This window comes from Mesocricetus auratus, unplaced genomic scaffold (genome assembly GCF_017639785.1).
Source record: "Mesocricetus auratus isolate SY011 unplaced genomic scaffold, BCM_Maur_2.0 Super-Scaffold_100008, whole genome shotgun sequence".
In the NCBI taxonomy this organism is placed as follows: Eukaryota; Metazoa; Chordata; class Mammalia; order Rodentia; family Cricetidae; genus Mesocricetus; species Mesocricetus auratus.
The window spans coordinates 8,349,670-8,408,178 of record NW_024429192.1 but is presented as its reverse complement, the minus strand read 5'-3'; the positions used below and the strand labels follow the sequence as shown (position 1 = coordinate 8,408,178).

Genomic DNA, 58,509 nt, shown 5'->3' with positions numbered 1-58,509 from the left:
TTTTAATTGGAAACAAAACAAACTCTTGCAAAAATCAATAGCATCATAATTCAAAGCGGAGAGCTTGGGCAGATTTTTTATTTTTTATTTTTTGTAGCTCACTAAACAAATAAGCAGCCTGACCCCTCAACAGCAGAGAAAATCCAGAGGCAATGTGAAGAAAAACAAATAACCCTCAGGCTCTCCTTAGTTCATGGCTGTAAGTCAGTGTCCACGTGCAAATGGCTCAAATCTGTCCTCCAAAACTGTTTTCTGAATTCATAAATGAATGAATGGAGACTTACACAGGGTAGGAAACTTCTAGATGTACAAGTGATGTAGAACAGAGATTCTGTAGCAGGGACCAAGCTCAGTAGGGAAATAATAACATAATGTCCGTTTAAAATGACTAGGATTGACTAGTTGAGATTATTAGCCCAGATAGGGGAAGGCGCTAGGCTTTTGAACTGAGTGTCTTGATCTCAGATTGTTGATAATGTTAAATTAGGATCATGTACAGACACATGACATGCAAATACATATATACATGCATATACGTACATACATCCATACACAGATGCATATGCAAGCACATATGTCTATATATACTGTTTTAATTCCATATTGTCCTGACAGGAGGTGGCAGCAGCAGCCATGTTGGCAGTGGTGGGGGTAGTGTTCTATTTTGCCTTAGCAGAGTGGAAAATATCACTTGCTTCTTTTTTGTTGGTTCTTTTGTTTTGTGTTGCGTTGTTTCTGATTTTGTTTATTCGTGTGTTTTTTCACTTTAACATCCCAATGAAAGTTTCCCCTCTCTCTTCTCCTCCCAGTCCCTCCATCGCCCACCCTGCATCTCCTCGTCCTCTGTTTCTCTTCAGGAAAGGGCAGACTTCCCATGGATATCAGCGAGCCTTGGTTTGTCAAGTTGCAGTGAGACCAGGCACAGCTCCTCCTCTGATGAGGCTGGGTGAGGCAACCTGGTAGGAGGAATGAGGGCCAAAAGCAGGTAAGAAAGTAAAAACCAGCCCCTGCTCCCACTATTAGGAGTCCCACCAGAAGACCAAGCTACACAGCTGTCACATATGTGCAGAGGGCCTAGGTTAGTCCCATGTAGGCTCCCTGGTTATCAGTTCAGTCTCTGTGAGCTCCTGTGAGCCCTGGTGAGTTGGTTCTGGGGGTTTCCTTGTGGTGTCCTTGACCTCAATGGCTCCTACAATCCTTCTTGCCCCTCATCCACAGGACTCTCCAAGCTCTCCCTCATATTTGACTTTGGGTTTCTTCATCTGTTTCCATCAGTTGCTAAATGAAGTGTCTTTGCTGACATTTGAGCCAAGTATCAATATATATATATATATATATATATATATTTGTAGCAGGTTATCATTAGGAATCATTTCGCACCATTTTTTAAAGTTGGTTGCACAGCTTTTAAAGTTATTTTTTTCATTTTGAGGTTTCCCCTTTAAAAGAAGATCCTCTTCTATATGCCATTTTCTTCATAGCAGCACCAAGCATACTGTCTATGATTAACAAAACCCTAAAGACTCGTTAGTGGGCCCTAATCAAAGACAACATTTTATATTCAAAAAATAAAAGCCTTCATGGTTGAATAAGTCAACATGCTTATAAAGGGAAAGAGAAAAGTATCAATACAGCAATTTCTTATAAATTTTCAGTCTCATTTGTATTTGGCTTCGTGAGAGCAATGAAGCTCGGAGTGCCCTAGGTCTGGATTATCAGTAGAAATGCACTTGACTGGAAATACTTAAGACAGTGATCAATAAATAACAGTGCTTATCCTGCCAATCAGGACTGTTCAGCAACACTCATACCATATTTCTCTCTGTTTTTTAGATATGCTAAAACTATTTCTAGAACTTAGTCTCCAGAGGGGGTAAAAATTCTCTAATTTTAACCTAGTAAGTTGAGAAATCACCTTCTGTGCTCTCTTCTCATTCTTTTTTTTATTTTTATTTATTTATTTTTTTTTATTTTCCAGTTTAGATTTAGATAAGAAACAAGGTTGCTTCACAAGTCAGTTCCAGGTCCCTCTCCCTTTCCCTTCCCTCCTCCCGTGCCCTCCCGCTCCCCCCCCCTTATCCCCTCATTCCCCCAGGGAGGGTGAGGCCCTCCATGGGGGTGTCTATAGTCTGTCATTTCATATAGGGCAGGGCCTAGACCCTTCTCCAAGAGTTCAGGGTGAGAGTGCACCTCACATTGTTCTATGGGAGTCCAAAGTCCGTGTGTATACTCGGGATGGGTACTGATCTGCTGCCCAAGGCTCAATAGATGGATGACACTAGAAGAAACCATCCTGAGTGAGGTAACCCAGTCACAAAAAGAGAAATATGGCATGTACTCTCTCATATATGGATTTTAGACAAAGAGAGCCTTCTTGAGGAGCCTTCTGGAAGCCACCGATGGGTCTCTGTGTCATCAGTCCTGACACCCTTGCCAAATTCTCGGATACAGGCTGCGCAGTGGGAGCGGCATTTGGGGACAGAGCAGACCACCCAATATGATTTGTTCCCATTCCCTTCCTCTTACCTGAACACTTTGTGATTCCATTCTGTTTACAACTGAGTAATCTCCCACTGGGTATAAGCACTACATTTTTGTATCATTTGATAGACATCTTGATTTATTTCATTTCCTACCAGCTATGAATGAAACTGCATGGAAAATATATGGGAAAGTATCTCTGTTGTGGGATATTTTCTCCAGAAGGTATGTCCATGAATGATTATAACTGACTGCCAGTTATCTCCATTGCATTTTAGCCTGTTATTCTTGTAGACATAGACTATTAATATCTACTCGCTGTCCACTCACCCACACGGGCCAGCTTCACCTCCACTGCCTTGAAAGTGGCTGGGGGTCACCTCTGCCATCCTAAAATTCAAATCCCACTGTTTCTTCTCAGATTTACAGTTGCTTGCTTACTTCAAGCTGTACCATTTCTCTAGCCTTTTGTGAACGTCCTGTGAAGCCATCGACGTGTTCTGCCATCATATTAGATGTGTTCTGTCTTTCTGCTTCTTTCCTATCCAATCCTCAAGCACAGGCATACTTGACAAATTAAGAAGAACCCTGCTTCCTCCCATATAATCTCTGTGTTCTCTCCCACAGTGTTGGCTTCTAGATTTCCATTTGACACCATCAACCTGCCAGACAATTTAAACATTTTCACATGAAATCTTGACTCTTCTAAGAATATCCCATAGTTAGTGGTGGCTAATCTTTAGTCCATAGGTATCTTTTGCCATCTCATATATATATATGAGAGAAACAGATATCACCCTCTCCCACGCTGTAATAACTTCTCTCTTTCTAATTTATTCTCACAACAGTTTAGGATCTGCAGCAAATTAAAAATAGAATGAAATAATAAAACAAGATTGCATTCCTTAAGAGTTCTAACAAATCCATTGTCCGTGCTGAATGCTTTCAGTGCCCTGGTGGTAAGAACAGTGGTCATGGACAAACTGGGAGTGTTGGGCATCACAGGCTGTAAGGCATCCACATTCACCCATTCAGGACTGACTTCAGGATGCTCAGAGTGTGACAGGAACTTTAGTGTTAGCGTATCTGTCATACGATGACTGACACAGTCTTCTTTACTTTTCCTTGAATATGTTTTTAAGATTTTCAGGTAGAGAATTTATTTAAAAAATGAATTGTTTCTTTCATTTCTCTGTACACTGATGATGTTAAGTCTAATTTAGCTCTTTCTGTACAAAGGCTTTTTTCTTTTTTCCTTTTCTTATAAATTTGTCCTTAGACCATTTTATACATGTACACAAAACATACTGACGACTCTCACTCCCAGCCTCTCCCATAACCTCTATACGCCCTGTCTCCTCCCCATGAATCTCTCTCCTCCATTCAAGTCTATTAGCTTTGTTTGTGACCAGCTGAGTTTACTCAGGGGAGTCTGTGGGTCTGAAAGTACACTGTGGAGCCAGATGGTCTCAACAGTGTGTACACAACTATAGATAATGAATCATCCTCTCTCAGGATCTACTAGTTGCCAATAGCTCAGGAATAAAGGTTGGGGCCACTTGGATCTTCTCTCTTCCACAACTGATTAGGGCCGTTCTTATGTTGATCCAGTGTTGGCACCTGCAGATATGAGTTCATGATTGCAAACATTGTAAGATTTCTAGAGGAAGGAATTCTGCAGCCCTCCACTCTGTCTTCTTACATACTCCCTTCCCACCTTGCTCCCTCTTCCACGGTGTTCCTTGAGTCTTAGAGGAAGTGGTTTTGGCATCTTACAAATGATTCCTTTTATTCTTAGACACTTCACCCCGTTTCTTATAGTCTGCCACTGTCATCCAAAATGGAGAATGGTGCTTTGAGAATTTATAAATGAGCTCACGCTGTTTTTTATCTTGAAATTCAAGCACCATCTCTATATTCCTTAAATCCTATTCTTTAAGAAAAGTGAAAATAATTCCTCAGTGAGCCATGTATGAAATAAAGTTCCAAAACCCAACGTTAAACATTTTTCAAAGACTGATTGCCTGTTTAAAATTTCAATGACTGTGGAGAGGTTGGATGGTGCAGATCTAGAGAGTAATCAAAATTAGCTATGGCTATCTTTAGCTGCCTTGATTCATCACTCATTTATATGTATGACCTTGCATCCTTATGACCATTAGGTAAATGTTTTCAAAACATACTAACAGATCCCCTAATTTCCAACAACTATAAAGCTAAGGATGTTCTCCATTAGAATCCGAGGTCTTTATCAGAGATTTGTAAGGAGAATTTTGGATATACTCATCTCTGTTTTAAAAAAATATCTTGATATGTTACTGTCTTTGTTCTGTTGTTACTAGACTTCATGAAATTGATGTCAGTCTGGAACACGGCATTTGAGACAAAGGGGTACAGAGGAGGAGGGGAGGGAGAGAGAACTGGGACTGACATGTAAAACAAGCTTGCTTCTAATTCAAATAAAAAAGGGATAAAAAAGAAAAAGAAAAAAGGATTTATGTTTCTACTTTGTAGTTACACATAATTATAGCATACACTGTCTCATTCTGGGATGAGAGCTGTGTTTTACATCAGTTTATGTTGTTGAAAACATGACTGGGGAAATGATGGTAAAAGAAATTGGATACAGTGTTCTTTGAACCTCCATGGAGAGGGGAGTACAACTTAAAAGCTCATGGAAACAATTTGTAACAAGTCCCTGTATCTGGCTTTTGCTTACTTATTGGTATAGTTCCCTGGCTCTTCCTACAGTTTGATTTTGAGTCTGGCTAAGTGGACATTCACTGGACTTAGGGAGTGATTTTGAAAAGGATGTAAATTTGGTACTGGGATACTTTGAGAGGAATATATGCAAGTTGGAGGGGAAACTGGGATTATGATTATATTTCATTGTATATGTGTATAAAAGTCTCAAGATCAAAGAAAATGTTAAAAAGTGAAGGGAAAACTAGCATAAATAAATTCATTAAACTAAAAAACTCTAGAGAAACAACAATATTTCATTAGCTATACATGCTTTATAACAGGTATTCAATAAATTATGAATTATTGTAAAAGTAGATTAATATTGTGTGGTTACATTTTTTCTCAAAATCATTTTTTACTTAAAAGAGCCTGAAATTTGTTGACATAATTAATATGCCTTGAGATCATTTAAGACTATGTACTTAGCCTGTGGTCCTACTGTGTACTCAGGTGGCTTATATTTAGCCTGCTATTTAAGAGAACAATATAACCAAGTCACTACAATTTGGATTTCCCATGTAATCAATTTTACAGCACAAGCTAAGTTTAATCTTTAGTGACCCTGACCCAGACCCAGAATAAGCTTGTTCTCTCTCTCTCTCTCTCTCTCTCTCTCTCTCTCTCTCTCTCTCTCTCTCTCCCCTTCCCTCCCTCCCTCCCTCTCTCCCTCCCTCCATGTCTGTGTTGTGGTAATCATTTGCTAAAAACATTTAGCAGGTAGACAGCAACCTTAAACATAACAAATATTCCACAAATGTTGAAAGTGACATGTGGATGGTAGTTGATGGTACCCACATCTTGAGTGCTTTTCTGGGCCAGCAAAAATATCTTCTTTCCCTTTAGAAGTCCATTAAAGATTTCTGGAAGAAACCTTTGTGACTTTCACATATCATGTTTTCTGGTTTGCACAATAAATGCAGAGGAAAGCCCTGAGCCAGGGAGAGACACAGGCACAGGCACAAGAGACACAAAGCACAGCACATAGACACAGACAGGTCAGACAGGCAACAGGGATGATAGACAAGCAGACTACACACAGACTGGAGATATGCTAGTAACCACAGACTTCAGACAGCTGGAACACACAGGGACAGAAGCGGGGATTCACATTTGTGCTCAGTCTTTGACAAATAATGCCAAGAGGAAGTGTCTGTCTTCATTCCTTAATGTAAAATCGACACAATATTGGAACATAATCATTGATATTAGTCGGTTTAGCATCTGTGTTGGGGTTAAAAGCAGCTATACCCTTCTGTCAGTTCTTTACCACCCAAGAAAAGAAATGTAAATATGGTATACATAATATTATTTTTTTCTGACTTTCTGAGATTCTAACCCCCCCCACTCCATGACAATCACATTGCTAAGCAACTCTCTGAATTGGCACATTTCTTTCAGAAAAAATTCTAACATGAGAACAGTCCTGGATATTTTTCACTTGTAATTACTGGAGCCTCTTGAGAAATAAACCACAACACAGCCGCTGCGCATTGCTTTGTAGTCTGCATTGAATTTAATAGGAGATGAGCCTTCCACTTGACCCCCACATACAGCAACGGCAGCTCCAGAATGTAAGCAGGAGATGATTTATGACACACCTGAGAGTCTCCATCAGCTGATGTTCTCTGTGTTGTCTGACCTGGGTGAAATACTTGTTTTACAGTGGCTGGGCTCTTTAAGGCTCATCACAGAATATGGTTTCTGTTATTGAGACCACAACCTCTGTTTCCTTCAAGTTCGGGTGTCAAAAAATGACTTGCTGGCAAATCCCTTTCTCCAGAATATTGTTACCACACCCTGAGCCTGACATGGTTCTTCAAGGGTTGGCAGGAAAAGGTTTCCTTGTATTCAGTCTGTGTGTGTCATGTTGTTATAAGATCATTTCTTTCTTTGCCTTTTTTTCGTTCCTTTGTTTGTTAAGGCAAAAATGCTACAATATGTCATCTTGACATCAAGGTATATGTTACAGTAGTTCCACAATTGCTATATGTATTCATAACTAAAGGAAAGTATATTTTTTTACAACAAAATTCCTTTATTTGATAGTTGGGTAAAAATGATGTCCAGCCAGTAAAAGCACATCTCGAAACCCCTACCCCACCCAGTACATACACATAAACACAGAGACAAGCACAGTCGAGTGCGCGGAGCCAGGTTCTGGCTCCGTCTTCATTTCTTATTAGCCTAAGCAGTACCGATGACACACTGGTTCACCTTGGAAGCAAAGCGTAGTGAATTGAGTGCCTCGGAGACATTCTCTTCCATAGGAGAAATGTTCACAAACATGAGCATCTTGGCACTGCCGCCCAGCGAGTTCTACAGCAGGTAGGCAAGGTTGCTGTTTCGGTGAGGCACATGGGACTACTTATTGCTCAGGGCCATTATGACCAATCCCAAGGTAGACCCTGGCTTAACCTTAGGCCCTGGGGAACGTAATCGTCTTCGGGAAACACAGTCCATTAACAGAAGTCTGTCTACCCTGGGAAGGAAAGTTTTTTTAATGTTTCTGGTCGACCAAATGAATAGTATTCTAAGACTCTTTCTCCCATGCTCTTTTAGTTGCTTCTGATTGGTCTGATTTTAAGGGAAATTGTTCTTAGAGATAAAGCTTGAGCACATTCACAGGGAGATGTAAGTCTTGGAAAACTAGGTCCTTCCCAGCCTAATTTGTATGTCTCGGACTCAGCAGAACTGTCAGGCTTCAAAGAACACAGAGTTTAGGCTTAGACTTGATGAATACAAAGTTGGAAGAATTTTCAGTCTTAAAATGGTATTCAATGGCCCTATAAATAAACCTTAAAGTGGAAATTCTCAAATGATTTCAAGTTTTGAGCTCCAGAAAAATATAAAGACAGACTGGAACAGTCTAGAAAAACAGCCACAAAACAAGTGGTGAGACATTAATTTTTAAGCCTGGGAACAATTGTAACCTGCCCCCTTGTGTGCAGAAGTTGTATCTGCAACTCATGACCATTCAACAGAAACTGTTTACTAAACAGCCCTGCCTAGAATTTATACAGACTCTTGAATTGAAAGTAAATCATCCATCCATCTTTTTTGATAGCATGACTGTTTGCAAATTCAAGTTTGCTTTCTCTAGCAGTTTGCAAGTTGTCTGTCCTTCCTAAACATTCTGCCTTCCCTTAGTGTGCCTGTGTTCTTTTGGCACTGAGAAGGTAGAATGTGTTAGGTAATACTGGACATTAGGAGAGATACTATGTGAAAGCAAGGCTGTTTCCTCCTTACTGCTGGATATACCTTTCTTCTGGATAACCTTTAAAAATGTTCTCTTCCCTAACACACTGTTTGCCTTCAATGAAATGCTTCATTCTTTCTGAGATGTTACTACAAAATTCACCTTGTTTAAAAGGTGTCAGGTGGGATTTGAGGCATGATAACATTCCGTGAGAGATTCAAGAACATGAGAGGATGAGGGAGAATCAGCACAATGGTTCAGCAGATAGAACTCTTGCTGCACAGGCTAATGATCTGATTTCAGTCACAGAGATCCATGTAGTGGAAAGAGAAATGATCCCCCAAAGTCATTTCCACAGACAAGATATGGTCTAGCAAATCCCGCCCCCAAACACACACACCACACACAAAACTCATAGATGAATTTAAAGATATATAAAAGGTGAATGTTAGAAAATGAGAGCTATTGCTTCCCCAGTTGCCATTCTTTACCCAAATGTATTGTCTTTGTTCTCTGCTGTATTTATGAACTCAACAAATTCTCCTCCAGAGAGTGATCTTTATGTTCATCTCCTACTTAGAATTCTGACTCTTGCTAAATAGCCACAAACAGAAACTTCTAATGCTAGATAAACTAAAAGAAATACTGAAGGGAATCTCATACAGCTTGCTGATATAAAAACCCACGCTTTTCATATGCATGTGCTATCCACACATTGTAGTTATTCTGTATTCTGCATCTCTAAGCTTCGTTCCATTAAATTACACTCAATCTTCATGACTCCATCAGCCCCTCCTCTCAGCACGCAGTGCAAACCCTGTCTCGCAGACAATGTTTGCTTTCTCTCTACACAGGAAGAACCTAGAGAGACTTGAAATCAAGACTGAAATCTCAGCTTTAGCGCTCACTCACTTTGGGATCTTGTTTACACTCTCTGATTCAGTGTCGATACTCCTGTACAGAAGATGATTCCGCCTTTGAGATTTCTGTGAGGTTCTCAAGGTCGCCTTAAACTAGGAAGTGAGTAAATGGTGACTATAAATATTTGAGCATATGTAACGCTTCCTAAGGGCACCTATAGGGCAGGACATAATATATTTGCTATTATTTAGTCATAGTTCTGATAGTCTGTGAAACTACGTCTTCCTCCATAGTACTTTTCTGTGTAGGACCAAGATTTTATGACATCACTGACAAGACTTAATACCTTTCACTCAAAATAGAAGCAGAAAAGCAAAGAAGGTCTCATATCAAATAAGAACTGACACAACTATACACACTTGCTCCACGTCGAGGAATGATCACACATAACATTGTCACTCCCCATGAGCCAAGCATTCAAACACATGAGTCTGTCTATGAGGGCCCATACCTACTCAAACCATCACATCCCACTCCCTGGTCCCCGGCTTACGGAAATAACATGATGTCAAATGCATCTAGTCCAACTTCAAAAATCCCTGTAGTCTATCACAGTCTCATAGATGTTTAAAAGTATGTATGTAATCTCTTAACTGTAATCCCCTATAAAAAAGTAAAAAAGCAAGAAGATCTCATATTTCCAATATACAACGGAACAGGATATATGTTACCTTTCAAAGAGGAGAGTAGTAAGGAAGCACTGAACCAAAGAAAGACTGAAAATCATCTTGGAAATCTCAAACTCTGCATCTCCGTGTCTGATGTCAAAGCACTCTTCAGATCCTCAACTCCTTTCAGTTTTGTTAACTGCAACACACTTCTTCTCTTGGGCTGGTTCCACTCCCTGTTAGCATCTTTCCTTGGCAGGTAGCCCACAACATCTTGGGGTCTCCAACATCTTGGGGTCTCCCAGGCAATCCAGGCTGCAATTTTACAGCTTTGTGCAATGACCTTTCTGGGCCTGCATGCAGGGACACATCTGTCACACACCCAGCCTTAGCAGCTTTTCTTAGTCATGGAGGGAAATTCCATAACCCCTTTCGTCTTGTACACTTGACTCTAAAGCCAGAAACATGTGGCCAAAACTCCCAAGTTCTTTTGCTCGCTGGGGCTAAAACACGACCCACTCATTCAATTACATATTCACCAGCTTTCCGGGTTTGATGATTACTTCCACTGCCTAAGTTTGGATATCCTAGAGCTAGTTCTCTATACCAGGACGGCCTCAAAGATCCACTCGTCTCTGCCTTCCAAATGCTGTGATTAAAGGTGTGTATCATCTCACCTGGCCCTAAGTTTTTCTTTAATTCCTTTTTACAAGTTGGAAACTTAGTTGGGTGGGGTCTTGGTCTGAGGCCATAACCCCCTTTGCTAATCTGTTTACTGAACTGAGGACTGAGTTCCATTCCACTTCCTGGTGTTCCTTTTCTCCTCAAAATGTACATTTTGTATTTTTTTCTTGCTCAGTTTGTTTTGTACTTGCTACAACATCAATACATTGGATCTTTTGCTTGGAACAATTAATCAACTTCTTTCATGGATACAAAATTAGTTCTGCAATAGCTTCATATGCTGTTGTTGGTTATTAATTATAACTCTTGGTTTTGGATTTTAATATTATTACTTTGTGTTTTATAGATATCACCACATGGAACAACAATGATAACAAAATAAAAAACAAAAAACAGTAAGAAACTACTCTTATCACAGAACAAAACCAACCATGATACCAAACAGTCACTATAGATTGAAGGGTGGCAAAATGCTAACTTCTAGACTCCATACAACCATTGCAACCATTGTTCACAATTGTGGTTGTGTATACTGAACCCACTAACACTGGCCCTATTAATAATCACTAGTGGAAAGGAAACACACTCACAGGACCCTATATTTCACCACCGAACTATTCGCAGCTAACAGATTCTGGGTTAATCCTATACCCCTCACTGACTAACCCACCATGGTGGGGAAAGCTCAAAGGATAGCTCCAAACCCATAGTCATACAGGCATCCCTTGTGAATACCAGTGAATCACAAAATAAAGCCCATAGGCATGAGTGTGTGAGAGAGATTTGGGGAGGAAAGGTTATGGACTAGGGTAACACAGAGATAAGAATGGGTGGTGAATAAAACCGGTCAGCCTGAATTATGAACACAAATAAAATTATCTAAGGGTAAATTCAAATTTTAAAATAGCCAAGTGAAACAGTTTGAGAAGATAAATGCCATGCTTTCAAGGTCCAAGCTGCAAATGATCTAGACTGCGGCAGGATGGGGAGGAAATCAACCCAATAAATGCAGCCTAAAATATATTTTCTTAGGATATTGAAATGATTCTGGAGACTATATACATCCTGGGATAAGACTGGGAGAAAATGTGGGTTTGTTACTCTGTTTTCTCTCAGTCTCATCCCAATAAGGAAAATGAGAATGGTGACTTGCCCCACTAAGGTCACAGTACTTGCCTGAAGCTTCTGAGGAAGCTTACTGTCTACAGAGGCATGGATTCTGCTGGGCAGTAAAAGCTGTGTTTCCTGTTACACTCTCTGCACAGTGAATTTACAAACCCTCAGAAGTATGGCTGGTAAAGCCTCAAGTCTTTACACCTCAAAAGCTCTGGAGCCCCCTGAGCCCTTTAATATTCTCTGGTCCCAATAAGGGAGGCCTCATGTATATTAACATGTTTGAATTTACTCTACCTTTAATCACCTTTATGCCTATTAGAGGTAATTTTTCCATCCTCAAAGCCTTGGCTTTTATCTGATCCTGGTTTAAATTCTCATAAATGTACTCCAGGACATGAGGTAATACTCTGACTGCGTTTCAAAAGATTGTTTTGGTTCGCTAATTACACACGGCAGCTTCTGTCATTCCCCATAAGAAGATATTTTATGTAAACACTGTGGTCTGTTTGCCATTATCCAAAACCAACATCCATTAAATGGTTAACCACTTGAACTAAGTGGCTGGGATAGACATATCACTCATCTTGGCAAAAGTAATAGAATAGTCTGTGTTTGTTGAAAGTTGTTACATACTAGAGGCTTTAGAAATATTCATTGACTGAACTCAACCACTCTGTGTGTGTGTATGGGGGGGGTAACAGTATCACATTCATTTTCCAGATGTTGCAAACTGTTGAAGGAAAAAGCTTCTTCGAAGTCACATATCTATGACATGTAGGAGTTGCACTTGAGCAGAGGCAAGCTGATCCCAGATCCCGTGTTTTCTCCATTTACTGCGATGTTGATTTGGAAAGCTTCTCCCAAAGGAGGGATGGGCAGACACCCTGTGACTCTCTTTGCTTTCACTCATTCAGATCACCTAGAAGCTGGAGGCACAATTGATTTTTTGGGGGTTTCTGCCTCACACTGCTGTCATATCTGTCTTCAATAGGTCACTACTCTATGACACCTCCTGGAGGCTAGTGTTCTTACTGTGTTGCTGAGTGAGTGGCATCCTTTCACAATACCTCTCTGAGTCCAAACAATCCCTTCATTTTATTCTCCTGCCTCATTTCATTACCACCCTTTTTCAGTATCTGATATTCTATAGCAGAGAGCAATAATGTACAGAAATCTAATCCTCCTCCCCTGATAAATGTATTTAGTTTCTAACTACAGACATGGGCAGTAACCTTAAATACTGGAGGAAGAGTTTGTTCAAGGGATTTTCGTTACTTTAGTAAACTATTGGAATTGTTTGGGATGAAAAAATGGGCAATTTCCTTTCAATAGTTCACATGACACTTAGCTAAGAGGGCCAAGTATATATTTACAGTATTTGTATTCTTTACTGAATTTGGTGTATGAGAAAAGATGGGTACAGTCTTAATTCTGTAATAATTTCTCCTTGCAGCTTTAGGTACCTCTGTACCTCTGCCCTGTTCCTATTTAGGAGGAAGGAATATCACACTTCCCACTGCACAACTCTAGGAGAACAAAATGATTTCTCACACTAATATCTTCAGTGTGTGAATTAGACTGTGCTGACAAACTATACCACCTGATCTTCGTTATTGAAAAAGTGACCCAGGAATGACAGAATGACTAACAGGAAGGTCTCCACAAGTGGAGGATATGGGTCCCAAGGTCTGTTACTACCATTAACACAAACTATTGCACTGGTAGCCAGAAGCAACAATGGCACAAACAAGAAAAATAATATTCTACTCACAGCCCTGCTGTTTCACTAATTCACACGCCATTGTAGGTGTCTTGTCAACTCTGATTGCTATGCATTTTGTCAGCCTAAGTTCCCAGAGTGTCCTTATTCTCAGTAAGTTTCTTCTGTGTCAATGATTTGCACCTTTTATCAGAAACCTTAACTGATATATCCTAATTCTCCTTACATACCTTTTCTTCTAAAATAAATGCAAACTAAGGAGGCAGTTCAGGTGGTTTGGTGATCTTCCTATTAACCACTTGCTCAGTTTTTTGATAAAGGTACTTGCTGCAAAAATTGATGACCTGAATTTGACCCTGAAACCCACATGGTGAAAGGAGAGTTGTCACACTTGTTCTCTGACACACAAGTGTATACTGTGGCTTGTATGTGTGTGCAAACAAACACAATTAATTAATTAATTTTTCATTTTTCTAAAAAAAGCAGTGAAAACAGCCTCAAAAGGAGGGAAAATGTAAGAGGCCTGGTGTGTGGGAGTGGACCTCTCCATATGCTATGTATGACTTTTAGAATAAGGTTCTAACAGTTTATTATACTTGTATTATGCTTTTACAATATGCCTAGCAAGCAATGTTCTATTTAATATGCGCTGCTTAAATCTTTTCTTGGGTAAACATATTTCAGTGAACATTTCAACATGAAAAAGCAGCATAAAGGAAATTCTTCCTAAGATGGGAACATCAAGTTTAACAGCCAACCAGTATCACGGCCATGGGGGAAGTAAGGAAGTGAGACATTTAACTGTGTGAGTCTGAAATGAATTTCAATTTGGAATCATTAAAGCTGAGTAAATTTAGGCTTCAGTGAAGGAGCTCATAATTGAATGGGAAAGAAAGATTCAAAAATATTACATTGTGCACAAAGATTGATTGTAGGAAGAAGAAAGTGCGCATGAATGGAGTTGATGACATACTGTAGTTATATTTATCTTTTACAGATCATGGTATCAGGGCAGTTTGCAGATTCCCTTAATCCTAATCACATTATAATGCTACTATTTTCAATGTGCAGAAAACAAAAAAAAAGAGATGAAAATAAATTGTTCAGAGTCATAGGGTATTAACCCTATGGACAGCAATCAAGTTCATAGTAGAGTCTAAACAGTCTGGCTTAAACTTCTGACCTCTAGACAACAGGACTAGCATCCTATGTTGGGAGATGAGCAAAAGTTGAGTTAGTAAAACTCAGCTGAAATGAACACAATGAAATGAGAAGGTGCAAACAGAGAGGGCAGGTGATGCTGGAAATGGCCTCTTTAAAAACATTAAACACAAGATTAAAGATAATTTAGTGCCCAGTGAATGAGGTGAGACAGATGAATGACTAATAATTGCTATGGCTTGACTTTTCATTTTTGGAGCGCTGGGTGGAGGGCAGTCTGGGAAGTTAGGGAGCTGGAAGGAAGAAAGTCTACAAGCGTGGAAGGAATTATCTGTGACAGCATGATGAGGCTTGCCTGCCACACAGATACACATTTGGATTCATTTGTTAGACAACCGAATATAAAGAGACGAGTCAAACTGTGAGAAGCTCCACCGTTAGCATCAAAAACTATTGGATGCCTGTTTATACTTGAATTTTACATAACTGATCGTTCTTCGAGGACTGTTTTTGGAAATTTTTCTTCTACAGCAATTTTTGTTACTTATCTGAAACATAAAATTGGCAGGGCACCCTTCATTGTTTTGTGGTATCCCGAAAACCTGGCAAAGCAGACTTGAATTTCATCAACTTGAAGAGGAGACACAATCAATTGCTCTGTGTCAGGTTTCTCAAAATAAAAGAATTCTCAATGAGAAACACTAGGTAGTGGGCATTATGGATTCAAATCTTAACCCATTATTGCACTTTCTCTTGTCTCATAACTGTGCTTTTTTTATTTCATCCTCCACTCTGTTACACAGTTTGACATGTAGAGGATGAGCTGCGTATGTGCGAGCTGTGGGGATGAAGGTCCTTGTGCAAATATCCTCGGCATTGATCCTCCTGCAGGTCCATGGGAACACAGTAGGTCTAGACTAACTAAAGGGTGAGAGACAAACGGCAGAGCCCAACTTCCAGCTCATCCCAGCAGATGGTCAACCACCCTCAATGTAGCTAAACCCAGGGAGGCTCTCTTACTTCCCCCAAGTGGATTTTACTTATTGAGTAGTCAATTATTGTAGGATATTATTCTAAGGTGGTTACTTTTGTTTCTGCTCTGGAACATTTGTTTAATGATGCAAAGATGTGTTTGATTAAATAAAATTAACCTATCGTCAAGGAAGTTGGGTCAACAACTAGCTAACAGGAAGTTGTAGGGAGGAGCCAGGTAGAGAAGGATTTAAAAGAGGGTCAAGGAAAAGCACAAGGACTTCTTGGGAGACACTAAGGGGCGAGCTAGGTAAGCTGCTTGCTACTCAGCCTCTCTGGGAAGCAGGATTCCACCTCAACCTTTGACTCTTGAGTTCTATAGTGAGACAGAGATTTAAATAAGTTTCCTTAGTAGCTTTGAAAGAGTCGGTGCCTGAGAGAACAGAATTTCCTCAGACTTTGGGTGGTAGCAGTGGAGTGGCAGCTGCTGAATAGGGTAGCCATAGCTTAAAAGGCAGCAACAGTCAATAGTAGTGAGGTTCACTGAGCTGTGTTTCTTAGCAACAAGAGGATACTAGAAGCCAACTGCCAAGTCATGTAAATAAGAGGAGTGCTAATTTACACATACTGATTTTGTATGATGTGACAAGTCATGGTGTAAAGGTTGTATTATCCTGTTAAGCTTCTTTATAAGGCCCTTATGAACTTGTTACTATTATTACCCCATTCTTAATTCTGAGAGAACTAAAGCATAATAATGTTGAATAACGTAACCAGTGTCACAGTGGGAAGTGGCAGAGCTTGCAATCAAACTTAAGTAAATGTTGCTTCAGACAATACCTGCCTGTGACTGGAGACACTGAGTATCAATACAAGTGCAAAGACATTTTTGAACTTGACAGTCAAAGGGTGTTAGAGCACGTACTATGTCATCAACTGAGAGGCAGTGGGAGGGAGGATGGAACCTTGAACTGAAAGACAAGTATATGGTTTGTGAAGTAATGCAGACAGTTGCCCTTATTGTCAGTATTCAGGCGTCTGTACTTGGCCTGTCCTCGGGGTTCTGATGGGATACGCCCTCAGCTGCAGGTACTAAGAGCACCACCAGTGTATATTCACTATGTTCCATTTTAAAAGGGCCCTGCCCACCTCCCGTCCTCCTCCTGCTCCTCTTTATCTCTCTCTTTCTTTCTCTCCCTCTCTTCTTGTTCTCTCCTCTCTCTCCCTCTCCCCCACTTTCCTTTTCTCCTCTCTCCTGCTGCTCCTGTCTCTGCAGGCTGGTCTCCCTGCTTCCCTTTCCCCTTTTTATGATCCCCTTCCCTAATCAAAAACCCTTCTGCTTGAACCCTGTCACATGGTGTCTTTCTTTGCGTGATACTTTGCTTAAATTACAACACTTAGCCCATTAGGGTCTTAAGTGGTAATAGAGGGAGGGAAGGGTGGGAGGATTCTTTAAGGTAGACTGTTGTACATCTGAGGTCTAAACTTGTTGCATTTATGTTTGTTTTTGACAGAGATTCCTATGTCTGAAGAATCTGCAGATGTTAAATTCTTTATTTACTTATTTATTGCAGTACTGGATATTGACTCTAGGGCCTTACATATTTCATGTAAATGTTCTGTCAACTGATCTCCGTCCCCTGGCCCAAGCATAATGTGTATTTAAACACCATAGCAAAGGTTTTGATTTCAGTGTTGATATCATTCCATTATGCTGAAAATAATTATCTAGATGAGGAAACTGATATGTAAATATGCAATCAATCAGATTTATTCAGGGCAAGTTTTGAGAGATAATGTGGGCACGACAGGCATTTTTATAGCCCTCGTAGATGATAAGATGAACAAAAAACTGTGTTTAAACATATTCAAACTTTCTGGAGAATGCATAGCTCTGGAGAAGGCAGTGTCTAGTGTCCAGTAGAGATAAGGATCCTGAAGAAATTGCTAGCTGGGAGATGAGGGACAAATGGGGTCCTAGAGGCTTCCATCTCTTGGTGAGGGAGAAACCTTTGTACTGTATGCTGCCTTTTTGTTGGGGCCCAGGAAGTTACCACAATGGTTAGTACTGTAAGTTTGCCTTCCAAGATGAGAAGCAAAGAGTGGAATGTTTAATCTGATGACGGAGCTAAAGAAAAGTCGGAGGTCGTGGCTCACTTCAGCAAGCATAGGCATTGCCGCGGTTGATTTTTCCTTGAGTATCATATCTGCTAGATGAAATATATAGTAATACTATGATATGGAACATGGCCTAAATTTTCTCAGTTTTCTTTCTATTTCAGCACGTTGAAAGTTGCATTACAATAGCAGGAACGTGTGTCACACCAACAAGATGGGCCCTCTTAAACAAAGGACTTTCAAAAACGAGACTAGCAAAAATGACAGCTTCAGGGTCTACAGAGCCAAGTAGCAGTAAACAAGAAGTTGCAAACTGAGTGAAAAACAATTTCCACGACTTATTTCTTAAAAACAACTTTTAATGAAGGTATTAAAAATCACTTTACTTATGTTTATTCTTATACTCTTATTTCTTCCTTTCATATTAGTGCTAGATCTTAAGTTGTGCAATCGCAACTAGCAGGAGTGTTATAATTAGTTCTATTAAACCCTTCATAATTATGGCCTATAGAGCCTGTGAGATGGCCCAGTTGGGAAAGGCACTTGATACCAAGCCTGATGACTTAGTTCGGTTCTAAAGACCCAGACCCACCTGGTGGAAGGGGAAGAGGAAAGAGAGACTCAAACTGACTCCTCTACCTTGTCTTCTGATCTTCACAAGCATAATAAAACTATACTTTTCATTTTTAAATTTAAATTAGAAACAAGCTTGTTTCACATGTCAATCCCAGCTCCCTCTCCCTCCCCTTCTCCCCTGCCCTCTACCCCTTCACCAGACCCTCCAGTCTCCCACCCAATCTCCACTCCAATCCCCAGGAGGGTGAGGCCCTCTATGAGGGATCTCCAGAGTCTGTCATTTCATTCAGGGCAGGGCCTAGGCCCTCCCCCAAGAGTTCAGGCTGAGAGAGCATCCCTCATTGTGGGAGGGGCACCAAGAGTATATTTGTATGCTAAGGAGAAATACTACTACCCAAGGTCCCATAGATTGCCTAGGCCTCCTCACTGACACCCACATTCAGGGGCGTCTGGATCAATCCCGTGCTGGCCTCCCAGCCATCAGTCTGGGGTCCAAGAGCTCTCCCTTGCTTAGGTCAGCTATTTCTGTGGGTTTCACCAGCCAAGTCTTGACCCCTTTTAAAAATTGTGTAGCTTTTTTCTTATCCCCCACCCATCAATAGAAAATGAGATGTATTCAATGTAGCTAACCTTGGAAGAAGGACAATGAGGCCTAGTAATGCCCCAAGTGCTTCTTTGGGGTCCTAACAAGAGGGTAAGTTTGAAGCAGAAGGCAAGACTAAGGCATTACTAAGCAGTAAGACATTGTTCCTCCCAATGCCCAATGCCACTGTGTCAGAGCTCCAGTCTCTCCTGAAGTACGGTCCCGTGCCTTTCCATCTGTAAATAGTCTTATTGTTTGCAACAAGGAGAAATATTCTAATACCTGAATGGTGCACGAGATCAGCAGTTCTCAATCAATGGGTTGCAACCCCTGTGGGGACCACATATCAGATATTCTCATATCAAGATATTTATATTAAAAATCATGCAGTAGAAAAATTATAGCTATGAAGTAGTAATGTAATAATTTTATAGTTAGGGGAGTCGCCGCATTAAGTACTGTATTAAAGGGTTGCAGCATTAAGGACGGTTGAGAACCACTGCACTAGATAGAAACAAAAGTTCAGGTCCCCACAACAGAGCTATTTTAATGACCACAGTTTGGAAATGTATTTGAGGTTTCTTGCTTCCAAAATTTTTGGCAATGAGATCAAGAATGTAAACATAGCTTTTGAAACCTGCCTCTAAAACCCATGACATTCAGAAGCACTAATCACATTTGATACAAGTCAATTTTAATAGCATTTGGACAGTTTTGAACAGAAATAAATAAATAAGCCTTCAAATGAGGCTGGCATTTAAACCAAATGGTGATTTGAGACAGGTCGTGTTTCATCAATGTAATGCCTGTCCGCAGAAAATTATGGTGAGCAATCACATGTTAAGTGCTTTATATGATAAAAACACCCACCACTTAAAAAACATGTCAACAGGACAATCTCCATACATAATAGCACCCCTTAGAGAGCTAATGTAGATGTATGTTTACATGTCATTAAATTTTAGAGTTAGCCATAAAAAAATGAAAACTCAAGGACATAAATCATACAGATTGGTAGCCACAGACATTAATACACAGGGAGCATTCCAGAGCCCTCCCAGTTAAAGTGCAAGCTGTGGGATAACTCTATACAGGAAATTTAGAACACCAGAAGCTCTAGATTTCAAGACTTCACTAACAAAGTTAATTACAGCACTTGCAAAAGAGATTTGCTGGGAAGTCTTTGTATCCATTTATACCAGTTTGACAACACATGGACACAAATTATCTTTGTTTACTATTTAATTATTACACAAATTCAGAAGGCATGTATATTCTTTACACAGTCCTTCCCTTTGTGAATTCCTTCCCTCCTTCCTCTAAATTTAATAGAGGAACATTTCAGTCCTTCTGTTTCTTCCGCTCCACCTGTATAAATTTATTGATACGACAACTGTTTTTTTATTCCAATACAAGCTCAATTATGAAGCAATCATAATTAATGTCAAAACGTTTCCTGCCTTTCTTCCTTTTTCCTACTTTCTTTCCTTCTTTCTTTCCTTTTGTCTTTCGTCTTTCTTGCCTTGCTTTATATCTTCTCATTTTCGTTGTCTGATTTGAAATAAAATCAAGATGTAAGTCAAAGAAAATGATTTACATAAAATGAAATTTCATAGCCGGGCGTTGGTGGCGCATGCCTTTAATCCCAGCACTCGGGAGGCAGAGGCAGGCGGATCTCTGTGAGTTCAAGACCAGCCTGGTCTACAGAGCTAGTTCCAAGATAGCCTCCAAAACAATACAGAGAAACCCTGTCTCGAAAAACCAAAAAAAAAAAAAAAGGAAAAAAAAAAGAAATTTCATTCAAACAGCTGTTCTGATCTTTTAAACGAGATTCTCATCTGTTAATTGGATTCACACATTTCTATCCATGACCAATGCACTAGTAGAATGGGCTTCCCTGGCCTTTGTATCCATGGCTAAGGAACTTGTTGCAGAAGATCCAGTCCAGATTCACTATTGAGATCCTAGGTGCTGAACCAGGAACAATAAATTGTAGAGCCAGCATGAAGGCAATCTTTTCTGTATGGCCTGAGGAAATTTCTGAGTAAAAAAAAATCTCTGGGAAGAAAGAGTCAGGATCCCTAGTCTTAGTTGAATAGTAAGACTAGAATTGTCAACCATGAAAAGCTCTTATCAGTAAAAATGTTCTGCCTGCTATTAGCACTACCCTTTGTGTCTGCCATAGTGCAGGTTGTCTGTAGAACATTAAGGGCCCTTAAATATATGAAAAACAAATCAGAAACGCTTCCCCCAGCAAACACGCTTGCTTCCTGCGGTTCTGTGTCACTCGAGCTTCTTGCATCATGGTGGTGGCAAATAGATCGTCTTTATAAGGGACCACTGAGGGCAGGCTGTGCCCAGCTCCCAGTTACTTCATAGTGTATAAAATGCTGGCTTCTCAGCTTGTACCTTGCTAAAAGATTATTTTGAAAGCTTCGTTTGACTCCATTTTAAGAAAGGAGGACAACTGTGCACCTGGGTGGACATTTGAAGTACATTTGGAACTACTCCTGAAGTGCTGATAAATTGCTTACTCCCAGGAATAGGCAGAATGACATTCTGATAATTTATTGATGCAAATTGAGAATATAGGTGCATGTGTGCTCATTAATATCATATCAAAGAAAAGTAGGCATAAGAACTTATTGGACATACAAAACCAAGGAAAGGGTATAATTACCCCATGTGAATACCATAAAAATGTGTACACCTAGGATCACCATGGTGTTGACTCCAAGGGACTCGTCACCTAACCACGGTATGTGCATCAAAGAACAAGGGGCAAAGAACTTACAACTATCCCTGGGCTTCAGCTTGGTTTAGTCTGCTGTTGTCTGTCTGTCAGAGACATGGTTCTGTCCTCTCACCTCTGCAGCTGGCATTCACCCTGCAGTCCATTCCTACATGGCAACATTCATGTCTGCATGGCTCCTACCCTGGAGCTGATTTGGTCCTTATCCTATCAATATGTTTTTATTTTCCATTTGCATCAGTATATTTCTTAAACTTCTGTCTTTTTACTCTCAATAGTCACTTCGTAACATACAAATGTGTGTGTGCATATGTGTCATAAGCTTGCGTGCATGTGTGTGAGTGTGTGTGTGTTGTGATTTGTGAGTTAGTCATCACCACTGGAGTTAAAAACATACTTGTGTTCATGTAGCTAGAGAGATGGCTCAGTAGGTAAGAGTTCATACTGATCTTGCAAAGGACACAAGTTCCGTTTCTAGCACCCAGGTCAGATAGCACACAAACACCTGTGATCCCCACTCCAGAAGCCTCTGGCATCTGTATGTAAATTTACTCACTAGCAGGTGTCCACTGGAAGACACACAAACACACATACACATATACACACATTTAAAATGATAAGAAATATTAAAATAGAAAATATGTGTTCCCCTCTGCCACAATATCAGGGAAAAGCAGATTTATTTTGGTTTCTGTTACTTTGCAAATTTGTGCAACTGAATCTCTATCACCATGTGAATTTACTGTGATGTTAGAAGTTCTGACACTGCTCGTGTTTCTGACATAGTATGTCCACCATAGGTGTCATACCTCTCAGTAGAAACCAAGGAAAGAAAGTAAGATTCACTTCTACCCACCATTCCCTAAGATAAAGGATAGGAGCAGGCAATGTGGTGATTTGTTAAAGGAATGCTACCCTTAGAAGATGCAGCCAATAACCACACTTCACAGCAGAATGCAAGCATATGCTCTCTGTAGTGACTGAACACTCAAGTCAACTGAGAATATTTATCTCTTGAGGGAGAAAATAGAAGCAAATTATTCTGGTTACACTTGGTAGACATCCTATATGTTTTAAGCTTGTGTAGCAAAACGGCTTAGAATCATTTTCATCAAAACGTAGTATGAAGCCGGATATCAACACTACCTAATAAAATTCTTTATATTAGTTGCAAAATAATATGCTAAAGTAATGTTAAACACTTCGAATATTTATTAGATAACAGCAATGCATAAACTTTCTCTATGACATTACTATAGAGATAATATAACAAGAGTAATTAAAAACAAACCAAAAGAAGAAATATGACTTGACAGATTTTGATGATTCCCTCATGGAAGACCTCACCCTCCCTGGGGAGTGGATAGAGGATGGGATGGGGGAGTCAGTGGGGGGCACAGGAGGATGGGAAGGAGAGGGAACAGGAATTGATACATAAAACTTAAAATGAAACAGAAACTATTATTCATATTAAATGCGCATTCTGGTAATGGATATAGAGATTAAAGATACAGAATGATCACAGAATCTGTTTAAGCATTCCTATTGGTGTCAGAGGAAATGGAATGCATGTCTCTGGCATAAGAGCAAATAACATGGACCACATATTTGGAAGTGTCCTGTTTGTTTCTAATGTCAGCAGTTCACTCAGTAGAAGCTGGAGAACCCATACCCTCCATAGCATGAAGGGCGGCGGCAGCCATATCCGTAGCCTCCAAAGCCGGAGCCGTATCTGTAGCCTCCATAGCCAGAGCCATATCCATAGCCTCCATAGCCAGAGCCGTATCCATAGCCTCCATATCCACAGCCACAGCCCAGCCTGCGGATGCTGTTACATCCACAGCCATAGCCTCCATAGCCATAGCCCAGGCCTCCGTAGTAGCCGCTGTAGTAGCTCATGGTGTCGGGAGTAGAAGGTTTGATCTTCTGTTTAAGGAGAGGCTGTGAGTGTGAGCATCAGCACCTACAACAAAGCTTATATACTCTGGGCAGAGTACCTGATGAAGCTTGGGCCCCTCCTTTGTGACATTCCATGAATTGTAATTACTCGAGACAATGCATGCGTCTACTGTCATTTGACCAACATCTGTTGAGGATGCTTAGGCTTTATTTGGCTACCTAGTGTGTTTGTTTCACAACTTACTGCTTTAACCTTATTAGACAGAGTATTTATAGACTTCAAGAGAATTTGCTATTATTAGACAATACCGAACATATTAAGTATTCCTGAATGGAAATTAAAATTTTTCTAGTGCATTTTGTTGGGGGACACTGTTATATTTTGAGTCCAAAAAAATTTGGAAAACAGCCTAGATCAAGACTGAAATGTGTCAACGTTTACAAAAGAGTTACATATTTTGTGTCACGTGAGGCAAGGACTTAACTCACTGTCAAGAGCCATGAATTGTCACCTGATTTCTAGAGGGATAAGACTTTGGGTATGCATGTTTGTCATAGTTATTTGAGGATTTACATTCAATTATGCAATATTTATTTTCTGCTTAACAACACACCACAATTGACTTATAAGTGAAGAGAGAGACAATGACAGTGATTAAAAACCTACTTGGCTTCTTGGCAGAACTCTCCCTCGCTCAGGCAGGGGGAATCCAGCTTCAGGTCTCCCACAGATGACATCTGTGTCTGCTCTAGTCACCTTGTGTCCTTTCTAGAGCTGTTATTGGTGATTTGTGTCCTTCAAGTTTCATTTCAAATATCACCTAACGTGAATTTCCCACTGTTTATCTCTACCTGTGTGAATAGATAAGGAGGTAATGGACAGGGCTACCTCCTACTCACTCATGCCAATACTGCTTAGTTCTCCACACTTAGGATAAGGCTTGCACCCTTTGCACCACTTTACCTATCTTCTGTCATTGTAGTTGCTTTTAGGTGTTATGTTGAGGTAACATTTCCCACAGCACCAACTGAACGAGCAAATTGGCAAAGAATGGGCTGGCAAAACTAGCAGAGACAGCTGATCTGAACAGGGGAGAGCTCTTGGATCCCAGACTGACAGTGGGGAGGCTAACATGGGACTGATCTGGACCCCCCAAATGTGAGTGTCAGTGAGAAGGCCTGGGCAACCTATGGGGCCCTGAGCTGTGGATCAGTGTCTATCCCTGATATACAAACAGTCTTCGTGTGCCTATAGCACAAAGAGGGATGCTCTCTCAGCCTGGACTCTTAGGGGAGTGCCTGGACTCTACCCAGAGTAAAATGACAGACTCTGATATCCCCTATGTGGAAGGATTTGGCAATAGGGTGGGAGGGTGGGGGGGAAAGGGGAGTGCAGGAGGAGGGGAGGGAGAGGGAACTGGGATTGACATGTAAAACAAGCTATTTAAAATTTAAAAAATTGAAAAAAACATTAATACTATTTATTACTTAAGACATACTTTCACACATAAAACCCTCTGGACATTTAATAAGACTTGTAAGTCTCAAAAATATCCTAAATTTAGTAACTGTAAGGTACAATCAGAAAAGGGGGAGTGGATAAAAAGATACTCTCTTGGAATGTTGAAGGCTTGGTGTTCAGTCTCCCTTTGGCTCGCCCCAGTGTTGGCGCAATGCCCCAGGCTGAATTTGAATCTCAGAAAACTGCACCCACATGTAGCCATATCCTGAAACATGAGTCCTATATAATTTATTGTATGACTATAATTACACTGTTAAGTTTTTCTTGATATTTATTATAATTTTTGAATGGCATAGGTTTAAGGCTGTAATATTCCATTTATGATTATTAAGGGACATATTCTTTGTTACCATAGGTTTTCTTTTTGACCTTACATAGTGTTAAAGCTTGGCAGGCAGTTGGCACTCAAAAAACTATATGAGTGGTGTATATGACTGTAATGTTAATACACAGACCAATGTGAATGGCGTACATGCCTACCCGTGGTATTAAAGCAAGGCCCAATCAGAGAATAACTTGGGCAGCTTATCAGACCCTCTAAGAAATATTTTCAGCCTAGTATGAACTGCAGATATGTTTCTGTGGTTGACATGGCAGTAAACCAACACTAGCCTTTCTCTGGAGTGTCTGTGCTACTCTAGGCAAATGTCACTCAGAAGCAGACACGGCCTCTTGAAACCGCAGCCAGATACTGACATTTTTCACGCCCATGCTCATGAACCACATACTGGAGTTATAAACCCCACCCCTAACTTTCATAGTATTCTAAGTTTATAATTTTATGCCAGGCCATCTGGAAGGATGGTTTAGAACTCTAATTAAATCACAGTTAATAATTTCACACTACCGTTCTGGTACTTTATATGTGTGTGTAGCTTGTTAAATGCCTTTTCCCCAATATTTTGAGACATAGATCATCTTACAGCCAGGCGATGGTGGTGGTGCATACCTTTAATCCTAGCATTAGTGAAGCAGAGGCAAGCTAGTGTCTGCGAGTTCAAGGCCAGCCTGGTCTACAGAGTACACAAAGAAACCCTGTCTCAAAAAATATCATCTTATATGTAGAAATAGTATGGGAAACAAATGACGAACACTTCAGTAATTTGATTAACACTAAATGCATCTTAATGAAGGAAGATGTAAAACTGTGCTGTGCAAATTTTATTTATTTCTACATTAAAACAAGAAAAAGCCCTTTGAAGAAAATAGGACAAAACCACCATTTTCCTATGAGCACAAGACAAAAAATATTTTTTATGATACTTATTGAGAATCTTGTATTTTTCTACCCATTCATTGGAGCAAAATAAAAATTATGCTGGTATTACCAGTTTGGAAGTCTCAACTCATGACGTACATAAATTTTTACTCAGGCTAAAACACTTTCTTACTATTTATAGAAGCGTTAAACTTTTAAGAATGCAAAATATTTCCTCTCAACATAGAAAATAATCAACTCATCTTAAAGAAAACAAAATTGTGATATTATTGACTGAACTAAGAATGTCAATGTTAGAAATTATTTTTCTCCTTTACAATCTTTTGGTACCTATTCATGGAGGGTATTATCTTATTCAGAAAGAAAACACCTGGGAAATCCTATGATGCTGGGTCAGGCTACCTAACTAAGCCTTCAACAACATTGCTGAGAGCCATTTCACTGGCTCTGCCCACAGTGGTGGTCCATCCCAACTTACAGCAGCATAAACCAAAAGTGCAGGTCATAGCAAATTTTCACTGAGAGTTGGAATTTAGCATTGCTGACTGGTTAGTTACGTCCCCAAATAGATAACTTGTCGATCGATTCATTCATCTCTCCATTTCAAAGAATAAGCTTTTTAAAAGAGGCAGGAGTTAACTCAGGCCTTGATCTGACAAAAGTTACAAATGTATGAGGTGAGAAGTAAAATATTAATGTTTGTATTCAGCATGTGTTTGTCAAGGCAGGACTATTGTTTTTCTATCTCCTTATTTTTTCGTCACTATTAAAGTATAACCCCCCATCTCTCTCTTTTTCTGATATGTATGTATGTATGTCTTTATCCATCTGTATATATTTGTGTGTTTGCATATTCATTTACATGCTTATATATTCTTGTATGCAATTTGCTGTACTTAATAGATATCATTACATATAAAACAGATATTTTACATTTAAATGAAATGAACCAAACAAAAATGTATTTCAACTTCTTATTGAATCATTTATTGACAATTGAACATGAACTCACTCTTAATCCCCAAGCTTAAAATGCAGACACATTTTATAAATGGAGTCGTTGTCATTCAAGGATTTCACCCGCTCAGTAGTCTTAGGACCATCACAGTCACTTGACTAGGATTTCTCGGAACATTTAGTGAAGGTGTCAGATTCTGAGTTACTAGAGCAGGATTTCAGTAGAAGCTGGAGAACCCATACCCTCCACAGCATGAAGGACGGCGGCAGCAGCCATATCCGTAGCCTCCATAGCCAGAGCCGTATCCGTAGCCTCCATAGCCAGTGCCGTATCCGTAGCTTCCATAGCCAGAGCCGTATCCGTAGCCTCCATAGCCAGAGCCGTATCCGTAGCCTCCATAGCCAGAGCCGTATCCGTAGCCTCCATAACCACAGCCACAGCCCAGTCTGCGGATGCTGTTACATCCACAGCCATAGCCTCCATAGCCATAGCCCAGGCCTCCGTAGTAGCCGCTGTAGTAGCTCATGGTGTCGGGAGAGGTAGGTTTGATCTGTTGTTCAAGGTAAGATCCTGAGTGTGAATGTCAACAGGTGTAGGGGAAAGCTTATATACTCTATGCCGAACATGTGACAAAACCTGTGGGCACTATTTTCTTTCATTCCAAGTTTTTAATGTATTAGAGACATCTCATTAATCTGTTTGCTAGCACAAAGGGAGGCATATAACTCATTAAAATATTTTAGCTTGCTTCTCTGCCTAGTTAGAATGCCTTTGAACTCATTGTGTCCGTTTTTATGAGGAAATGCCAATGCCTTCAAGGTTAGAGAATTTAAGTTCCTGTAGTAGAATTCATTGTCGTGATTATCATATCATTCATACCAGCAGCCTTTTTTCTAAATATTTTCTTACTCCTCACTTTATTTCATTCATTTAATTTGCAATATGCAATATCCATCTAGATTATAGTAGGTGATTTTTAAAAAAATATTTAAATGTTCCATAATTTTCAAATGCGTTTTCAGATTGACAAATGGAGCATCTGAACTCTTTCAAAAGAAGAAGATATGGTTTAGATGAATGAGCCCAATCATGATAGATATATAAAAAGAAACAGAAAATTATAGGTAAAACAAAAACTATTTTCACTTCATCCATCATCATAAAAATTTTTCTTGGCTTATCAAAATACTAAAATGTAACCCAGAAACCAAAGAATTATCAAGATATTAAACTCATTACATTTTGTAACCGGCCTAAATATGTTACTTTTCAAAACTATTCTTTTTTATATCCATTTCGTCATTGCTAGAGACTGGATCCTACCTACAGTATTGTCTGAGTTTCTCAAGATTCTTGCTTCATGACTTTGCCTCTTCTCTCTCCTCTGTCTCCTCTTCTTTATACCCCTGCAGCCCTTTCTGTGTCAAACCACCCTTGACCTAATAATTCACATTTATCCTCTATTTATTCTAGTACTAACCTCCTCTGTGTCAAACCACTCTTTACCTCATAATTAGCATTTATTCTCTATTTATTCTAGTACGAACTGGGTATTTCGTTTTTTAAAGCAGACTTTAATCTTTTTATCTACATACCTAAAGTTATCACAAACACCGTTTCCCTTACATTACATTTTCTATAGAATATGCTATGTCTTCATTATTTTGTCTCAGAAAATGAGCTCATGAGAGTTCAAGACATTAATTGAAAATGTTTGAGTATTTTAGGATGCATTTTGCGGTTGTACACTATTTTAGCAGTATGCTACGAAATTGTCAGGACTTATAACTCTCCAAATTATGAATGACAATGTTTAACAAACTGGGTTGCAAACAAGAATGTGAGGGGAGCCCACCACTTTCCTCAGATTTCTTAATCTTAACCTTAAAAACAGGAATCAATCCAAACTTAATCATCATTGGAATATAACTGTACTCTAGGCTTTGGACTCTAATTATTATTTCATTTTATATGACATTAAGTATATACCCGAGAAAATATCGTTTCTATCTTTTGTTTTAATGTTTGGAAATAGGATTCTTGATAACATCTTTCCCAAATGTATTAGTCAACTCTTTTTTGAAAGAAAGCAGTTGGGTAAAGAAAATGATGAGTTCTGTCCGGCACAACTTATCATGAACAAGCTGTCTAAAGGGCTTACAGCTTTCAAAGGAATATTTAAACAAGTGTTTTTCCCTTCAGGTAAATTCTTTTGCTGCTCTGTCCAAGTTTATTCTACTGTTTGCTGTGAAAAAAAATGGGAGGAGAAAATATCCCCTTCTCAATGAGTCATTTTAAATTTACTTTTATTTTATAAGCACTGGTGTTTTGCCTGCACATATGTCTGTGTGAGGGTGTCAGATATTGGGGTTGCAGACAGTTGTGAACTCTATGTGGGTGCTGGGAACTGAACCCAGGTCGTCTTGGAAGAGCACTCAGTGCTCTTAACTGCTGAGCCATCTCTCCAGAACCTTCAAGGAGTTATTTTTAACTCCAGCGGCAGTAAGAACATTGAAAAGTTTGAAGAATCTTCTGAATGCTAGGCAAGTGTGGCAGGTATGTGCACATGACTAAAGACTCAGTCGACTCAGTCACACTCTTGTTTTTTTTTTGTGCATAATGACATGCACTCACAGTATGAAGTAGACATGACAAATGAAAAGGAGCTAAACCATGGCGCAACTCTGGATTTACCTTTACAGTTTCAAAAAAGCAACAAGTCATATATAAACTTGTCTTCATCTTTGTGTGCACACCCATGTAAGTGCAAACATTCATGCTTAAGGATAAACAGCAAAAGAAAGTCATGAAATCTATACATCCAAATATCAAAGGTAGACATAGTGATGTATAAACATACTCCTGCGCTCAGGAGACACAGGCAGTGTCTTGAAAAGTGAGGACTTCATTGTGAAGTGATGTAAATTTTTAACTTAATCTAGGGAGATTTCACAGAATGATGAATTTTGGTTGAACTATGCACAATGGCAAATGAACAAGCAGGTGGTGTGGTAGAAGAAAAGTAATTGTGCTTCCTATAATGAAATTGGAGAGGTCAGTTTCATTCTTCTGTACCTTATAAACATACAACAAGTAATAGACAGCTCCAAAAATTAGTTCAGGAGTGAACCAGAAGACAGATGTTTGGGTTGCAATGGCTTTATTAATGATGTGTCTTAAAAAGAAGAATGTCCTTTCATGGAGCCTAAGGGAAAAAGATAAGCACTAAACTGAAAAGGTATAGCTAGAAGATTGTGATTTAAGTATGGACTGGTCTCATCCAAATGTTACCCTGCTTAATTAATAACATAGATCAATGGCACATTTAACTATCAAATAAGAATGTATGAAAGTTTGGGATGAGATTGCATAATTCAAAATTTTTCTAGCAAAGGTAGTTTACTTTCACAGTATGCTTAATGATCAGGTTTGATCTAAAATGTTTTATTGAACTACAATTAAAGAGCCAAATTTGCTGAATGGATGAGATGAGAAATGCTTCTAAATGTAATAAAACATTTGTAACATATGAAGATATAGTTATGTTGACAGCTGTTTGTTGCTGACATGAATATGAGTATTGCCTAGTGAAAGAAACAGCAAAGTATCACTTACTGATTCTACTGAAGCTGTCTTTTCATTAACTCCCAATCTATTATTTCTGTGTTTAAGGGCTCTCACTTACACAAAGGAATTGTCAAGATTCATTTGCATGCATACACAATTAAATTTATGAACAGAATCAGACTTTGTTCCCAAATTAGAATGATTTATTAGAAGATGAAGAGATAATCAAGTCAGTTACAACAAAAATTAAAGAATTCTGGTGCCATTGGTGTTATGAACTGAAAATTGTAGGACCTACTAAATTTTCATACAAAAGTAATACCACCATGAATGTAGAAAGGTGAAGAATGATTGAAGCCGCCTTTGGAGAGTTCTCTTATTGTTTAAGTGCTGAATATGAAGATGATTTAATGGAGTCCAGAGATTCCAGAACTTACTCATGATGGGTGGCAAAATGCACCACAGCCTCCATAGCCAGACTCATAAGCATAGTTTCCACAAACAGCCCTGCCCCAGACTGCAAATGTCTCTACATCCATTATGACAGCCACAGCTCTAGATCCTGAAGCTTCCATAGTTGCAACCCAGGCTGGGTAGCAGTTGCCACACTTGTTCATGGTGTCCAGTGTGGCAATTGGTCTGCTCAAGGAAAGATACTTAGTGTGACAACTGAAATGCTATCACATAGGTTTTTATACTCTACCACGCAATGCTATCAAATATTTATTATTTGCTGTCAAAACGCATGTATTTCTATGCACCACACTTGACAGAGTCCTGACATAGGAAGGCAGTATTCACCTCACCACTGTGTGTGAGCTCGTGCTGCTCTCTGTTCACAGAGATCCTGAAACCTACTGTATCACTTTTATGGAAAGAAATTTATGTCTTCAAAATCGGACCCACTGAGTCTAAACAGCTGTTCATAAACAAAGTCAACAACAGAGTTGCAGTGCAAGGTTGAAATTAAATATCCCTTTATATCTGGGTTTCTTTTACTGATTCTGCTTTGCTTATTATTAAGTGAAATAACATAATTGAATTCAATTTACTATACCCCTTCAAAGCCATTTCATACCTCACTTTGGGTTTCTTGTCAAATGGTAAGAAACATTTAAAAGCTCTAGAGGCATCAGCCTACCTGCTGTGTTCAGCAGTGGGTAATCTCAAGAGCAAAAGCTGAAATGTATTCATTATTTTCTCATCTTCTTTTAATATTGTTTTGGAGCATCAATCCCCATTACCAGTAAGCTTTATTTTAACATTTGTTTAAAAATAAAATTATTTTTATCTGCAAACATGCATAATCTTTTAAACATAAAAGGCAGTTCATAATAATTAGAGATCTGTTTTAAACAGTCTTACAAATTATCAAAAATTAAACTCTTTAATAATGACATATTTTCCTGTATATTAGGTATCCAAAGTATTATCATTAAGTACAGACTACAATATCCCCTGCCCACAGCTGTGGTCACTAGTACCTCATGTCCTCTGTTCTGTTCCTGCTCTTTTAATCAGTTATTCTGAGTGCCCAGTATTACAGATTTCTCTCTGGGTCCACCAATTTTCATTCAAAAGTTTTTATTTTCATATAAAATATATGATATCACATGGCAATACATAACTATTTTCACCATAATCACTTTAGTTTCCTTTCATTTGTCTATTATGTGTTTATTTATATGATATTAGCTAGCTGGTGCCTCATAAGATAATAAATATTTATCTGGACCTCAGATGTTGAGAATTTTCTGTTAAAAATGACCATAAAATTCAGCAGCCATTTACATCGAAGATATCTTGAAAATCCCCAAAAAACATGTTGTAAAAAGATAGAATAGAAAAGATAATATTAGAGATGAAAATAATTTTCAGTCATTCTTAAGATACCAACTCATCTGTATTGATACTCGAGGTTCCTGTAAAGTTTGCATAATCTTGACTCACAGATGGCTTCAAGGACAAGTTTAAACATAAGTGTCCTCTGTTCTATGTCTCTACTCACAGAGGTGATTTTTATAATTTTTAATTTTACCACTGTTATCTGAGAAGGTATTTGTTACCTGTGAAATATCAGACTAGTTTTGAAATTTGAGTTAGATGATACATGATGATTTTGGTCATAGTTATTGGTCACTGTAAGTTACATATTTGTGATCTCTGGGATCTATATGGCCTCTCACTTGCACATGTGTGTGTGTGTGTGTGTGTGTGTGTGTGTGTGTGTGTGTCCGAGTGCACGTGCATGTGTACTCAAGCAAATACATGCATCCAAGCACACAGGAGTTTTTGATAATGTTGCACATTAGTATTTTCTATATTCTTCTTTTTAATTATTTATTCTAAATGAAAAACAATATAGTTATTTGAACATTTTAGCCTCCTTAGTAGAAGCTGAAGTCACATGCTTACAAATAAATCAAGCAGGTTTTAGAAAGCCACATCTTACCTACTTGGATTGGCCAATTATTTACCTGTTTAATGTCCAATAGCCTGTGGTAATGTGTTATCCATAATATAAGCATATCTGTTCCCCAGAAAATAAGATATTCTGAATCCTTCATATTATTCCTACACAGATTCACAGAAGCAATAAATAAATGCCATATAGTATAACAATTCTACGTTGTACTGAGTGTCTAATACATTCACCAAGATGTTACACAGATCACTGTTATCATTATAGCTAGTCCCTAGCAATATTATGGATAAATAGTATTAATAACAAGAAAAAGCAATATTTGTTGTAATTATCTGTAAAACAATGTAATCCTAAAGTAGAGTCACTGGAATATCATTACTTTGATCAAGTCCAGAAAAAAATAATACACTATGAAAACATGGATTCAAAGGCGTTCACCCTAGGTGGGTGGAGAAATCAATTGGGCTAAGGATTCTTTTTATTTATTTATTTATTTTTCAGTTTAAATTTAGATAAGAAACAAGGTTGCTTCACAAGTCAGTTCCAGGTCCCTCTCCCTTTCCCTCCCCTCCTCCCGTGCCCTCCCCCCCAACCCACCCATTATCCCCTCATTTCCCCAGGGAGGGTGAGGCCCTCCATGGGGGTGTCCATAGTCTGTCATTTCATATAGGGCAGGGCCTAGACCCTTCCCCAAGAGTTCAGGGTGAGAGTGCACCTCACATTGTTGGATGGGAGTCCAAAGTCCATGTGTATACTCGGGATGGGTACTGATCTGCTGCCCAAGGCTCAATAGATTACCTAGACCTCCTCACTGACACTCACATTCAGGGGGTCTTGATCAGTCCCATGCTAGATTCCCAGGCTGATGCCTGGGATTCAAGAGTTAACCTTTGTCTGGTCAGCTGTTTCTGGGGATTAAACCAGCCCAGTCTTAATCCCTTTGGTCATCAGTCCTCCCTCTCTGTTAATGGCTTTCTTGAGTTCAGCTCAGTACTTAACCGAGGGAGTCTGCCTCTTCTTCGATCAGCCACTAAATGAAGTTTCTGTTTCCCAGACTCTCTGGCCATGGGATTGTAGGCTGGCACTCCCCAGATCTATGTCTAAAATCCATATATGAGAGAGTACATGCCATGTTTCTCTTTTTTTGTGACTGGGTTACCTCACTCAGGATGGTTTCTTCTAGTGTCATCCATTTGCCTGCGAATCTCAGGATTCCATTGTTTTTTTCTGCTGAATAGTACTCCATTGTGTAAATGTACCACATTTTCTCTATCCACTCTTCGGGTGAGGGACATCTAGGTTGCTTCCAAGTTCTGGCTATTACAAATAATGCTGCTATGAACATAGTGGAACAGACATCTTTGTTGTATGAATGGGCATCTTTTGGATATATGCCTAAGAGTGGAGTTGGGTCTTGTGGTAGGTTTATTCCCATTTTTCTGAGGAATCTCCATACTGATTTCCAAAGTGGCTGAACCAGTTGGCACTCCCACCAGCAATGGAGGAGTGTCCCCCTTTCACTACATCCTCTCCAGCATAAATTGTCTTTGGTGTTTTTGATTTTAGCCATTCTGACAGGAGTGAGATGGTATCTCAGAGTTGTTTTGATTTGCATTTCCCGGATGGCTAAGGATGTTGAGCTCTTTCTCAAGTGCCTCTCAGCCATTTTAGACTCCTCTATTGAAAACTCTCTATTTAGTTCTGCAGCCCACTTTTTAATAGGGTCCTTTGGTGTTTTGGAGACTTGCTTCTTGAGTTCTTTGTAAATTTTGGAGATCAACCCTCTGTCAGATGTGGGATTAGTGAATATGTTTTCCCATTCTGTGGGCTTGGGCTAAGGATTCTATTCCCATGGTTAACAAGGAAGACTGACAGCATTACTTACTACTTATTTGAATTCACATCAAATTAAACTTCATATAAATGAATTATATATTAGAATATATAATATATTAGAATAATATATATTAGAAAGAGTATTAGAAAAGTCAGAGAATTATTGCGAATTCAAATATCTTGATTGGTAGTATTGGTGACTGGATATAGTTTTGAAATGAAATAACTTATTTGAAAACACTCATTAAACAAAACATAAAACAAGAGCCAGAGACAGTATTTCCATGGACAAATGATTAAATAAATACCACAAGTGCTGATTTCCAGGAAAATAATTTATTGCAAACTAAACCAGAATATTCAATACAAATTAAAATAGGGAATATCTGTTAGCATGGTCAGAAGATCAGTCCTTTCAAAACCTTGGACTCTTCAGATTTTCTTGATTTAGTCCAACCTGACACTGATTCAATATTTGATAGATTTGGTGAATCTTCCGATGGTCTCAAGTGTTGGTTTCCCAAGCTATTCTTTCAGTAGAAGGTGGAGAACCCGTAGCCTCCATAGGAAAGTGGGCGACTGTAGCCATACCCATAGCCTCCATAGGAAAGTGGGCGACTGTAGCCATACCCATAGCCTCCATAGGAAAGTGGGCGACTGTAGCCATACCCGTAGCCTCCATAGCCAGAGCCATATCCATAGCCACCAAAACCACAGCCATAGCCCAGTCTGCGGATGCTGTTACATCCTCCCAGGCCCCTAAAGCCTCCATAGCCATAGCTGAGGCCTCCATAGTAGCTGTTGTAGTAACTCATGGTGTCAGAGATGGAGAGTCTGGTATATTGTTCAAGGTAAGATCTTGAGCACAAATGTCCTCTTGTGTGGGACAAGCTTATGTACCCTGTGAAGATCATGTGATCTGCAATACGTATTCCCTCCTTTTGCATCATTTTTTCTTTAATTACAGCTACTTAAAACCTATTCGTTATTACAGTGTCCCCTGGCAAGGAGTCTCTTTTACATTCATTAAACTATTGAATGTGCTTAGCTGCCAAATCAGTATGGCTCTTAAAATTCCTCTCATCACGTAATGAGATGGAGTTGCTGCATCTTCAAAGTCTGGATACACCAACCCACTAATAGAACTCATAGTTAAGAGTGATCACATCTAACAATGTCTTGTTCCCAATTAGATCTGTTCATATACAGTTTTTCTTAGATGTTTAACTTACAAATTTAATCAAAGGACTGTGGTCAGTTTGAGTCTGTCTTACCCTATAAAAGTATTTTATTCCTCAGACTCTAAAGTAAATTAGCAATCTGTTTTGGGGAACCAAAGAGAACACACATGAAAGTCAGAAGGAATAAATTCTACTGTACTGGAACAGAAATGAACTCTGGATACTAAAGGAAGGTCTGCTTGGCTTTTGCCAGTGTTAGAATACTTATCACCATAATTACTATTTGTTTACACACCCTTCCACGTGGCTTTTACAGCTGGTGAACCAATGTTGATATTCTCTTTAAAGCCTCCTCTTGGTCTATTAGGGTTCACTCTTATTATGGTATAGCTCTATAAGCTTTGACAACAGTGTGGGGGAAAAACAGGTCCAAAATGGGTGACAAATGACAGTAATAAAACTTTTATTTCAAAAGTGGCTTTCAAACTCATGAGACATCATCTTCACTTCTGTCACTCAGCACATCTATGTAGTATGTCGCCAAAAGGCCCAGAATTTTATTGTGTACCTTTGACCTTACATCAAGTACCAGTTCATAGGGCATGTATCTAATTATTCCATGTGACTCTTTTGTTTCTGAAATGACTTTATATTTGTGATGGTTTTATATTTCAGGAAAAAATAAGCATAAAAATTATGTCCTCGATACCTCCTCCCACACACAATAGTGTGTCCCTCTACAAAGTGATTTCAGTAATAATGCAAATTTATCACGGAGGGTAGAACAGTTGTGATAGACTGCCATTATCCAAACCTCACATTTCAGAGTTCCTGTTCATGTTTTGCATTTCTACCAGCTTTGACAACTTTATGGAGTTATGCAAACGTGAACCCACTATCCTATAAAATAGTTCCACTGAGTCAAAAGCAATCTATTTTTCATACAATCTCCCCTAAGTACACCTCAAGACTCATGGAAAATATTGAATTTTTATTGCTTATCGTTGTTTATGCTTCTTTGTTTTGCCAGAATATCATGCAATCAGAGTCATATAGTATGATACCTTTTCACCATGACTTCTTCATCTAACCAAATACTTTTTAGTGGTCTTCCTTTCTCTCTTCATAACTCATTTCTGTTTTATCTCTACATATATTCCCCTCTCATGAATATGACAGTTTGTCTATGTATTTACTCTTTAAAAAGCACATTTATTGTTGTACAGTTTTGTTAACTATGAAAACTATTCCAATAAACCTTTTGCTCAAATTTTCATGTGCACATAAAATTTGAGCTCATGTCAGTAAACATCAAGAAAGAAAATTGCTGCATTGTCTTGGGAGAATATGTTTATTTTACGCAGTACTTTTTGTCTAAATTTATAAACTTTTAGATGTCACTTGCTACTTTCATTTCTTTGTTGAGCGTCTTCAAAACTTGTTTCATATCACAGTACATTTTAAGGTTAAAATATTGTCATTGATTTGACTCTCAAATTATTTCATTCTCATCAAGTCAGTTAGAAGCTACAGATATCACAAATCAATCGAAACATTTTAATGATATCACCCTGCCAGGTCTTTCCTCCTTTTGGGTCTAATGATACCATGATATGTTATGTCTAAGACAGGTGAAATCCTTTCTCAGAGAAGAAGTGTGTCCTACAGTTGAATTCAAACATAAATCAATGCAGTCTGACAACTGGTAGAATAAATACGGTAATATGAAATTATGCTGGGAGTGGCAAATGCTGTTTTCCAATAATGGTATTGATTCTGATTCGATATGAAAATATTTCTTCAGACTGCAATGCCATGAACCACTAAAGAATCACACAATCTCATGTGAAATTCTGGATTCTTCAAACTCGCTAGTGTGTTCTTTCTGAACCTTTGTCACTTGATGAAATGGGGAGCTCCTCCTTTACTGGAGGAAATACATTGTTCAGAAAAATGTCTGTGAGTCTTTCAAATTTATTTTCATTTCATTATTTATTTATTTACCTACCTATCTATCTATCTTTCTATTTATTTATCTATTTATAATGCTTTACTTGATTTCAAATTTATATTTGAAAGTACACTTTGGAGCTGACAATCATTACAGCTAGTTTTCTCAAGTAAAGAAGCCCATGGTTCTATGACAGCATATTGTAATAAGCAAATGTGGCCGGTTAGCTGCAAGTAACCCCTATAGAGAAACACACAGTCATAGATATCTCATAATTCATTCGACTACATAGTAAGAAGGCACCACACTCTGAGAAAAGTAATGAGTAAGAGGAATCAGAGTGGTTCGTCTTTACTGAAATGGGGTTCTGGTCTGGATTTAATAGCCCTGCCCTGTTTATCTTCACCAAAGTGTTTGTCCTTCCGAAGAACCTCTCCTGTCTAGAGCAGTAGCAAACAAGCATTGAGAGATCAGCTTCACAGGAGAACCCATGTTCCTTACTATTATTGAACATCAAATAAAAGAATTTTAAGTTTATCTCTATAACAAAATGCACACTTTTTCTCTGGGAAAAGGGTGATATTTTATTTCCCATTTATATTAGCAAATGCATAACTGAAGGTGAAAGAAATCCCAGAAATACCCATTTTTACTGACTGTTGGGTAGCTACAGTTCCTCATTACAGGCCAACTACAGCAGCTGTGTGGACTACTAAATACCCACCAACACTAACATTTAATTCTCCATGATATGCACAGTATTTCTTGATGCTGATAATTTGTAAGACCACCAATATGCATGTCTTCAGATTAAGAAGAAAATGTGACATGGATTTGCCAAATAATTGAAAAATTTGAATGGATATTCAAAGACATCTTGTTTTTAACACTACTTATCATTGAAGCAATCAAAAAGACATATTTTTAGCTACATAAAAGGTATTTACTACTCCTGTGTGTCTCAAGTTGTATATGGACATAGACAGAATTTTAATGTGTTGAATTTATTTTAAAAATTAATGTTTTATCCCCTCTTTGATAATTTCAATCACTATATTTTAATCATATTTATACACCTTCCCCTACTTTTCCCACATCCCCTCCCCCTAACCACCCAACCTTATATTCTCCTTCTCTGTAAAAAACTTTCAAGTCCAAGTATGTTTGTGTGTGTGCACATGTGTATTTACTCTATGGTACTGCTTTTTATTGCCCACTGTACCTTTATTACAAGACCCCTATTGCTCAAGATACCACACACATTGGTTACATAACACGGAGAGAAAAAGTTGTTTCTGACCAGGAAGGTCCCTCCCTTCTGACTAGATCTCATAGTACTGGAAGATTCTATACAGGCTACTGGCAGGAAAAGTCTTACCCAATCATGAACCCTGTCAACTGTAATAATGACTGGTGTGTGGCAAGTTATAGTCATGCGTGCAATAATGACACAAATGTTACAGGGGAAACCAACCATTTTATGATAGAATTAAAACCCATGCCACACCAGGAAGCAGAAACTCAATACTGTAAATTGGGCTAAGAACTCATGGTTAGGAAGTTTACAGGCCGCAGGGATGAATCTACTCCAACTTTCTGCTAAATGGACTCATCAAACCTCCCTTTAAATTTGTATTTCTCTACCATAAATAAATTGGTATAGCTCTCATATCTCATCAGAGAGGTTTCTTTATTCAGTGGATTATGGTCAGTGTAGAAATTGACAACCTGTCAAGTTACAGAATGAGTTTCTGTGGAGAGGCTCAGCCAGAAATAGGACATTCATAATCCAATCCTCACTCCAAGTTTCAGAGACCATAGGCAAAGAGTGGGTGGGAAGATTGTAGGAACCAGAATTCAGGGATATTTGAAGAAAAACTGCCTTTTGTGACATGACAAGACCTTCTTATTTATGAACTGCCCATGAAAAGATCAATCCAGTCACCATTTCACCAAGAAGTATGAGATAATGAAGGGGGAAGGGGATCATTGTTTCTAACTGAGAAGCAGTCAATAGATGATTACATCTAAGAAAGAAAATTATTGTTCTTTAAGGGTTTAGTTCTCAGAAAATCAACCTTGCTTTACTGGTCTCATATCCAAAGTAGATAGACAAAACAAATACTGGGGTATTTTTTTGAAGGAGATTATGGCTAGATGGCTCTGGGAGGATTCAGCACAACTTGTTGGGATGAATATGATAAAAATGCATTGTAAGAATATATCAAAAATTAATACAAATGTGTTTTGAAAAGCATTCCTTTGAATTCAGTGCCATGGTTTAATAGTAGGCTTATGTGTATACATAAATATCACATTATATTGAGTCTACTGTAGGTAGCGTATAGTGCAGCACTTTCTTCACAGGCAACTTAGTACAACTACAAAATACTATTATGATGTTGTACTTCATCAGGTGAATCATTTCCTCTCTCCCTCTCTTTCTCTCTCTCTCTCTCTCTCTCTCTCTCTCTCTCTCTCTCTCTCTCTCTCTCTCTGTCTCTCTGGCTCTCTCTCTCTGTGTGTGTGTGTGTGTGTGTGTGTGGTGTGTGTTTGGGATTTGCCCACTTACACACATGCAGAGGTCAGAGATAGACATTAATATCCATACCCTATCACTCCCTGCCTTATTCTTTTTAATGGGGTTTCACACAGATGACCCCGCCTTGTTATGATTGGTTTGGTTTGGTTAGGCAGGCTGACCAGCAAGCTCTAGACCAGTGACTCTCAACCTTCCTGATGCTGTGGTCCTTTAGCACAGTTTCTTGTGTTCAGGTAACCCCCAACCATAAAATTATTTTCACTGATACTGCATAACTGTAAGTTTGTAACTGCTAAGAATCATCATGTAAATATCCATGCTTTCTGATGGTGACCCTGTGAGTCATTTGGCTCCCCAAAGGAACCAGGACCCACAGGATGAGATGCACTGCTCTAAAGTGTTTCTTCACACCACACCACCCCTTACCCGATCACTGTGACTACAGCAATGTGCCCCTGCACCTGCCTTCTGTGTATGTGCTAGTGATTTAACTCAGGTCTCAATAGCTGTGCAACGAAATTTTTCACCCACCCCCACCACTGAGACATCTCCCCAGGCTCTCACTTCATGTTTTATAAGATCTTTCCTATCTAAGCTGATGTTAGGGTAAACACTGAACAAAATTTGTCAAGTATATTACCGGGTATTTTACAGAAATACACTAATATAAGAACCACACGCACAATTATAAGTTAGGATAATTTATTTCAAAGAATCAAAATAAAACCCTCTCTACATTTAAGAAATGACAGGAGAGAAATAAAGGAGCATAATAAGATGTCATGCATTTTTAAACTCTTAGGCCTTAAATTGTTTTCCTCTTGTTTCATAAGGTGTTTAATTTAGTCTTTGGGTGAGGTTTGGTTAATGTTATTATATTTAAGATGATGGTTCCTCAGTACAGCGTTTCAGTAGAAGCGGGAGAATCCAAATCCTCCATAGTAAAGTGGGCGGCGGTAGCCATAGCCATAGCCTCCATAGCCGGAGCCATATCCATAGCCTCCAAAGCCACATCCACACCCATAGCCGTAACCCAGGTTTCCACAGCCGCGGTAGCCATAGCCCAGGCCCCCATAGTAGCGGCTGTAGTAGCTCATGGTATCAAGAGTGGTAGTTTTGGTTGGCTGTTCAAGGAAAGATCTGCAGTGTGAGTTTTATCCTGTGCCGAAGAGGTTTTTATACTCTCTCGGGAGCAGGTGACAAGTTAAGTGCATACCCGTCCTTTGTGTCACTGTATATGTGACTTGTAATGTAGCAACTCATTGCTCTGCTATCTCCAGACACAGAGGACCTCATTCTCATTAAAATACTTGAGATTGCTTAGTGTTCTATTTCGAATGCCCTTGAAGTTACTGTTTTGCTTTTATTAGAAGAAACGGTTGACTAGCCAAAATGCACACATACCAAACACTGAAAAAAATGGCTTATTACCAAGAGTATTACATCATCTACATGTGGTGGGAATATTTTGATACATAATTATTTATGCTCTGTTACCTCTCACACTGATAGCTTCATCTCCAACTATACCCATGGCTATTTGTTCAGCACACAGCTGTCAAATCCATACTTATCACAAAGCAAACCTATTTATCAAGAAGAAAACTTTTTTTAGTGCCTTGATTTGTACTGTATGAAAACACTAATTCACAGAGCCTCCATCTCCTGGTTTGTACTTTAGACCTAGAAGCACAAAAAGAACTATGTGTCAAATTTTACATGTTAAGTAAAACACCTTTGCAGTAATTTTATTTCCCGACACCTTCAGATCTTTTGCAGAAATTGAGGCTGTGTAATTTTTCCTCTAAACAAGCTTACCCGAGTCCATCTGGATTTTATTTCAGCTCCTAGAACTCTTATCTAAAACTGTTCAAAGTCCTACACAAGCTGCAGAGAGTACCTGCCTCCTTGTTTTACCCACTCAGCTGATTTCTTCCTTGATTTTCTTCACCTATGCACCTGTTGCTTCCCTTTTAATTACTCCTTCAGTTTTCTTTCTTGTTCCTATCTCCCAGTGCATACGGGAACATGCAGGTAGAGGGCTCAATTCCACACTCTTTGGCTTCCTTTCAATTACATCAGCCAGGGCTTTTGTTTTCCTTTCTTTTCTTCAGTTTCCCTGAATTGTCTCCGTCATCTCTGTAGCTCGTGGTCTGACTGCTTATTCCCAGGCAACTTTGACCTACTCCCTAACTTTAGTGTTCCTAGTTTAGCAGCACACCATTTGCAAAATCATATACTAGATCCTAGGCCTTTCCTAAACAGTTTAAATTTAGATTACTTCAAGGCTTATAAAATTAAGGCATAAAGATGAAATTACACAGAATTGATACATGTATGTGAAAAACTGTGATGTGTCTCCATTAGACTCTCTCACAACATCATTAGGCAACTAAGCCGGAGAATGCCCATCTCTGTTATTAATCTCCCCTCTATTCTTACTTGGTTTTGAAAAACACATTCTCTTTTTATGACTTTCTGAGGAGGCTACATGTTCCTTTGTTGTGATTACTGTATTTCATTTTGTTATGCCTTTTCTTAAGGTTGTGTTTTAGCAAAAATAAAGTTCCTATAATGAATGGCTACATTATCATAAGCAATTAACTAAGGAATAAACTGGAATTTGAGATTTCATTGAGCTTTATCAATTGGCTAGTTATTTGCATATTTTAATCACTGAAAAATTCTGTTAATGATCCTACTATATTACCCTGGGTTTTCCATTGGGGATCCTTTTCAATCATTCTTCATCTTATTTTTTTGAGAGAGGGTTTCTCACAGTACTCAACAATTGGCTAGAGTGTCTGGCCAGTGGGTTCCCAAAATGCTACTCTATTTCCCTGCCTCTAGTGTTGGGGTCATAGTGTGAACCACCATGCCATGCTTCTAGTATGAGTGCATGGGATTCAATTTCAGATCCTCATGCTTGCATAGTTGGCCTTGTCTAATTGACCATCTCCCCAGGCTCCCAAAGTTTCTCCTAATGCTAAATGAGACAAAAATAAAATATTCTGTGTATATATTTCAAGCAATCGTTTGTAAATTTATCAAACTCTTGATTAAAACTTAAACAATATACAGAAATCTCAAAGCAATAAATCCTTAAAATTAAATTTAAATGAAAAAGAAATCATACAGAAAAGAAAATCACAGGTTGGCATTGCTTTCATGATAAATGTTATCAACTATATAATTTAGAGAAAATATTAATTATCCACAAAGTATTTCAAGAAAAACACAATCTATACATTCACTATGCAAGATCCATGTAAAAGTGAAATCTAAAATACAAAGTTATCACTGAATATGGTATCAGGAAATATAACTGGAGCTAAATATAGTAAAGGATCTGTGAGAGTCGTGGTTTAATGATGGTGCAATTTTTTTCTAGAAGAGTTTTAAGAAGACCATTAAAATGGAGGTGTATCATTCCATGAGTTGTTGAAAAACTGCCAAAAGCTATGAATAAATAAGTAGATGATATTATGCATATCCTATATTAAGACAGCTAGCTAAAAGAGAATAAATATTAAGGACTTGATGATAAAATTACTAGACTTTGGTTCAGTGTTACAGTATGAAGCTTCATGTAGCTGATTAACATACATTTACTTATAATGTCTTAGAATGATATAGGTATTAACAGGAGGTCAAATGTAGAAATAAATTAATTTCAAGACTATTAATAACCAGAAATCGGGGATTCTATAATTCAAAAATCATTGCTGTAGAGCTCACATCAACATAATTTTTATTAAGACTTTAGCAAGTCTTATGTTGTATTAAATGCCTTGTGACTATCTTCAGTGATGATTGATAGGTTTCTGGGGACTGGAAGTCAGCAAATGAGCCACTGGGAAAGACCAGCTATAGCTCTCTGTCTCATGAACTTTAGCTATGATATTTATTTTCCATTGACTTAATAAGAATAAATTGTATCCTCAGAAGAAAAACAATTGCCTTTATCACAAATGCCATAGAGAGGATGCACAATGAGATATATAACTAAAGTTAGGACCACATTGCAATGCCACATTAAACACATTTAATGGAAAATGATTATAGAGATATTTCCCCATGTAAAATACACTGCAGAAATTCCAGATGAAAAATTACTATCTTGAGAGTTAAAGGGGAAATAACTGTTGTGGTAAAATATCCAATATTTATGGAATAACTCTAAATTACTATTGAACAGCTGTATGTACACTGACAGCTCTTAAATCTTATGCCAACAAGCTTTTAAAGTGCACAATTCATCTTCTCTGCTCGCTATAAGTGGGAGATGGATTAGATACAGTGAAACCTCAGAGACCCTGGATTTTTCTAATGGATCATTCTCTCAACAATCTTATATTCTAACTCTGTAGCAGAGAGCAAAGGTCCAGTGCCTTGCAAGAAAAAAGTTAAGTAAAATAACAGTTTCTAAAAGCATCAACCTAGTGTCACATCTGTTCTGAAGAATTGCCCCATTATAGATGTAACCATACCACGAGCCACCTAGTTCCCAAAGTGTCATCCCAGGTAACCAAAATGGATGCCGAAATAGCTAACTGTATAGAAATGTGGTTTGAAATTGAAAGATATTTTAGAGTCTGCAGTGATAATGTAACATCGCCAGTCTCTGATATCTATATAGAATATTTATATATACTAATAATATTGAAAATATCAGTAATTTGATTTAAGAATACATGATGATTTGTCCTCATCAATAAGTTAAATTAAAAAGTCAGTAAGCATTTACCACTTGGTTGTGGTTCTGTTTACAACATGTTGATTTTGAGTAGAAATTTGTTGTGCCTATGTCCTTCAGAGCTTTCACATTATACTCTTTTAAATAACATTTCATGTATTTTCTTCCTCGTGGGATACCACCTACATATTTCTAAATCAGTGCTGTGATTCCATCCTAATGTTATGGACCTTTAACAGAGTTTCTCAAGTTGTGGTGAGACCAACCATAAAATTACTTCATTGCTACTTCACAACTGTAATTTTGACACTGTTATGAATCATAATGTAACATGAAATATGCATGATATCATATATGTGATCCTCAAGGGGGTCGCAACGCACAAGTTGAGAACTCCTGTACTAATTGCTGGTGACAGGACTACGATTACATAAATTACCATGAGCTTGTACACTGGATTTTAAATGAGATTTTTGTTCTCACTGGGTGAGTGGTATTCAAGGGGGAAAAAAGAACTTCATTTAACTCGTAAGTTCCATTTCAAACTTATTTGTCTTTAGCTTTCTTCCACTTTTACATCAAGATTTGTTTTGGTGGGACACTAAGGACAACATAGCCTCCATTAAATTATTCATACATATACACATATTATATATACATACACATAATTGTGTGTGATTATGTATACATAAGCACTGCATGATAATATTTAATAGATTCTGTAGTGGATTTAATTTTTATCTGTTGGGAATCTACAACAGAACAAGAGTTTAGCAAGATCCCCCGCCAAATGAATTAACCCACCTTCATGTAGTTCTATTACATGAACATATATTCAACACTACAGAAGTGTATTTGCTATTTGAATACTGTGAGAGTCAGCTTTCCCAAAAGTTCAGAAGCCCAAAAGACTAAGTCTTCACCCAAACTCAAAAGATGCCCTTTTCTTTACTACTCTTTATTCATCATGGAGGGGAGTCAAATTTCCATTAAAAATTTTTAAACCTGCTAATAAACCCAAACAGAATTCTCTTCGTACAGCAGTTTTTGTATTCACTTTATTTCACACCAAAGATAAGGAAAATGTCATCTGAAATCTAGAGTACATTTGGAAGAGGTTACCAATACCACTGTTACTTTTATTCAAAGACAGGAATAGTTTGGCAGTGTTTATGGAGCATTTGAAGTACTATAAAATCAACTATAAAAATAAAATAAATAAAAACTCAAAGAGCCTCCGGGGGTTGGTGGTGCACGTGTTTAATACCAACACTCAGGAAGCAGAGGCAGGCTGATCTTTGTGAGTTCGAGAGCAGCCTGGTCTACAAGAGCTAGTTCCAGGACAGGCTCCAAAGCCACAGAGAAACCCTGTCTCAAAAAACCAAAAAAAAAAAAACTCAAAGAGAATAACAGTCAAAGTACTATTAAATAAGCCAAGTTTAACTATTTCTTGGATATTTTACCTTAGTCACATGAAACTGCCACTAGCAAGAGAATTGTCCTGGGGAAACTTTCACATGAGACACAAGATCTATCTTGTTAAACATATTGTTCATTTTAATAAGTAGGTATAGGTTGAACATATGATATCATTAAAAGCTTCATTTAAAATAATCATTGGGTAAACAGAAGCAGTGTTTACATCTTAATAATTTGATTGATAACTCTTAATTTCACCTGTAGAATCCAGAATTTCAGTGTGTGATCTGATGTTTCTATGGCCATAGAAAGCAGGGTTATAAGAAGTTATTACAGAATCAAAGACTACATTAGAAACCCATGTGTAATGAGACCTATGAGTGGTGTTTTCTGCTTCCAGAGACCAGAATTATATGAAGCATCCCATATAAATCATTTACAAATCTGTCACAGTCCAAGCATAAGCCAAAGCCATAGTCTGTTTATGGGGGTTCAGAAAACAAAGCCAGAAAATAAAGAAGACCACTGTGTGCTTTACTCGGGCTCCTGTAGCCTCTTGCAATCAGGGATTTTGGATTTGGGCAAAGATTATCCAAGTTTCCCTTCACATTGACCAGTACCTGGTGAGAAGCTTTTAGCCTCCCTCAGGGTGCAGGAGCCAAATATGTTGGCATACTTCAAGTTCATTCAAGAGTAGGGCTTTTTAAATATAGTATAGCAAAAAATCAATTTAAACTATTCTTCTCTTAATTAGATGAGATCCAATTAAGGAAGCTTACATTTTAATTTGATTTGCCTGCTGAGCTTGCTTTCCGTGAAACCTAGTCTGTCCATAATGAGAAGCGTTGATGCACTCTGTAAATTCAGATGAGAGCTTCCCAGTCAACTCTGTTCCAGGCTTCATAGCACAAGCATCAGTCTCATTGCATCATCTCTGGTGTGTCTTTCAACCCAGTCCTTTCCTTCTTCATCTTTCATGGAATCAAATGATCGCCTTTCCAAGTAATGTTTTACGTGTTCGCATTTTAGTCATTGAAGGGCTACGTGGGCAAATGGTGGTCCCTATTGATGACAATGATGGTGGGAAATTCTGACAAGCTAGTGATTCCAACCGTATGGCATTATAACACAACATACCGTCCTCCTGTTTGTGTCATGTTGGGAGGCTGGTGAGCAACTTCCCTGCACTTCCAGTCCTGTAAAAATATAGCCACATGATTATTTACAACATGAAAGACCTGATAATGAGAAAATGACTGCCTCATAGATTTATTGATTTGCCATTCTATAATTTTTGTCCTTGTTTTAGAATGTGCCCCAACTTGTCCCAAATGTCTATAGTAAAACAACAGCACGGCATGTGATATCAGCAGCAACGTCACACAGCTTATGCTTCTGCCTCTTTGGCTGCATCATTCTTAGACTCTAGTGCTTGTCTTAACCTTGTGTTATTTCATTCACTGTGGCCTAAAAGCATATGGGATCACTGCCTGTGTCATCAGTAGATGACTATAACATTACTGGCCATGAAACAAAGGAATCACTAGGGACTACAGAGTTGGAAAATCTGTGATGGTTATTGCCCACAATTCTTTTCCAGTTTCACCATAAGGACAATCTTGAATGCCAACAGCAAAGTGAAGAAATGGTTAAACAATCTGCTTCACTGAGAGACAATGAGAGAAAAATGTGATAAAGACTATGCCAGGTCAGGTATGGGGAAATGTTTAGAATCATAACCCTCTCTCTACCATAGCAATCATAGACAAACAAAAATGATTGAAGTATTATTTTAATGCATTATGATGAAAATAATTATATAAGTTTCCCCTCCTTTTACTTCCTCCACCCATCAGTTGAAGCCATCCCTTGTCCCCCCACTCTCAAGTAGATAACCTCTTTCATTATATATATATATATATATATATATATATACGCACACACACGTATATGTCACAAATATAAATATGTAAATACAACCCACTTAGTCTAATTTTTGTTGCATGCATATGGTTTAAATTCTGGACATTCTACCTTGGAAAACAGTCTTTACTTGTTGTAGCTCTTTGAGTAGTAATAGAACTTCAGGAGAACTTCCCCCTTCCATGTAAACACGTACATTGATATTGGTGTTCTGGTCTTGTTTATGTAGCCATTTCCAGAAAGCACAGTTTCACAGCAGACTTCTTGCCATCTTGGGTCTTCATACTTTTCTTCCTCTTCTTCTGTGTTGTTACTTGACCCAAAAATGAGGGCACTCTGATAAAAATGTATCCATTGGAGTCAGTGAGGGCCATGGGAAGACCGGAGGGATAGGGAACTGGGAATGGTATGTAAAGTAAGATTGTTTCTATCTCACTGCTGTCAGAATGGCTAAAATCAAAAACATCAAAGACAATTTGTGCTGGAGAGGAAGTGGAGAGAGGGGAACACTCCTCCACTGCTGGTGGGAGTGCCAACTCGTATATCCACTTTGGAAACCAGTATGGAGATTCCTCAGAAAAATAGGAATCAGTCTATCACAAGACCCAGCAATTTCATTCTTAGGCATATACCCAAAAGATGCACAAGGACGTCTGTTCCACTATGTTCATAGCAGCATTATTTGTAATAGCAAGAACATGGAAGCAACCTAGATGCCCCTCAACTGAAGAGTGTATAGAGAAAATGTGGTACATTTATACAATGGAGTACTATTAGTGGAAAAAATAATGGAATCTTGAAATTTGCAGGCAAATGTACAGCACTAGAAAAACAATCCTAGCTGGGCGGTGGTGGCGCACACCTTTAATCCCAGCACTAGGGAGGCAGAGGCAGGCGGATCTCTGTGAGTTCGAGGCTGGGCTAGACCGACAGCTTTGAAAACAATACAGAGAAACCCTGTCTCGTAAAAAAAACCAAAAAGAAAAAAGAAAAACAATCCTGAGTGAGGCAACCCAGTCACAAAAAGACAAACATGGTATGTACTCACTCATATATGGATTTTAGACATGGATCAGGGGAGTGCCAGCTTACAATCCCACTGCCAGAGAGTCTGGGAAACAGGAAAGAACCTAAGAGAGCTATGCATGGTACCCCAGAGATGGGGAATGAGGCAGGATCTAAGAAGACTTGGGAGCAGGGGGTGAGAGGAGAGGGAGCTTGGAAAAATAGAGGGGTAGAAGAGGAGGAGAAGGGAGGTCATGGGGGAGCAAGAAGTTTAAGTTGGGGGAAGAATATGGGAGAACAGGATGAGAAATACCATAATAGAGGGAGTCATTTTAGGTTTGAGGAGAGATCTGGCACCAGTGAGATCTCTAGTGATCTACAAGGATGATATCAACTGGCAAACTAAGCAGTAGTGGAGAGACTACCTTAAATGCCCATCCCTGACAATGAGTTTGATGACTACTTTATATGCCATCCTAGAACCTTCATCCAGTGAATGATGGAAGCAGAGGCAGACATTCACAGCTAATCATTGAACTGAACCCCTGGAACCCAATGACAGAGAGGCATGAGTGATGAGCAAAGGGGTAAAGAATGGGCTGGTGAAACCAACAGAAACAGCTGACAGCTGGGATGCCATCATGGGACTGATCCAAAACCCTTAATGTGAATGTCAGTGAAGAGGCCTGGACAGTCTATGGGACCCTGGGCAGTTTATCAGTATTTATTCCTGGCATACAAATGGATTTTGTGTGTCTATACCACAAAGAGGGATGCTCTCTCAGCCTGGACTCTTATGGGAGGGCCTAGGCTGTGCCCTGAATGAAATGACAGACTCTGGATATCCCCTATGGGGAAGGGAGTAGGGATAGGGTGGGAGGCTGGGGGTGCTGTTGGGGGGTTGTGAGAGAAGGGGAGGGAGAGGGAGCTGGGATTGACATGTGAAGCAAGCTTGTTTCCAATTTTTTAAAAAATGTAATAAATAAAAAGATTGTTTATAATTTAAATAAAAAGATATAAATAAAATAACAACAAAAAAAGAAAATTAAAAGAGTTACTAATGAAAACAATGTTCTTGAATTTGGCTAACAAAAGTTACTGGGAAAATTTCCAACCAATTTTAGGAAAGAAATTTCCTCATAATTTTATCTGTTGTTGTTGTGTTCTTTTTTGTGTGTTCTTAAATGTATTAGGTATAAGAGTAAGCTTGCATTTGTAGGAAGAGTTTGTAATGTTCTTTCCTTTCCTGTATGATGTAATCATTTGAGTAATATTTGAGTTGGTCTTGCTTAATGGTTTTGCAGCATCTAGTAATGGATCCAATTAGTCAGAATTTTATTAATGAAAGATATTTTATCACTGTTACAGGTTTATTAATCTGTTTGGGTACTCCTGATGAAGTTTTATTAGGATATATATGTATAGGAATTTATTGATTTCTTCTGGATTAAAGGCTTGGAAAATAAGTTTGAAATGTTGAAATTTAATCAGTCACTATATTTGATCATTCTTCAGGTAATAGAGAAGGCAAGAGAATCTGAGGATGTAAAGAGCCCATTGGCTGGATTACCCTATTAATATCTCTCAAGTCTGTTACAATTCTCCATTTTCTGGATTTCTTTTTATTAAAAAATATAGTTGAATTCCAAGGACTGGCTGACCTTGAATATGTTGAGTACTTAGCTGTTCCCGTAGCAGATGTTCAAATGCCTATAATTTTTCTGATGTCAAAGGCCACTGTTCCACCCACACAGGTTGGTAAAGGCTTTAAAGGTATGGCTTTGGTAGCTTCGAAAGACCAGCAGCTGTTGTGTCCTGCTTATATACAACATGAATGGTCTGTGACTCTTCTTGATAACACCTTTTACTGTTTGTCTGAGAGTAATTACTTATTTGATGTTTTGTTTCTGAGACTGTATGAATGTCAACCTCTGTTTCCCATTGCTGTAAACAAACCATGTCCCCATACGTTACCCACACATGGTTCTAATTTTCCTATCTGTCCTTCTGGACTCACACATTCGACCCAGCTTGTGCCTTGTTTTACTTGAGATAAAGTTCCCATCACTAAAAGCTAAATATTTACCTCCTGAAAAGGCCAATCTGGATGCCAAGATCTGAACTTGTGTCCATTAATCTTTCAATTACTATGCCATTTATTTGTATTTTTAGCTTTACTTTTCGATCACTTATAGAAATTTGACAAAATACTTCTTTTACAGTTTCTGCTAAATTTTTCTTTTATATACTGAAACTGTTGTCATTTATCACATCTGGTGTAGTATGAATTTTAACAACAGTCATTAAGTTTTTTTAATTGCTCTGTGGATGAGTTTCTCCAGGGCTGACAGGGAATGATTGAACCAAAGTTGATATTGGGACCCTGGGAGGACTCTTAATGCATTTCCCAATGGCAAAGGGTTACCTTGTCTGTTCCTTGCTGATGTGCATTTGTTAGTCTAATACCAACCTTTGCCACACCTTCTGCATATTACAGGAAGATATGGCCTTCTATTTCAATTATCTCTAAATAAAAACTTTGTTTCTAGGAATACCTTGCCTATGATCCCTTTTCAGATGACCTTGTTACCACAAGTAAAACAAATGGGATTTGGGTTTTTCCTAAAGCTTTCAGAAATTCACTTCTTTCTTCAAAGTGGAATCCCAGTGTGAAATCCAATATCAGCTGTATTTCCAAACCACTCATCTATTAGTGCTGATCTTGCCTTTAAATTTCTAGCCCTCTGTTGCATTACGAGTTAAGGTTTCCAAAATCTAAAGATTCTATTTCCATCTGAAGTGATTTCTTTGTGGAAAAAATCAACAAAGGCTTCCTTTCGATCTTGTATAATTTTAGTAAATGATTCAGATCTCTTCCCTGATTCTTCAACCATGTCTCAAGCATTGAAAGCTACTATAGGGCAGAGAGCCAAGGGGTGGTCATCAAATCTAAACTGTCTTTGCAAATCAAACATACTGGTCTTCGCCAAGGGCTGAAGGTAGATTTTAATACCTCTAGTCCTACTTCATTGTTCTACGGTCACAGCTTCCTCCCTCTACCATGTTCATCATTGTAACTGAGAACTGGCTTCCAATATTGCTGTAACAAGAACTTTCCAGTCCTGGGAATAATTCTGTTATGAGTGAATTTAATATCTGCTTCACATAGAGTGATGGCATACCATATGAAATGACCACTTCCTTAAATCTCCTCAAATCTAATATTTCTATAGGCTCCCACTACCTATTGTCTGCTGGTAGTTCTTGTATAGAACTGAATAAACTGAAGTTAGTTTTCCAATAACCTCAGGCTTCCCTCTTCAGTGTTATCATACAGTGCTGCAGTATGTTCTTTTCTAAATTCCTCTGTATCTGTGTATTATTTTTTACTCTACTAGTAGGTCTTTTTAAGTCTTGTACCTTATGAATAGTATGTCTTTCTAAGGCTTGTATGTTATTAGTTAAGGTCTCATATTCAGTACAGTTATCAAATCACTTTTTGAGAAATAAAATATTAATTACCAAAGTGATAGTAATTATAATTGGCATTATATAAATACCAGCTAAACAGGTTACCCATTCATTTACTTTTTCCATTTCAAGCCACACAGAGTCCTCACTCTCTGCTTTGTGATATTTCGCATTGTTAACATGGGAACGAATTTTCTTTGGACTTCCCAGGTGTCTTCCCTAATTGTCTGTGTCACCTGTGGTGGTAGTAATGTGAGGCACTCAAGGTCAGGGTGAGCAGTGGTGGCAGCAGCAGCAGCAGAAGCCCAAGTTGACATTAATGTGAGCAGGCCAACGAGTGAGCCCACAATCTCTGTACACCCTTACTGCAGCACATCCCTTCATCAGGACAGACTGCAGGTTGAAGGTTATATGGCTGGGTTGTGTTGCACTAAGTCTGCCCCTCTATTCTTCATTTTTAAAATACTTTATGTAATTATTTTTCCTTTTTATCTCATTTCAACTACTCTGTATCACTCTACCTCAGCAATAAAGAATTCTGCTGTCTGCTTACTGTTCAGCTGATTCAAATGAAGGAATGGGTGGTAGTAAATCTGCTGATGACCGTCGCAATCACACTCATTCCTTTTGATGCTTTCTTTTTCTAGAACATCATATCTAGTCTCTCTCATAGTTTGATTTCTCAGCCTTGATCAGTCATTTGTATTCACGTGGCATCCATTTTCACCAGCCAAGTCCTTAACACATTAATCACAGATATTTTACATTTTTGTGCTTATTACTTGTCTATGGTAAAATATATTTTGGTTCATGTAACTGTTTTTGTTCCATCGGGATATGTTTTCCTTGCATTGAAAATGCTTTATACATTTTAAAAATAAAAACTGAATATGATTGCAACTGAGAATAAAAGTGGAGATGCCCACTATATTATGAAAATATCTGCTTCACGGGCACAATGGATTTAATTCTGTCTTACTGAGAAAATAAAATGCCAATAAAATGATAAAGATAACTTTCAATTTCCTATTTATAAATGAATGACTGTATTGTCTAATTTGGATATTTCGGGATTTCTATTATTTTAAAGTAATGAATGTCATGATTTCTCCCAGTTCTTGTGAGCCATCAGAACACAGAAGCAGTTGTCCTATTTAATAACCTTTCAAATTACACCTTCCACCTAAGTGGAATGAGTTAGAGCCTCCTCTCAGAATACAGTACACACTACACTTGTCATCCTTGCAAATGCCTCTACCCATGCACTTACTTTATCCTTCTTATTTGGCAATAACAGTATTTAGCTTGTTTCATATCTTCTGTAGTTATTTTTTATTTGGAGTTACATTTAAGAAACTTTAAAATAAATCTGACAATGCTGATCTATGCTTTCTCTCTTCAAAGTTGCTGAGGTATGTAATTGGACTCACAGGAATGGAATTTTGCTAATTTATCTTGATATTCTCAGTAGCTCTCACTCTCTTCAATGAATGACAAAATAACTAGGAAAAAGTCTTCTAAATTGAGTATAATATGAAATGATTATTCTGTGGTACTATTTCAATAAATCTTATTCTGAAGTCACAGATAAACATAGAATAGATTTTCTTTGAGTAGATGGCAGAGAGTGAATGTGTATTGAAAAAAAAAGTATGAATAAAAAGACATCCAAAGTGTAAGCAAGAAGAAGTCACATCTAGGCAATAAAAGGTTTGTATATACCTATTGAGAAAGTTAAAATCAATCTGTAGTTTGAGAGGTATGAAAGATAAAAAGATGCTGTAAGATTAAAAAGTTGCACAAAAAAGTAAAAAGATACTAAAGGAACATATATAAAGGGAAAGATAATTTTTCCCTTTTTGGAAAAAAGGTAGTTTTAGATGATAATGATAAAAACAATTTTAAATTGAAAACAAGACTTTAATAAAAAATTTTTAAATGCACTTCAAAATTCATGGCAAGCAAAAATGTCACTTAAAACTAGTAAAAACGAAAGGCTTTGGTTGAGTATACTAAAGATTTCAATGTAGTGACTGATAAAGGCAGCACACCAGATACCTCAGGGTTACAAAGCTGAACAACAGCCCCTAGTAGAATCTTTTCCCAATAATGCAATGTCTGAGGACCTTTGGGAGATGTCAACAGATCCCATTTTGTAGTTTTCTTCAGAATTCACTGAAAAGCACCCATCCTCCATCATTGGGCTTGCTGCCGAGAAAGGCTGACAGAACAGACTTTAACTGGGCTTCTGAGTTCGCTTCTGAACGAAGCCTCATTCTTGGCGCATTCAGTGCAAGCCTCATCACTCATCACTGGCATCCGAGAAAGGTCAATCCTGCCAAACAAATTCACTCTCTGTTCCAGCCAGAAGTTCCCTATGGATAGTCAACCTCACCGCCCCCCCCCCCCCCCGAAACACTGTTACTTAGGAAAAAAATACATATAATTCTGACCATTTCCACTGCTTTCTGTAGACCAATCTTCAGTGGCACAAAACTTTCCTCAGGGACTTTCCCTAGATCCTTTTGAAAGATTTGCCTCCCAATCACCCCCCTCCACAACAAGAAGGCCTTTATTTCTTTGTTTGCCTATTTCCAAGCTTGAAAACGTCCCCTTGTCCTGGAACTCAGAATCCTGTTTCTCTTCTAGGTAACATTGATCAAATCCCAATGGCATGATGCTGGAGAACAGCCTCCTTCCTATCCTTGTCATTATCCATTTCCCTGATTTCTTGAGCCCTCCTGGCTGACACACACACTCTCTCTCTCTGCTCCCTCTAAGGGCTGGACACCCCTGCAAGAACGAGAAGTGAGCTCAGTTCTTTTGAGCTGAGCTCTTTCCCACTGCAGCAGTGCTAAGTAGCATCACTCCTACTTCTCAGCATTCAGCTTTGTTTCTCCATGACACTGGCTACTGTGTTACTACTGTGATAGCCTCTCCTTCCACAAATGCATGAAACAAGAAACTTGGTCAAATATGGTGGCTCCTGCTTACAGTGCCATCACAGGGGAGTCTGAAGCAACAGTGTGTAAAAACCACCTACAGTGTAAAAGAAAATATCACAATATTAGTAATGCTGAGTGTGAGAATGATTCTATAGGCAACAATGTGTGTCTTCTGAGATCCCAGTAGTTTGACACATTGTTCAGTACAACCTCCAGGAACAGTACATGTGTAGAAAAAGTGGAGCCAGTGTGCATAGCCATAGCCGCCATCATCATAATAGCCTCAAGTCTGCAGCTATAGTTAGAACCAGAACAAGCACTGAGGTCACCAACACTAAATATAATGTCACCACAGAAATGGCCACCACTATATTAGGGATTGAAGATTTGGGTAAATAGTGAAGAAAGTGTCCTAAGAATGAAAACTGCCCCCAGAACAGAGTGTTTTCCTTCATTTCCATTCAAGATGTGGGGCACATCAAACCGCAAGACCTTTATTTGCTTTAGAAGTCAATTTCTAGAGAAACCATTAGTCCATGTTTTTGTTACTGAAGGATAGTTTTAGCCATGCACTGAGTTAATGTCTCCTTTGAATTTGAATTATTTGATTGTTGCAACTGTAGACTTCAGCATGGATAATTAAATCTTACCTTCAGAGCTAATGACTGCACATTTCTACATTTAAATGCAGTATTCAAATCCCTTGCAGCATATCCCTGGAGATGCCTAGAATTTTGATTATACATCTGATATTTCTTCCAATTTAGCCAAAACAAAGTTTCAATTTTTGCCAATTATCATGTTTTGTTTCTTTTCAGTTTTCAATAAATTAACATAAAAATCATGAAAATATTATGCATACTTCTCTAAGTTTGAAAAAAGACCAAATTTATTCAGAATTTATCATTTTGTTGTGAGTTCTATTTGAGCACCTTTTATCTCGCTACTGGCTACCATGTCTAATTCTATTGAATTGTACTCAAGTATTATTTTAACACAACCCAACTTCCTGTTCTCTACTTTCCATGGAGAATCCGTCCTATTTAGAAGGAACAGGCAAGTGTTTGGGAAACTGCAGTTTGGATTTAAAATTCCTATCCCATGCGTCTAGCATCCTACTAAATGGTCTTACATTTCATGGATATAGAAAATATTTTCTCTGCATTATTTCCATAAAATGTTTTAGCGTTCCATCACTACTAACTCAATTTTTATTGAATAAGAAATGATTTGTAATATGTTGGGGAAGTCCTGTACATTTGTTAATAAAGCACTGTTGGCCAATAGGAATCTAGATGGGTGGGACTAGGAGTCCAGGAGGATTCTGGGAAGGAGAAACACAAGAGAGTCAACATGTAACGCCATGGGGGTAGGAAGCCCGGGACTATTCTCCGGTAAGAGAAATACTTAGATTAACAATTATGGGGTAATTACTTAAGGCAGAGGTAGCCAGTAAGAAACAAGCAAGGCCAACAGCTTCATAATGAATACAGCCTCCTGTGTGTTTATTTGGGACTGATGCGGATCTAGAACCAGGCGGGCGGGAAGGCTTTTCTCTCAAAGAAAAAGCTTCTCTTAACAGTAATACTTTATCATAAGAAATAAACTACAGCTTCCTGAAAGCCTGCTGTTTCATTGTAGTTGCAAGTGTGAATGTGTGTATACACGTGCATCAATTTGAGGTGTGTATTGTGAGAGAGATTGTGTGTGTAGGAACTAAGTTACACACACAAGTTCGAAGTGAAAATAAGCTCTAACAACTTATTTAGTTTTAATATGTCATTATTAATTTTTATAGGAGAAATTGTTCGATGTTATCCAAAAATAAAAAGCTTTACATGAGAGAATATGTAAAGCCATAGCTGTACCACAAATAGTGAAAATTCAAGAGAAAAGATGAGTGACCACAGGGGTGTTCTCATTAATTTTAAAGTGTAAGATTAGGGAAGATGTAAGTAAATGGAGGGCAGCAAACCCCCTGGAGAGAATCCTGAAGATTAAATATGTTTTTTATCTCAGATGGCTTTTGGAGATGTCCTGTTGTGATAAAACATTCTATGACTCATCCAAGGTACTATTACTAGAGTGTGCTCTATTGGCTACTTTCCATTGCTATGACAAAATGCCATGGCCAAAAGCACTTTAAGGAATGAAGCCTTATTTTGTGGTTAGAAATCTATAATGGCAGGGAAGTCACAGCACGGTAGCAAGAGCAAGGGGCAGCACAATCACACTTTATTGCTACCCAGGAAGAAGAGAGAGTGGGGAAATGTGGGTTAAGGTATAAACCCCAAAGCCCCTTTCCAGCGACTTACTT

At 38.4% G+C, this 58,509-nt stretch overlaps 2 protein-coding genes and 1 long non-coding RNA gene across 8 annotated transcripts; 1 reads left to right on the top strand and 2 right to left on the bottom strand.

Annotated features, from left to right (window-relative positions):
• The first annotated feature begins 15,856 nt into the window (after positions 1-15,856).
• LOC121141752 lies at positions 15,857-18,111 on the top strand. Its single transcript, XR_005878689.1, has 2 exons — positions 15,857-15,914; positions 17,887-18,111. It is a non-coding gene; the product is annotated as an uncharacterized LOC121141752 (long non-coding RNA).
• Positions 18,112-23,280: 5,169 nt separating this feature from the next.
• Positions 23,281-35,874, bottom strand: LOC101831852 (keratin-associated protein 16-3-like). Of its 6 annotated transcripts, XM_040750284.1 has the most exons (3): positions 27,700-27,757; positions 23,427-23,504; positions 23,281-23,345 (listed from the first exon to the last, which is right to left on the bottom strand). In XM_040750284.1, the coding sequence occupies exons 1-3, from the start codon at positions 27,755-27,757 to the stop codon at positions 23,281-23,283; spliced, it is 201 nt and encodes a 66-aa protein (XP_040606218.1). The 6 variants fall into 6 exon arrangements, with proteins under 6 accessions (XP_040606218.1, XP_012971621.1, XP_021085048.1 ...); XM_013116167.1 differs by lacking the exon at positions 27,700-27,757 and having other exon boundaries at positions 23,281-23,399; positions 23,475-23,532; XM_021229389.1 differs by lacking the exons at positions 23,281-23,345; positions 23,427-23,504; positions 27,700-27,757 and adding exons at positions 27,449-27,543; positions 35,763-35,874.
• A 5,767-nt stretch (positions 35,875-41,641) lies between these two features.
• On the bottom strand, positions 41,642-41,830 carry LOC121141751 (keratin-associated protein 19-5). The gene has a single exon (XM_040750280.1). It carries the CDS (start codon positions 41,828-41,830, stop codon positions 41,642-41,644), a length of 189 nt encoding a protein of 62 aa, XP_040606214.1.
• Positions 41,831-58,509: the final 16,679 nt, after the last annotated feature.

Excerpts from the sequence above, each read along its gene's own strand:
- LOC101831852 (XM_040750281.1), bottom strand. The coding sequence starts at position 27,757 with ATGAGCTACTACAGCGGCTACTACGGAGGCCTGGGCTATGGCTATGGA.
- LOC121141751 (XM_040750280.1), bottom strand. The coding sequence starts at position 41,830 with ATGAGCTACTACAGCCGCTACTATGGGGGCCTGGGCTATGGCTACCGC.